The following is a 67,920-nucleotide window of genomic DNA, read 5'->3' as shown; positions in this document are numbered from 1 at the left end:
TTTAAAATTTTGGATTAAAAATATTATTAATTTTTAGAGTTTAAAAAAAATATATAACTAATAAATTTAATTAATTTTAAAATAAATAAAATTTTTAAAATTAACAAAAAAAAAACTTAAAAAACCAATATATTTTAATAAGCCATTTGGCCCTGTGTGTGTATGTAAAAGAGGGCTACGCGTAACATAAAATGATGAATGGTAATTAACAGGATAATGTCAAATCAACGACCTCGACAGACCTTCAATTTTCAACCCAACCCCGAAGTACACTTAACGGTTTCTACAGAGACAGAGGAAAGTGATTTGCTATGCTGACTGAGCTGACAACATTTGCTTTGGTTGCAATAGCTGTCTCTATAGTATATAATTAATTTATTTCTTTTTTTGGCAACTGTAATTATGTTTACGCGTTCTAACGCTCGGTTATTCAACATACATTCGAACCCATTCTCTTTCTTGCTGATTCAGTCTTATTTTTCTCAGTTATTTTAACTTTTCATTGTAATTTAACCATTGTTTTCTGTTTTTTTTTTGGTATACGATTTCTGAAATTAGAGCATGGATTGAAGGGTGATTTTTTGTTTTTGTAAAGAAGAAAGTGTTGACTGTTTCTGGGTTTATTACTTAGTTCTTTGTTGGGAGCCATGGGTTGTTTGTGTTCTAAGCCCAACTCGGTTGAAGACAGCCGTGAGAGTCCAGGGGAGAGGTTTCATCAAAAAGGGTCATTGAATAAGCGTGTGAGTTCATCCAGAAGGGAGGAGATTGTTGGATCAAAAGATAGACTTGAGAATAATGATGTTAAGGTTATGTTGATCGACGAGAAAGTGAATGGTTCCAATTGTTATTATGATAATCAAAGGATTCACACAGTAGAAATTGATGATCAAATTGAGAGGAAGAGGATTGAAAATTGTCAAGTGACTGTAATTAATCCTCCTAGTATGGGAAGATTGCCTAAAGCAGCGGAAGCAGAGCTGGTGGCAGCAGGGTGGCCGTCTTGGCTTGCTGCGGCGGCTGGTGATGCCATCAAGGGATGGATACCGCGACGAGCGAATACTTTTGAGAAATTGAATAAAGTGTGTTTCTTCTTGACTTTATGCTCAATTTGCTTTCATTTTGTTTTCCGAAGTACGAAAATTGCTATTGCCAGATGAATGCATCAACTAAATCTTATATTGTCTTTGAAACATCCTCTGAAATAGATCGGATTGTGATTACATATTGCTCACCAGTCATCATGGTATCTTGATCTTGCAGATTGGCCAAGGAACATATAGTAGTGTTTACGAGGCTCGGGATGTCATTCATGATAAAATTGTTGCGTTGAAAAAAGTAAGGTTTGATAATAAGGATCCTGAGAGTGTCAAGTTTATGGCTAGGGAAATTGCTATTCTTCGCAAGCTTGATCATCCAAATATTATTAAACTGGAGGGCTTAATTACATCCCAGACGGCTTGCAGCTTGTACCTTGTTTTTGAGTATATGGAACATGATCTTGTGGGACTCACATCGCTACCTGGCGTAAAGTTCACTGAGCCTCAGGTATTCTTACCAACTTCAATACGAGTTTAATGTATTACTGTTGATTTTTCAAAGATAAAATTATGCTGCAGACTAAGCATTGGATTGGCAGTTTCCTTAATTTTGCGATTGATTATGTATTTGTGTCCTTGTACAGCAGTCTCTAAAATTCTTTATGTTATTTGTTGTTTTTTAGATTAAATGTTACATGAAGCAACTGCTAAGTGGACTTGAACATTGCCATGGCCATGGTGTTTTGCATCGTGACATAAAGGGTTCAAATCTTCTTATTGACAACAATGGCATCTTGAAGATTGCGGATTTTGGTTTAGCAAGTTTTTTCAATCCTGAGGATAGTAGTCCAATGACCAGCCGTGTGGTGACACTTTGGTATCGACCACCTGAGCTTTTGCTTGGAGCCTCTCACTATGGAGTTGCAGTAGACTTATGGAGTGCTGGTTGCATTATGGGGGAATTGTTCACCGGGAAGCCTATACTACCTGGGAAAACAGAGGTACCATGCCCAGAATCCATTTAATGCATCATACTGAAACATGTTGATTTTATGCCCAGACCACTGTAATGATGCTGAAGTGTAAGTAACTGGGAAAGCAAACACCTAAATTCGTTTGTTGTGTACTAGGTAAGTTTGGTTCGTATATTTGTAAGTAGACACATGTTTGGGTAATTAGTTTGGCATGTATATTTTACAGAGAGGGATCAGGAAGAGCTACGACTTTGCTTTCTTCTCTACCTTGACCTCTTTTTCTTCTATATATATATGATGCCAGTAAATTGAATCATTTATGCCTTGTAGGTAGAGCAGTTGCATAGGATCTTTAAACTATGTGGATCACCATCAGAGGATTATTGGAGACAATCAAAATTACCTCATTCAACAGTGTTCAAGCCTGTACAACCTTACAGAAGGTGTGTTGCAGAAACATTTAAAGACTTTCCTGCAACTGCTTTGGGGCTTATGGAGACATTACTATCTGTAGATCCTGCTCTTAGAGGAACTGCTGCTTTTGCTCTTAGCAGTGAGGTATGCTGATTATTTTACTTGGGATTGTAGTACACAATCAAATCAATAGATAAAGATGAGTTCTATATAATCTGAAAAACTGCTGTGGTATGAACCATTTAAGTGGCAGCATCTTTTGGAATATTTGAAAGAGATTTTAATGAATGTCTTTTTTCACGCAGTTTAAATATTGTATTCTGAACCACTACTTCCCCCTCGAAGTTTTCTTGTGTTGCCTATTTGTTAAGACTTCATTGGTTCAATGTTTTAATTGTAATTTTATATTTGCAACAGTTCTTTACAACACAACCATTTGCTTGTGATCCTTCAAGATTGCCCAAATATCCTCCCAGTAAGGAGATTGATGCCAAATTGAGGGATGAACTTAGAAGGTACATGTTGTTTGGTTGATTGTTGTTCAGGTTAAGAATCAGCAGGGTAGATGAAAATTAATTTTTCAGTTCATTAATTTACATAGGCAAGTAACCGTGGGAAGCAAGGGCCATGAGGTTGACCTCGAAAGTAACGGATCAAAAGAATCTCGGGCTTCTGCAGCACCTACTTCCAATGCTGACGTAGCCTCGATGATGCAGGTAATTTTCAAAGAGGTTTCATTTTGGCTTGGCATTGATTGCTCCAGCGTCCAATTTTTTAAACGTCCCTCAATTTCCCTTGTTCTTCATATCTACCTAGTCTAGTCGGTAGCATAAGATCTACAGTTGATGAAAAAATCTCCCACTGTTTTATTTTCATCATTGTTATTTCTTTTTATTCTTTTATTGACAACAATATTTTCGCCTCTTATTACAGAGAGGACCTCATTTCAGTACAAAAGGCAGAAATGAGATGTCTATGTCTCATAAGGTGGCTGCTTTTGCTGCCGATAAACAAGCACAAGGTTTGAAAGATTCGAGTACTGATTTATTTGGGCATCAACGGAAGAAAGTTTCGCATTCAGGGCCATTGGTTCATGGGGCTGTCTGGGAAAAGGTTGGAAAAAGACATGGTAATCCTCCAGCAGTTTCAACCAGATCCAATTTATCAACACTATCTGGTTTTGTGGCAACCAGAACTGGATTAACTGAAGATGTCCGAGAAAAATCTAGTCCTTCACAGAAAGGCACAGAAAGATCAGTCGGCAAGTCTGAAGGATCATTTAGGGAGTTGTCTACAGAAAATCAGGACTGTAGGCAGAGCATTCATAATGTTAGTCGATCTCCTCAGCGCGGGGCTGGGAATGGCATTGTTAAGGAAGCAAGCCTGGTTAGTTCTTTGGCATTTTTTCTCAGCTTTTAAATTTCATATGCTTTTAGCAATAGTGTTCGCAAGTATCCGCAAGAACTTCATTAGGCTGCTTTTTTCTTGTTTTCCTATGTGAATTGCACAAGTTTTATTACTTTGGCCGCAAACGTCACTATTTTTAGGCCTAATACTTTTCTGTTCTTGCACAAATTTTTCGCCAGCATGTTCGAGGATCCAGGGGAAAAAACATTTATGTTTCTGGACCATTACTTCCATCACACAATGTTGATCAATTGCTTAAAGAGCATGATCAAAAGATCCAAGAATTTACTCGACGGGCACGACTTGAGAAGACAAAACCTCCAAGAGCACATGCACAGGGAATTAAACCTCCAGACAACTCAATGGCCAGGACTTGATAGATGTGTATCTGCAATCCTCTCTAGTGGCAGAGTATGATAAAGCAGAACAATAAAACTATATGTATATGCTTTAAATAAATAGAATAGGTACACAAATGATATGTCTTCATATGATGAGTAATTTTGAATTAAAGATATAATAATATCCAATTACCTGATGACATATCATCTGTGTACTTATATTGTATATTAAAGTGTATACATATAACATTGCTTAGTCAGATACCCCCAGAGAGCTAATTAACTTGTAATGCTATCTGTGCAGTACCTTTACCCGGGCCACCATTTATCCCCCTGTTTTCTGTATCTGGAGAGGTACCAGTGCTTTGCAGGAGAAAGTTTCTGCAATTCAAATTTTCACTTTATAGTACCGAAAGTAAAAGGAAGATATACCCAAAACTTTTTTCAATATATAATAAAAGCCCTAGTTTACAAAGTTTTTATGCAAAATCTCTATTGTGCTTGGAAACTTATAATGTGTATAGCATTTCTACATAATTCATAAGTGTTGAAAAATATCTAACTTTACTGTTTTTGAAGATCCTAAGATCAGGATTGTATATATATAATAAAACATTAAGTACAAACAAATTATACAAACTGAGATGATAACCTATGATTGAATGATGTAATTATTCACTTTTTTCTTATTTTAAAATCATTTAATCAGATGTTATCATATCAAATTGAATGAATAAGTTTGAGCACCAATCACTCCATACTTTTCAAAACTAACTAAAATATGATCAACACAAGGTCACCTCCCTTCTAGGATGACATCTGAAGTGGACAGAGATGCAGAAGAAGAGAAAGTATGATGAATTTCATTAAATGTTGGGTGACCTCTACTACTACCACAGTTCAATTGCACCCTCATTGCAGTTGCATCCATTCTCCCCAGCAAATTCACTTGCATGCTTTCCTCTTCAGGCTCAGTACTGTCAACTGGCCCCTCAAGCACCATCATAACTTGCCTTATTGCTGGCCTCATCTTTGCATCCGGATGTGAACACAACAAACCCATATTAAGCACTCTTTCTACTTCCTCATCACTGTAACCACCCCTATCTTTCAACCGATTATCAAGGCCATGAAGCAATTCACCTCTCTCTGATAGCCTCCATAACCAATCAAGTAAGTTTGGTTTGCCATCTTCAATAGGTCTTCGTCCGCAAACCACCTCTAGAACCAAAATGCCGAAGCTGTAAACATCAGTTTGAGTCGACGCTCGCCCTGCCCTAACCATTTCTGGTGCCATGTACCCAGCAGTTCCTATCACTTGGGTTGTGCTAGCTAATTGTCCATGATGATGCACTCTGGCTAAACCAAAATCTCCCAATCTTGCATTCATATATTTATCAAGTAAAACATTGCTTGCCTTTATGTCCCTATGCAAGACCTTAGATTCCCATCCTTCATGTAAATACAAGATCCCGGAAGCCACATCTTTCAAAACCTTGAGCCTCTCTTCCCAACTTAAGGTCAATCTCTCATCACAACAAAAAATCCTCTTGTCCAAACTTCCATTTTCCATATAATCATAAATCAAAATTAAGCTTTCTTTCTCTTTCTTACACCAACCTCTCAAACCCACCAAATTTTTGTGCTTCAGTCTACCTAAGCTTGAAACCTCAGCCATAAATTCTCTCATCCCATGTTCACCCGCCAGAGAGATTTTCTTCAAAGCAACTTCCACTCCTTGCAATTCCCCTTTATAGATCTTTCCTTTTCCTCCAAATCCAATTACATTTTCTTCAGAAAAACCTTTTGTTGCTGCATAAAGCTCTTGATAGCCAATTCTATGTGGCCAATACTCCAATTCCCAACCTTCAATTTCCTCCTTGTCCCCCTTTTTCTTCATTCTCCTCTTCCAACTTACATATATCACAAGTCCACATCCTACAACCAACACACCACCAACACCAACTCCAACAATAAATCCTTTTGATCGAAACACAGACTCCTTTGGAAGCACAAACGATGGCAAATTTGTTGTCACCAAAGCATCTCCAATAGAAAAATTTGAATTACTAAAGCTCCAAGCCAAAATCTTATGACTCTCAACCAGCTGTCCAGTTGCTGCCGTGAAACCCACATACATTTCATCCAAAAGAACCTCTGAAAGATTAAGAAACTCATTTATCAAAGGCCTATTAGGCCTTTTACTCCCTGCCTTTGCCATAGAAACATTAATCCTTGAATCATTATAGTCAATCCAAACTTGGTAATTCTCACCATTATTAAGCTTCAACTGTTTAAACTTCTTATCATCTTCCTCTTCCCAAATCCCCGCATCAGCTGAAGCAGAGGATTTTAGTGAGTTTACATCAAGACCAACATGGTTGTCATTGATATCATTAAATTCTTGGTTCTCAAACACATCAAACTCAACACCAAAAACATGGTTTTCGAGATTTCCATTGTTGGTTAAGTTAAACAGACCCAGATGCTGAGATGAGCTGGCACCTCGTATTCCAGTAAAGGGAAGGAAGACGAAGACAAAGCCATGGCCAGGCAAATGATGCCTATAAGGGGCAATGGAGAAAATGAAGGAAGTAGAAAAGGGAAGTGCTCTAGATGAGTTGGGCTGTTGTGTGTGTATCTTTGAATGGTACAGAGCACGTCCTATGGAGAAAGCGGTTCTGTTTGTGAGAGAAAGAATGGAATCTTGAATAGTGGCATTGCCGTATAAATGGAGATCGGTGGAGTTGAAGTCAGTGTTGAAAATGAACTCAAGCGATGATGTTAAATTGAAAAGAAGTGGAATTGTAAAGATCCAAAGAAGAGTTTGGCGAGACATCGGAGAGACAGAAGACCTTGTTCATGAAGATGATACAACAACCACAGCTTAACTGAAAGGGAAAAGTCTACAGCTGAGATTTTACCTAAACCTTGTCTCAATCCCCCTGTACTTGTACAGTGACAATCTACAGATCTTGGAATCGTTCAGAGGCTTTGGCTTTTGAGATCCTTGGTCATCTTCTTATCTAGTTGTTAACAGAATTGGGCTCCGACAATACCATGGATTAATGTTGAATAGTAAATTTTTTATCATTAATTTATAATTATTTAAATTTATAAAAATATATTTTATATATATATATATATATATATATATATATATATATATATTTATATAATTTTATCAATAATATTAAACACATTCAATAATATTAGGTCAGTCTAATTTATCCATGATTCATATCCGCGCATTTGACCCAATTAACCGTTTGAATTCTAAATTTTCTTTATAAAAAAATATAAGTGTTCAAAGGTATTTATTATGCTTTTGAATTTGACGTATTTTCACGTTCTTTCGACCTTTGAAACTTAAAATTCAGCTGGAAAGGTTGATTTTCTTTAAGGTGTGGAGGTAGCCCATGTCTTCTGCTCAGTTCATATATGATTATTCAAAGCATTCTATTTGTTTAGTTTCATAGTAGGGCTTTATCTATAAGACCACCATGACTAGGGTTGGACTCTAAATGAGTTAGTTCGAGCTCAATTCGAATGAACCCAAAATGAGTCAGCCTTAACCGAGTTCGGTCGAGCTCAAGCTATTCACTAGATTTTTTAATTAAAAATTTTGATACAAAACGACATCATTTTGATTAATATATATTAAAATGACGTCGTTTTAATAATAAAAAATGAATCAAACTCAGTTTAAACTTGACTTTTACAAGCTTGACGAACTCGAGCTCGAACTCGAACTCAAGCTCAACCATATGAGCTTGAATCCAACCCTAACCACGACATGTGGAAATCCCACATTAGAATCATGGCATCACTTAGTAAAATATCAACAAAAAAGTTACTAATTATATTGGATTTAAAATACAATAATATATATATATATATATATATATATATATATATATATATATATATATATATATATATTATTTAGATACACAAATAATATATTATTATATTATTAAATAATTTTAAATTAAAAAATAAATAATATTTAATCATATTATATATAAAAAATATACCCAGCTAACATTAATATTTAAAAATATATTGTGCTTACGTTACCCCTGGTATTTCTTAATTTCCGTAGACAATTTTGTTTCTCTTTCTTGAAGTGGAATTCTGTTGGACCCCTTGTGTGCTCTTAATTCCCTGTATGGGGATTTATGAGATAGAGAGATAGCAGTGGGGCCCGGTTTAGAATCAAGGGCTTTGTTGCTGGATTTTGAAAAAGCCTCAGTTTGTTTATTTTTTTCCAACGACTCTCTCTATATGCACCCATGATCCATGTTCATCCCTTTCTTCATAAGTGGGTAAAGATCCATGGGCTTCATGGTGAAATCCACACACCGTTTAGGATTGACTTCCACATTCCCAAACTAATTGTAATTAATAAAAGACAAATGAGTTATTTCCAGTTTAGTCAATTCTCAAATTCTTAATTAGTAAGTTTAAAAAATTCAAATATTTATTCATAAATTATTAAAATAATAATAATTATTTAATTAGTGATATTAAAAAAGTCGTTGGTAGCATCAGGAAGAGATAATTGAGAAGGAGAGGCACATGAGAGAGAGACATCACTGGGAGATCGTCGAAAAAGGCAACCATTCATCAGAAAATTGTCTCTGAAAAATGGAAGACTTAGGGAGAATATGTAATTTTTTATAGTTTAATGCGAAAAAAATTATTAGTTTTTGAATTTATAAAGGGAAATGAGCTAAATTTTTTTTAATATAACCAGTTAAATGATAATTTCACCTTTAAAATTAATAAATTTTGTTAACTTTAATAACTTATGGGTGTGAGTACTCTTCTATATCAATGTTAACATAACTATAGAAGAATTCTCTCTCATCTATGGTGGTAGACATGTTATGACAAATTATGTAAAAGTCTTATTGCATGGTGTGCTTCATATTTAGATGTCTCAAATTATTATTTTTTTGCTATTCATTCTCATCATTCATTGGTATCAAAGCATGGAAAGCCAATGTTACAAGCTTGAAGTTGAAATATTGGTGGAAAAGATAGGTTAAAAGCCTAAATTTCCTTGATCATATAGGTTACAAATCCTTTGTTGAAGCCCAAAAGTATTGCTTAGAATGATAAAAGCCTTGGTGAGATCTTGGAGAGCCTGATTCATAGGATGGAAAACTTGACAAAAGGCTTCAAAACCTAGGATTAATTGGAAGCCTAGTTGACAAGAAGCTTATCGTACAAGTTTAAAGTCTTAGCATGAGGTTATAAAGCCTTGGGTTTGCAAACAAAGAGATAAGTTTTTACTTTGTTAAAAATTTTAACTGTATATTCTATCAATATTAATAAGACTCTTCAAAATGAGTTTTTATGGTTTTCTATTCTATCAATGTACAAAATTTTAACTGTATATTCTATCAATATTAACTACAAAATTTTAACTGCAAAGGGTACCCTTTAATACTTGCTATTCTATCAATGTTTCTCACCATTTGGGACGAGCCATCTTTAAAATAAAACAATCTATTTATAGAGGAGAAAATCTCTTACAAATCTTCAAAACAAACAATGTTAAACAAAATACCCTTTGCAGGATTCTTTAAACAAACACAATCTCAACAAATTCTCTTAACATTAACTACAGAATATTGGAAATCTTCAATCTTCCCAGAAATTGCCTCCATCTTAAATTGTGCCTCAAGCTCCTCCTCAAATTGAGTTTGCATCTTTCAGGTCACCAACCTTACTCTAATATCAATTGTAGCACTAACAAGTCTGGAATCATACTTTGTCGTAGTATAAAAATACTATTTACATCAAATAGAGGAATCTCAAACGTAAAAGTACTATGAATGCCCTCCAAATTAGGCCTGAAACTCCTCCCTTGAATCAAGCTTATTTGTTTGCCTTTTTTTGTTTTTATTTATGGGTTCAGGTGCTGCCTTCCGTCACCATGTAACTAGTTATTTAGCAGTTAAAAAGGCTGGAAGAAGGGCATACGCATTAATTTTTAATTTGTGTCGGTTTAAAAAATGAATCCATCTTAATCTCGACAGCATGGAATATATTGTTCTCTTCTCAGTAATAATCTTGTATTTCTAGTTTCTTTTTTATTAGTTATTGCTAATAGGATCATTACGTCCATTGCCCTGCAATCAGTGTAAAAAAGTAGCACAGTGTTGCCAATTAATCTGTAAAGTTCCGAAGCTTTGGACAAATCACCATTAACTAAAGTGTCACAGTAAAATCTGCAGCATATCTGGTTTTTCCGATTTCTTTATCACTGTCTCGTAGCCCTTTTCATTGCAGTGGGAAAGCATTCCCAAGTCTTTGTCATACGAAGTTTTCTGCCACTTTGTTTCATCAGGGATTCTTATCTTTTCCCTCATATATAGTTTTTTATTGGAAATAAAGTTGCTTTCTTTATTTCCTATGACAATTACAAACCAGACCCACCTTCCAATCACACAAATGGACTTTTGCCAATTAGAATACAAATTTGTGCAAACTCTGTGTGTGATTAAACCTTCAATCTAGCTTGGCATCTTTTAAAATTTTGAAACTCTATATGTCAACCAGATATGATCTGAATGAGAAGGTTGATAACATCAGGAAGGCATTGACGATCCACCGGATTTTTACCAGTGATATTTTGTGATATTTAAAGAAAATCATTTCGGGCATTTGTCATAATTCACAAGAATGTGAAAGCTTTGTCTTTGTTGTATCTTATATGATTAGACATGGATGCACCAGAAGGAAAAAAAAAAAAACCAGACGAGAGGTTTAAAAAGAAGAAAAGCTATCTTTGCAAGCAGAAACCAGGACTAATTGCAACTGGGAATAAGAAAATGCAACTGGATGTGGATCATAGAAATCATGGGTACAAGTGGAGATTTAGTTTCTTTGCTAGTGATATATACATGAACTCATTTATGTAAAACATTAGTAATTTACTTGGAAAGTGAGATGCCAGTCATAATTCTTTAACAATTTTCTTCACTTTTGGAGCTCTTTCATTGTCTTTCTTTACAGCTTGGCAATATCTTTCTTTATCTTCCATTTAATGAATGGATTATGAACGAACATAAATTAATTATAGTTACCAATTGACCAAAAAGTTAACGTCAAGTCACTATTTCCTCCCCAAGGATTGTCGAAACAACACTTTCTCACTTTTAAGTTTGAAAATTCAGATCTTCTATCCATCATCTAGATCTATTAGTAAAATTTGTTAATATTAGTAACATGCGTCCTTTTTTATGAGAAGAAGTTGGTGATTCGATTAGTAAAAATTTTGAAGAATCTTGATCAACTTTCATTCATTTATTGTTAATAAAATTGACTCACAACTTGTTCTTTGTTTCATACTGCTCTTGTTCTCATGTATTCAACCATGCATCAACAAGTCAATGATAGATGGGACTCTCAAATTCTTATTTAAAAATATTTAAAGTTGTGAAAGATCTTCACTAATGGAGTATTCAATTCCATTAGTGAAAAATACTTTAGTTGGTTTAGTTGTATTTGAATTGATAATTGTTCATTATCTTTGATTGAGAATTTGAGGATGTGGGAGTCGGGCTAGGGTTTTGATTTGGATCTGATTGGGGTCTAGGGAATTAAGATTGGTTGTGATAGTAGTAGTGGTGATAGGGGTGTTAATGGTGGAATGAGGTGAAGCAAATGGAACACAAAAGACAAGAGAAGCAAGCGAAGATGCTCTATGGTTGATAATTCATTATTTATTTCCGCAAACGTTGCGTGGGACATGGTTATTCGGCCAAAAGTTAAATAAAAATTAATTCCATTGTCACTCGCTGCAAAAGTTCTACCGATTCAATAGTATTAAATTATAAAAAAAATGAACCAGTTGGCATTAACTTTTACACTTTTGTCTTTTGGTGGATGCCCGGATCATACCAGTAAGATTCTCTGCTTGCCAATTCTCCTCATAATTTAACCAGGTAGAGATTAGCATATCCATCAACTCCCACTGTCTCCCTAGGGATATTCTATCCTCTACTTGTTCAGGGTTTAGGGTTTCGTAAGCCTTACATCTCTATTTCACAGAAGCCTGTTTTATATTACAAACTTCTATTAAAGACTTCAACTTTTGCTTTAAGAAGTTCAAGCCTGAACTTCAAGACAAAAAAAAGGTAAAAATGCACTGATATTAATTAATATATGGGAAACATAGGACAGATAACGTCTTGTATTATATCACCAGATTATTACCTACCATATAAAGTCATGACTGTTCAGGTATTTTTTATGCCAATTCAGCATAAAATATCTTCCTTATAGTCCTAAAGTTCATCATCCCATATCTTGTAATGTCTATTTCTGTCCTCTTCTCACTGGTTCGATTATGGATAATCATCACCTTCAAGGATATCAAAGTTGGAAACATTAACATCACTATATATATACATATTCTCTCTTAAACTTTCATAAAAAGAGAAGACTTAGTTAAATAGGCGAAGGTCGAGTCTCTGATAAAATATTAAATAATTCTTAAAAACCCTAAAAGCAGTTTTCCAATCAATTTAGGATGGGAATTCTATCCAGATCCATTAATATATATAAACACACACATGTTTATCTCGTTTGAATAAATAAACAAATACACAAAAAAAATAAGTTATATTTACCCCATTTAAATATATACATAAATATACACATAAAATAAAATTATATTTATTTCATTTAAATATATATATATATATATATATATATATATATATATATATATATATATATATATATATATATATATATAAAATCTCATAAATAGATGATTTTTAATTAAATATAAACTTTTAACTCCTCTAAAAACCTTATATTACTCATGAACTGCATATAATCCACTTGAACTTCTAGTAGCTGTTTCTACTCAACCCGTTTCTCAATAAGGACTAATAAGTGATATTTAATTATATAATAAATATATTTTATTTATATTCCCAAAATAACCTCCGATAACATTCTTCATAAATATGTACAAATGTAGATGATAATATATTAGAACAAGTCACTGTCTCTGTATGTGATTTTCGTGTTGCAATTATTAATAAGTTTTTATCTTCATCATTATCCTTGAAACTGCAAAGAAGTTGTCCACGGTGACAACTGACAAAGCCTGCACATCATTATTTTAAAATGTTTGTTGCCTATATTCCTTCTTGTGGTTGAAAATTCATCCATCGTGTAGCACATTTTAAATAATACTTAATTAATTTCGAATTGCCTATCGTGTTCTTGACAAGGAAGTGACCGATTTTGATTTATTCCTACCACACATCAATCTTTCAAAATAACATGTTGGATATTTATAAACACTTACAATTCTTCAAATTGATCATCATTGTTGCACATTATATAAATGGATATACGTAAACATTCTTTGAATTATTGATAGAGATGACAATTCGATCCATAAAATTGAAGTTTTGATCTCTCTTTCTTTGAATAAAGAGAAGATTTTTTAATAAATATGGGACAGAGATGCACGTGAATTGTGAAAGGGTGAGTTAAGCACAATGAGAGTGTGTTGCTTTTAGTTTGGGTATGAATGATGTGTTGTATGAATTTTTCGATAAGTCAATGATCTACCTTGCATGTTGGATAGCCGAGCACCATGCTGGATGTTGAGTTTAAAATTAGCGCGTTTGATTTAAGTAATATTTTATTATTAAAAAAAATTATTGCAAAGATAAAGAGTTATAAGATTATTGAATATAAATTATTATTGTATTCAATTATAAGTAATAAAAGAATATAAAAATATTATTTTATTTAAATATCTTTACGTATAATTATTTTAATATATTTTTAAAATATTAATTATTTTTTATTACATGATGACCAAATAAAGTAATATTAATAATAAAATATATTACTAAAGTAATATGTTATTCTTCCTAACCAAAAATTATCTTAAAAGTTTTGAATTATTATAAATATATCATAACACCTAATAAATATTCAATTATTTTCTAGCGGAGATGAGGAGAGGAAAGTATGAAAACTTTTCTTGTAGGGATAGTAGTGGTAGAGGAAAGAAATTTTTTCTGCGGGAGGGAACAGGGATTCCTCATCACCCCTGTATCAAAGAGGGGGTCAAGATAAAAAATATTTTCCTTACAAGAATGAAAATAATGATTAAGATATTCAATTTCTATCTTATCTATTGTCATCTTTAATTATTCAATATTTATTCTATCCATTGTCGTACTAGAGGTGTTTGCATATCAATATTTAGAATTATCTTAAAATTTTGTCTTCAATGGAAGAATGCTTCAGGATCATGACCCATTTATTTAAAATTATATATAAAGTCTGAAAAAACTCATTCTAAAGATAAGAATCAAACCTTCATGAGATGCGTTGGTGCCATTGCGCTGAATGAGCTGCGTATGCATCAAGAATTGTGCAAGCATATTTGTAAGAACATACATTACCTGTAACATCAATCATAATCGTTTTGTCATTTGCTCCAAAAACATATATTGTTTATTATTGTTTTGAAAAAAAAAAAAGAAAGAGTCCATTATAATATTAGCCATTTGCAACAGGATCATCATATAACACTTTTTCTTGGAGTGACTCTGCTAGTTCATTCAGAAGAAGATAAACAATGGGCAATGATGATCTTGAGGGAATTGTTTGACATGTATAAATGGCAAAGAGTTGGGAAATCAAGTTGTCTAATAAGCGCTAGTATCCCTATATGGGATAAGGATTGATTTGAATAATTGAATAGATTTAATTTGTTTGTTGAGCGTGACTTGTCACCTTCAACACACTATAGTATATCAATAACAATAAAATGATAGATATTTATTTAAAGTATATAAATATATACATATTTATATATATTATCACATGATTGAAAGATTTTTAAATTAAAAAATAAAATAATATTCAATCATATGATGATATATATAAGTATATATATAATTGTATACTCAAAGTGGTCATATATAGTATTACTCCATCAATAAATATGTATATACACACACGATGATACGTTATTTGTATACTTAATTATGTAACTCAAAGTGTATATATAACATTTTTTTTGTTAACTAAAGACTTCGTCCGTATTGATTAGATGGGAAAACCCGAGGTGTAATGATTGGACTTACAACCATTATATCAAGTAAGTCGAAGTTTTATAAACATAACAAAAATTAGAATCCAGAGTTTCTCTGTAGAATTTTTAATACTCCACTATTTTTATTAACCTTTAGAATCAAATGTGCGTACACATTCTCCTTAAAAATTTTAATACTTTACCAATTTTACCAATTCTTGAGATCAAATGTACACATGACATTGCTTATAGTATATTCATTAAACTAGTTGTAAACATTGGTTCATGAATTATAAATCAGCCTTGCTCGTTGGAACATGAATCAGTTATCCACAGTGTAACAACTTGTAATTAGTTTATCTCCTTTGGCCAGTTTGACACACAGAAGAAAACTATTATATCTTCCGATTGCTATTGAGAGTTTAAGAAAATGACTTAAAACGCTAAAGCTTTATCTAATTATTACTTTTTTACAAGTTTTTAAATTGTTCACTGAAGAAAATATATAATTAATTAAAGTGTCATTTTATCTTATAAAAAATAAATTATGGTGTATATCTTGTAAATGTCCAACTTAAGGTTTCCAATTGTTTAAGCCACCCATAATTTGTAAACAATAAACTCATATATATTTACTTTGTGTATATAAATAAATATATATTTTATATATATTAACATATGATCAAATGATTTTAAATTAACGATAATATAATATTTAATTATATGATGATACATAAAATTATATATTTATTTATATTTTTAAAATAATTATATATAATATTTCTCAAATTCTAGTTAAAATTTTACCCTAAGTAACTACGAATCACATCTAAATTAAATGTGGTGAAAAAGTTAGAGAAATAACCTGCTTCACAACTGTTCTGTTTTCGGTCAAGCAAACCTGAAATCTGCAGTAGGTCGGAAACATTAAAACAGTTTCAATGGTTCTGAAACAAAATATTTTTAAAGCAAACAAAAAGTATCTCTTCGTTTAAATAACAATATTTACAAGGATCATACTAATTAGCCAAGATCCTATGCACTGAACTTATAGGCCAAAAGACTTATTCCCATTCAAGGTTTTATTAAATTGTCATGACTCTACTTCGTTAAGTTTTAAAAAGGCCAAAGGACTATTTCCCACCTAAGATATGCTTTTTTTTCAAATTTCTTATGTTAACTTTGAAAATCTCATTTAACCACCTATAGGTTGTTAGATTTAATTGAGTTTGTTGGTTATATCATTTTTTCTCTAAAACCCTAAAAACTAACATTTTCTCTCTAACCCAAGTTTTCAAAAATTATATTTTCCCCCCTAAGATTTCCAAACTTCAGATTTAATTTTTTCGATAACGACTAGCGATCTCCAAGCACCTACTCTCCCTCTTCAACGACCCCTCTTTCTGGTCATACACTTTTGACGTTGTATGACGTCATCGTCGACAAAAACGACGAGATGAAGATGACTCATCTTTGTCTCTGGCGAAGACAAATCGTCTTCGTCGATGACGACACCTAGGAGGGGAAGACGTCGCATGGTCGGAAAGAGGAGACGCCAAGGAGGAAGAGACGTCGCTTGGAGATCGTCGGTCGTTGCCGAAAAATTCAATCTGAAAGTTTGGAAACCTTAGGGGGGAAAAATTGTTTTTGAAAACTTAGGTTGGGGAAAAATTGTTAGTTGTTAGGGTTTGGGGATAAAAAAAAATTAAATTTAAGTTTATTTTTAATATTACAAATAAAGTGACGATTTTACTTTTAAATCCGTCAAACTGTTGTTTTTTTTAACAGCACATGGGTAGGTAAATAAGCTTTTCAAAGTTAACGGGGGAAATTTATAAAAAAAAAACATACCTTAGGAGGGAAATAGTCGTTTAGCCTTTTAAAAACTTAAATATTTATTTATAGATTATTAAACTTGACAAAATTTGATAGTTATAAAGATAAAATTATCATTTAACTATTGAGAGTAAAAAATAAAATAAAATATTATCTCATTTTTTTCTTAAATCCTAAAAATAAACAATTTTTCCTCAAACTTAAGTTTTGCAAAGTTATATTTATCCCCTAATATTTCAAATTTTCAGTGAGTGTTTCCAGCAAACGACCGTTTTCTTCAATTCTCTTTTAGCAACATCTATCCCTCTTTGACATTGTCTCATTCCCAACCATCTCTTAGTGTCATACTCATTCATCATTCGAATGAATGATTTGTCTAAAGACGAATTATTTGTTTGGATGACAAATATTTTGTCTAGACGAATCATCTTCGTCTAGATAATTTATCGTCATTTTGACGAAAATGAAATCGTAATTATTTTTATCTTTGTCTAGACGGTGATAAATCATTTAGACAAAATATATATATATTATATGATACTAATTTTTTATATACTTTAATATAAAAATTATTTTTTATTCTTATCATATTATATCGTAATTGGATTCTAATAACAAACACCTACACTGATTTAGTTTTTAAGTTGTAGACAAATCTCGTATAGCCCTCAACCTACCCTAGCCCACTGTTTCAATGTATTATATTCATTAAGCTTCATGAGATTATATTCCCCTAATATTCTATCTATTAGTACGGAATGATGTAAGAATGTTATGAGCGAAATGCTCAATTTAATTTACAAATTGTAATAATATTATATTTTATGTAATATTCCATAGTTATTCTATGAATATGCCGACAACTACTGCTTCGATTTTGGACAAAAAGAGCAGTTCCCGGTAAGACTAGGGAAGTTCATCCATCAACATCCTACGATAAGATCCTCTGTCCTCTGGACCTATCATAAAGCCACCTAACGAAATCTTAGCCGTCCATTTTCATTTTTAGTCGACCCCACAATTTCCATCATGACTAGGATCACTCTCACTACTTTCTATACTAATAATCATTCTTATCTATAAAAAAATACATGAAACAATAGAATATTTCAAGTATATCCAAACTTTTTTCTACAGCTTAATCATGGAATCAGCTGGAACGACGGAAAAAAATACTAAACCCTTAGCCAACAATCTCATTCCACGTAAGGAAAAACAGAGCCTCATGTTCGCGGCGGCTCGTTCGTCCAACTAGGACATGTGGGGGCAACTAGGACCCAATTCTTACTATAAATCTTCCTGCCAGACCAAGTAGGAAGCAAGAAAGAAAGCACGTGTATTTTTCTTTCTCAAAGAGAAAAAGGGACAAAGTTTATGGCCAAAAGCCCGGTGAGTCGGCAAATGTCGGACGAAGTTGCAAGATTTTTAGAGGGAACGGCGAGTTTCGCCGATATTGTTTTTGGGGCTTCTGAAGAAAGCAACGATTCCCTTGAAAATTTTTGTGAAAACGAGGAGGAGTCTAAAGAAACTGTTGAAGAAAATAAGGCGTTCTGGGAGACACAAGACCAGCTTCTCCAGGTAGATTTTTAATCAAAGCTAATTTTGACATTTTTGGGAAATGATCAATTTCGTGTGGGTGAACTCACGGTTTGTTAATTGTTTTACAGGCGACAGTATGTAAGACTAGTTCTATTGAATCAAAAGTTCGCCAGGCTACAAAAGAGGCGTTGAGGGAGATTAATTCGGTAAGCCTTGTATGTGTGTGCCGGAAACCCGTAGCCGGAGGTTGCCGGAACTGTTTACAGAGAGAACTTTCCCTTAGGCTTCAAAATGTTGGGTACAATTGTGCCATTTGTCAGTCCAAATGGAAGAGCTCACAAGAGATCCCCCCAGGTAGACATATATATACATAAATCAATTTTAATTAGATTGTTTATTCGTTAAACAAGATCAGGGTTACTAAGTATGATTCAAATTCCAGGGCAACATAGTTATTTAGAAGTGGTGGAGAAATTGAGTTCAAAGAAAGGAGAAATGAGGGTGGTGATTGAGTTAAACTTCCGTGGCGAATTCGAGATGGCAAGAGCAAGTGAAGAGTACAAACGGCTGATCAGTCGGCTACCGGAAGTATTTGTTGGGAAAACGGAGAGATTAAAAGCCTTGATAAAAATTCTATGTGCTGCGGCGAAGAAGTGTATGAAGGAGAAGAAGATGCATATGGCTCCATGGAGAAAGCAAAAGTACATGCAGGCAAAGTGGCTGGGAACATACGAAAGAACAGTACCAGCAACTCTGCCTGTGGGATACTCAGACCGGCTACCAAAGCCAAAAGCTTCAATGTTAACCTTTGATTTGGTAGACAGTTTGCCTGCCTTGCGTTGCAGCACCGCAGTAGAAGTTTTGTGATCAGATAAAAAATTTTGTTTTTTTTTTTGGTTTTTTCTTGCTCTACGGCTTCAGTTTTAACATCATGTTGTAAAATAAAATAAGTCTGTTATGATCTTAGCGAGTGAGAGAATGTACGTCGTTGTTGATCAGCCATGGGAGAAATTTTATATATCCATGATATGAAGTTCCAGTCCTCTTCTCGAAAGTATCATCAGTCTTATTATATTGAGAAATTGAGTACCTTTTGTGATGGGTTCGTGCCCGGTAAATATATTAAAATTAAATTCTTTATTTATTTAATATCTTAATTATAAGATTAATTACTAAATTTAAAATTTTACCTCTTTATTTATTTAAAATAGTATTTATAAAATCAAACACTAAATTTAAAATTTTATTTATTAGCTATGTTCAGTGTAACATTAAAAGGACCGTATTTGTAGTTTGTGGGCCTTACTGGATCTTAAGTCGTTGACATTTTGGGCCTTTTTTACTGTTTCATCAGCTGTCAGTAGCATGAAAGCTTCCATCTCAAATTGAAGAAGAGTGACCTTTTCTTTGTGAATTGATATTGGTTCTAGCGAAGCCAGTACTAAGGGAAGTTGGAGTACCAGAATTTTGCATCAGAACATTAGTGAGTTGTAATCTGTTTGAAAATCAGATCAAAGTTTCATATCCCACACCAGAGTAGATTAACAAAAACGTAAGAACTTGGTTGGGTCATGATACTTTCTCATACATGATATGATCTTGATTCTTGTTTTTTATAACTCGAACAGGAGCAGGAAGCATGGTGGCTCGACCTGGAGGTGCTGGAACTCGACAAGAGCTGCAGGGAGAGAAACTAGGGCAGGGCTACGGGAAACAGTAGCTCGAGGTGTGATTAGGAGTCATTGACCTTAAGGATTCTATCCTATGAACAATAACAATCCCTCAGGATTCAACAAGCTCTTCTGAAAACTCTCCAACAAGGACAACAAAAAAGATCGAGTATGCAAAAACCAATAGACAGGAAATGTGCAAAAAGAAAAGAAATTGCATAAGTGAATGAAATTAAGATGTATACATGGGTAGACGGGGCAAAATCGGTGGATTACCTGTTTTACTGATGGGGCATCTCTTTAAAAAATGGGTATGAATTTCAAATTACTAATTTAAAAATTAAAAATATAATATGATCGGTTGGCTTGTAAAAGCACGTGAATTGACCTACTAAAGGCTTATAGAGACATGAGCTTAAGAGGGCGTTTGGATTGAGTTTTTTAATATTACTTTGGTAATCTATCTTTTATTCTTTTATTTGGTTTGTCAGTAATAAAATATTACAGTAATATTTTATTACCAATGCTGACGTGACAGATAATATAGGTGGTAATCTGATTACCACATTCACTTTAGATATTTAAAGATCACCAAGGTAATCTTGATTTTATTATAATTATATTATTATTTATTACTTTTTGAGACAAAAATAAATTTATTTTTAATTAATATGATAAATAATATAAAAAATATTTAAAAATAATTATATTCAAGGGCATTTAAGTAAAATAATTTATTAGTAATCTTTTGTTAACTTTAACCAAACACAATAATTATTTATACCTACCAAATTTTATCAAACATAGTAATCATTTATACTCAGTAATCTTCTAAGTAATCTATCTTCAAGGTAATCTTTCTATTTTGATAATAAAATATTACCCAAACCAAAAGCCCCTAAGGATTAAAGGCCTTGCTATGTTTAAGGATGGATACGAATCAAACCGAGCCTAAATATCCCTTGACTCGAGTTTGTCTCGAATAACAAATAGTTTGGTTCATATTCGTCGAGCTAACATTAAAGGTGATTTAAGTTTGGCTCGAGTTTGACTCAAATTCGTGATTTAAATTTATAATTCATTGACAAAATGATATCGTTTGACAATTATTTAACATTATTCAAATCAAGGTACAAACTAAGTTTAAAACGAATCAAACCATATATCTAGCTTGCAAGTCAAACAAAGTTTAACTCAATTTAAAATAAGTTGAACCTATTAACTCGAGCTTGATTCATATTTAAAGTAAATGAATTTAAACTGAATCGAATAGAGTCAAACAGGCTTTCAATCCCGAACTAGTTTAATTCAAGACTAGCCCTAGTTATGTATACCGGTTGAAACAACCGATCAATTGGCAACACATGACATGACATGACATGGCCCATGGATATAACTAGCCTTGCCAGATCTGGCCCATGAGAGTCTACCTTGGTGTCTGCCGGTAGATCGACACTTCCCACACCCATTTGCCCAACTCAATTATGGGCTGGACAAACTCAATTAGAAAAACCTGTGAATGGAAGAAGACAAGAGGAAAAAAAATGATAAGGTTAAGGAAAAGAGCTATGGAAAAACAAATAATTTAATTTAATTAATAAAAGAAGTAAAAAGGTTCATTTTCTATATGAACAAATTCAAACTTTGATAATGAAATTATTTTAAAAAAAAATAAGTATATAGACTTTTTTGACAGTATAATTTTTTTAAAGAATAAATAAGATTTTATTTGTTTTAATACGAGTAAATGGACATAAAGTTATACTCAATCAATGATTTCATACCTTTGTTTGATGATAAATTAGATCTATGTTATAAGATAAAACTCATATATAGTTATCAATATTTTATGATATATGATACAATATGATACAGATGAGAAATGATACATATTAATATAAGGTATATCGAATTAATACAATACAATAAACATATTATACGATATGATAGATATTATACTATACGATACATATTATTGATACAAATTGATATATTTTTTAAGAAAAATGATGATGTAATAAAAGCATATCTAAGAAATTTTAAATGTTTGTAATATTTTTAAAATGATGATGTGTTAATTAAAATTTTTTTATTATTTTATTTTTTTTAAACTATATTATACTATATGATATAATATTTGATACACAATATGAGAAATTAAATTTTTAATGCACGATATAATATATGATTTGATTACCATGAACCTATGTAAGTTACACGAAATGATGGAAGAGAATTTAAAAAAAAATTGTAGATATTCAAAAAATAATCTTTGAAAAAACCTATATTCAAAAACAACAATTTCAAACAGTGATTGTGAAATTGAAAAAGATTACAAGATCGTAAAGAGTTTTTCACGGAGTAGAATTTCTTCTAAAAAAATAAAGCTTTAGTAGTTTCAGTATGAATACATGGACACAAACTTTAAACTTATTAGAGTTGACAATTTTCAATACGATTTATTAATCTAATATGATATAACACAGAAAAAATCAGATTAAAATTGAGTTTTTTAACACGAAATTTATTTAAGTTACCCTCATATGATTCGAAATTAAATATAATAATATTATGATTCATATGAAAATAACCAAACACAATTCGAATTAACTCAAATGTTGAGAAATATTATTTTAATAGAATTTATTAGTGATAAATTATAAAAATATTAAAAGACTATATGAATAGTAGTTGAAATTTTTACACATGACATATAATTGTATCTTTATAGAATTGTAATTACTTATATTATTATTATTTATTTAAATATTTTATTTTATTATTAAATAGTAAGAATGTAATTTAGTTAATTATATTATTGATGGGTTTTAAAGATCTTAATATGTAATTTTTAGAGTATTTATAAGTAAGACAAACTATTACATTTTTAATTAATAGTTGGTTGTGGTAATTTAGTAAAAAAATTGAAATAGTCAAAACAATTTGAAAAGTGAAAAATAATAGATAATTTTGGATTAATTGGGGTGTGATAGGATCAATTTAAATATTAAAACGTTGGGTTATAATTAAAAAATTTCTATATAATTATAATTCGAATCAAGTTAGAGTTAAAAATCTCTGATATAAAATTTAAATTGATATAATATAAACATAATCGATAACATAAACTGCCCAACTCTATGCTTTATAATAGTGATTTCAAATTTTAAACAACAATATATCCATTTTATATTTTTTCGTCTTGAAGGATTAGCAACTGTTATCATACCTTGTTTAACTAAAATAATATTTAATATATACTTTTTTTTATACAAACTCTTTTTCTATAAATCAACGTAACATACAACGAATGAATTAATATTATAAAATATTTAATAAATGTATATAATTGATGTTGTTGGAAAATATACATGCCAAATTAAATTCTGTAAAATCGAAAATATAAATCAGTACACTTGAATTTGTCAAATCTGTTTATTAGATAATCAGTAACAATTCGAGGTTTGACTATTAGTCTTTTTCATAAGGGAAAATGATTATTTTTCACTCAAATTTTAACTCAATCTCAAAGTCACATTCACGGGAGATGAAAAACTCAAACACTCACCTAAAACCAAACTTTTGTTAAAGGGAGGGGTAAAATAGTTATTTTACTATTTATATTAAAAATTATAAAGTTGATTACTTTTCACATCTCTTAGGTTTTAGAAACTAATATTTTATCTTTACTTAAAGTTTTTAAACTTTGAAAAGTAACATTTTCACCTCCAAACCTAGGGTTTCCATAATTTTCAAAACATAATTGCCCCCATAACTTTCAAAAACAGCAGTTTCACCCCCACTCTTCAATTTCATCTTTCGACGTCGTCTCCAAAGTTGTCTATGGCCTCCTCCTTCTCCTAGTGGAAGACGGTGGTGCGACGAAGAGACAAAGATCTCTTCGTCACATGACCCAAATGACGAAGGATGACGCTTCATCGCTTGTCGCGTCTTCTAGACGCAACGACGAAGGATGACAAACGTGTCATCCTTCGTCTGTTCTTATATATCTGAACGACTTTTCGTTGTCCAGATCTGAGTGATGAAGGTTTGTTCTTTGTCATCTTTTATAGCCAGAGAAGGGAGATCGATGGAAAGAGTCGATTGTCGGTGGTCTAGGGGTGAAATCTAAATTTTTCAAACTTTGAAGATGGGTTGAAATATTAGTTTTTAAACTTGGACGGGAAAATGATAAAAATTTTGAAATTCAAAGTTTATAAGTAAAATGACAATTTTACCCCTGTCTCTAACTGAAAATTTGAACAATAATTTGGTCATGGGTGAGAGTTTGAGTTTTTTATCTTCTATAAGTATGACTTTGAGATTGGGCTAAAATTTGAGTGGAAAATAGTCCTTTTCCCTTTCATAATACTATTTGTTTGAGAACTGCATTTTGAATTCTGTATTTGTGAGACTATTTTTGGTGTCTTAGGAAGGCAGCTTCCCTGAGCACATATTGGCAGATGAGAAAACAACGAAATAATAGCGTAACCCTCTACTTTTGGTAGATGTTGGGACATTTTAATGTGTCCCAACCGCCACCTCAATTGTTATTACCTATCCATTCACAATTAATTACAAACGGGTCGGATCGATTTATTACGGATGAATTCTAAACCTAATAAACGTGTCATTAGAACAATTTTATATGACTTTTAGATACTTAATTTTGAAACGTAATCTCTAATTAATTATTGATGGCCTGATGCGTAGCCATACTTACAACTTAAGCTCAGACCGCAATTTGCTCTCCCTAAGCACATGGAAATCCAAACACTTCATTAAAGTATCAAACAAACGTTTAATTATTTTTAATTTCTGAACAGTTAGTCTTGGACGGTGAATCCCACAATACGATTACCTTTTACACATAAATTATTTTCTTCCTTGCTATGATAGTAGCTTTTTAATATTATATTTTGCAATTATGTTGTCTCTCCATATAATATAAGTTTAATTATTTTTAATTTCTGATTAATGTTTGATTGTTTAGTTACATTTACATTGCAAGACTTGACTTGTAGTTGTGGTGGAGGGAAAACTTCATCTTCAGGCATGTGATCCACAGCCACATAATCTAAATAAGATTTGATCTTATCTTAAAGCTCTCATTTAATAAACTATTATATCTATACGAGGAATAATGTAAAGATTTCGATCATATGTTATATTATTAAAGCGATTAATAGAATCATAGTCTTTGTAAAATTGTTATTTATTAAAATATTCACTCTCTCTCTCTCTCTCTTGAGGGTCTTATCCGAAGGAGGCCTCAAAGGCGTTATGGACGGTCACCTAACTGTTTTGGATTTAAAAAAATTTTGTTACCTCTTTTATAAATTTTTTTTTTTAATTTTATTTAATCTTAATTTTTCTTTGCTATATCTCTAAATTCGCCACTGGTTTTATCATAATATGAACAGAAGGAATGGCTCCTATCTACGCCTAAATCAAGACAAGCAACTTCCTGGAAGTAGTTATTTTACAAGTAAAAACCTCATGCTTTAATTCAATAGTTCCATGAAAAAAACCTTTACTGATTTGGAGAAGGGGATTTTTCCAGGAAAATGCTGAGATGAAGAAGCTTGCATGTGGCAACAATAAATGCTTCTTGGTGACATTAGATGGCATGGACTTGACTTTTTGAATTCTCAACCGACCTTGTGGGCAGGACTCGGTTGATGCTGCGTCAACAGTAGTGGAAAGACCTCTCGATTCCGATAAGATGAGGTCAATTGGGTGGTCGTCATCTATGGAGCCGAAATATCTACAGTTTTTAGCATGTGATAGCCTGTAGAAGTCAATGTTACTATATAAATTCGGGTCCCGGTGAAAGATTTCTTAGATGACTATTTTCTTGACGTGCCGCTCTGCAATCAATAGAAAAGGTTAAATAATTCAGATGGGCACTGCCCAGTCAACAGAGGTGGGCCTTCATGTCTTTGAAAAAATGGGGTCATTAAAAAATGTTTTTACGGTTATTAAAAATTCATATATTATATTATAATTAAATAATTTTAAATTAAAAATAAAATAATATTTTATATATAATTATTAGAAATTCAAACATTAATCTAGGGGCACATCAACTATAAAGTGCTTGACAAATATTAATAGAATAGAGTGGATTTAAGGTGCACTTTTGCAATTAAGATAAACCACATTGCCATGGCAGGGGCCCATTGGGACACATAAATCTCAAATAGAAAAATAAAAGAGATAAGTGAGAAATTAAATTTTATTTATAAATAATAAAATTATATCTATTTATTTAAAATATATTATTAAATAATAATATAATTTTAAATTAAAAATAAAATAATATCTAATTAATTAATATTATATGTGTATGCATGCGGCCCATTTATCAAAGGATGTGTGAAAATCTAATAAGATATAATCACCCACACTGCTTTCCAGTGCGAGAACTTCCAAATAGAATATCTTTTGACTCTAAAGGTGCGTTAAAAAGAAAAAGGACTTATTCAAGCACTTTCCTGGAAGAAGATATTGAAAACATACGTGTAAATATTGTTGCTGGTGGTAAGATTCCATACTGGTGGCTGATGAGTGCAGTGTGACGTTTCCTCACTGACGTACACTTGAGTACCCCAATGATTTAACTAATTTTAGAAGGTACCCTTTTAGATGGTGATTGCTTTGCGTATATATGAAGATATGCCATGTGCCAATATGCAGCAAAATTTAGATAGATTGTTTGAAATTTGATTTCATGGGATATCTAATGCAGAACTTGGAAGGAAAAGATATGGAGAGGAAACCAAGTTCATCTTCCACAAAGATAGAGAGGAAAATCATTGAGAAGAATAGAAGGAATCATATGAAGAACCTCTATAATAATCTCACCTCTCTTCTCCCTAATCAAAGCTCCAAGGTTTGTCTCTCTTTCTCTTTTACTTCAAAATAAAGGAATATTTTTATATTTAGGTGTATGTTTTGAAAACATGGGTTATATCTGTATGCAGGAATTACTGCCACTGCCGGATCAGATAGATGAAGCTATAAACTACATAAAGAGTTTACAGGGAAAGTTGCAGGACTGCAAAATGAAGAAGGAAAGTTTAATGGGGAGAAAAAGATCACACGCCTGCATAAATAGTCCTGCAACTTTGGCAGCAAGTTCAAAAGCACCTGAAATTCGGATTCATGAGATGGGTTCTACTTTAGAGGTAGTTTTGACAACTGGTGTAGATAATCAATTCATATTTTATGAGGTTATTCGCATTCTTCAAGAAGATGGTGCTGAGGTTGTAAATGCCAATTGTTCAACAGTCGGAAATATGATTTTCCAAGTAATTCACGCAGAGGTAACTAGCTAACTAACAATATATGATCTCAATTCCTATATTCTTGTTATCTCATATATGTTAAGGTTGAAACTGAAAGTTATAGTTTTGCTGGGCTTGTTTTGTGCAGATGGGAGATAGAATGTTCAGTTTTGGAGCAGCAAAAATAACTGAGAGATTAAAGCAGTTTGTGCTTGGATCCACAAGTGAAGCAGAGTTATATTCTCCAGAATTATGGGACTTCGAGATCGACCCAGATTGTTGGGATCTCTGAGTCCTGCTTTTAATATGTATTGAGATGCAAATCCAGATAGAAGTATCAATAGTTCAACACAATCTTGGAAATTTCCCTGAACATGTGTTTTCCTTTCTTGAAGACCATGGTTTTAATATATTTTGGTAGTTGACAGCAATTTTTTTCTTCTTTTTTTAAGCACCTGAAACTGATGACGACGCGAAGAACACATGGATATTATTGGTGATGTGAAAAAATCACGGCCTGGAGTCTTTGCCTTTTATCATTTGTCCTGAAAGGAGCCAAAATGAAATTGGTAAAGGTGCTTATTCCTAATAGTCTCATCCAAGGCAAGAGGCAAAAGTCCAAAGAGGAAATGTGTTGAATTTTGCTTTCTTTTATTGATCTCACAGGAGAATAGCGACAAAATATTCCATCACAAATCAAATTTAGTGGTTCACAGCATAATTCGTAAAGCAATAATAATTTGATTGACGCTAATTAGGAAGAGACAAGTAATAAACACCGTCTAAGCTCATAATGTTTTATAACATGAAGATGATCCACCAAAGACTTTACATAGACTTAAGTACAAATTGTGTACCATATTTAAGTTCCACAGTGTTTGTCAAATACTCGTACAAATATTTAACATGGAACGAAATTAAGTACAAGTAGTAATGAAGCACAATCGCTTCTAAAATGTCTATCACATCAAATGAATGAAAAAAACAATATAGGCCGAGAGACTTACTCCCACCCAAGGTTTGATGAAAACGTAAATTCATATCCGTTAATTATCAGAAATCTAAATATCTATTATTTTATTAAAATTTACTATTAAAATTAAGAATGAAAATATCATTTAGCTTAAATTGTTTTTAAAAAAATAAAAATTTATCACATTTTTCCTATTAGGTTTAAAAACTAATAATTTTCTTCATCTAAAGTTTGATAGAAGAAAAATGTCACATTTTCCCCTTTGACCAAACTAACAATTTATCACAAAAACTTCTGCAGATGAATCATTGGCCAACCTTCGGTTGACCGACTATTCATCTTCTTTTGATAGACTGGAGGGCGCATTGGTATGGGAGGTTGGTCAAAGAACAGTCACTAGAGAAGGAAAGGAAAAAAATGAGACCATAAGGAAGAAATTGTCACTTTTCAAATTTTAGGTGAGAAAAAATTGTTAGTTTTTAAACTTACGAAAAAATGTAAAAATTTACCCTTAACTCTAACAGTAAATTTTAATGGAATGATAAATATTTAAATTTTTAAAAGTTAGCAAACATAAGTTTAAGTTTTCACCAAACTTTGGGTTGGAACAAGTCTTTTGGCCAATGATTTTTATATATATATATACACACACACACACACACACATGAACATAATTAATCAAGTAAATACATAATCAATTTTGGTATTTGTTTGATTGTTGTCCTTGGTGACATGATGACAAATTATGACCATTACACAATAAGTTGCACCCACTACCTTTGGCGAATATGCATGAAGATGATGCATTGGGCACAAGGGTTAAACTCCAATAATTAAGTCTAGTATGGTCAGAGTATTGGCATTGACTAAAATAATGTTTATGAACTTTCTTTCTATGTGATGGTAGTCTACTATGACTTAACAGTCAACTTGCACATTGGTGTTCCCTTTATGGGGGGTTATCTAAGAAAATGATTTTCTAGATGAATTCGTTTTGATTGATCTCCTAATGGATAAACACTTTCCTTATAAACAATCTGTAAGAATGTGATTAAGTAAAATAAATGCCTGTATAAGGAAATTAATAAAAATGTTGAAATTTTTGGCAAGTGCAAGTCCTTTACAGTTAGTCAACAATGTCAATATTTTCTATTGTGAACTTCATATTTATGAACATGTCCAACTACTTTTTCATTGGCCCATAAGGCAGTTGAGCATACAACCATCTAAAAAAAAAAAATTAACATTTGCTATTAGTAAATGCATAAGAAAACAAAATAATCCCAAGTAATATGATTTAGGAATTTGTCCTTAAATTACGTGCAATATTTTGCCTATAACATTTTTATAATGTTCCCCGAATGAATCCCATAGGCATGGTAATCGACAACATACAAAAATTTTTTGCTAAGACTTTAAAGGACTCGGTGATATTTGTCATTATTATATTGTACCAAACTCCACTAAAATGAGTACACACCAATCTACGGTACCCAATGTTATTTAATTAACCAACTACGTCTAGGTTAACATCATAAATCCTTTATATAATATCGTCAAAATCGGAGGCATAATATTTCTTTAGAGTTTTCCAATATAAGATACTGAGTATCATTGTCAGGGTTAACCTCATTATCTTTTATACTTAACATGTATGTTGACTTTAAGATATTGGGCACAATAATCATGGTGGGCATTAGGAAAAATATTGGCAACAACAACTATAATGGTTGGTGTTGATGTGAAATAATTGACAGGTTAGGAATGTCACCAATGCACTCATGTATCTCCCTCATAAATTAAGGCCACATCTTTGTTTCTTTTTTCTATTAATATTGAATATCAACAGTTAAATCATATTACACCCATCTTTTGTTACGGTTATACAAAGTGTTTCGTAAACAAATAATCAGAAGATAATACTTCTAAAAAGCTCTTACTGTGCACCTTAATATGTGTCACTATGTTGGGGCTATGTTACTATCAGGTTGTAATAGTGTTCAAGTGGAAGCAGGAACAACTTATTTGATGAACCTCTCAACATATTTAAAGCTCAATTCTTTGCACACCATATTTGTGTGTATAAAATATCAATCTTGTGTCATTCTACAATATCAATGTTGATTTCTTTTAATATATAAAAACAACCAATTATGATAAGCATTGTTTTTAACATTTGTCTTAGCGCATGTGCATTGGCCTATCTATGATAGAGCATAATTTGATCTTAATGACAAATGTGGGTATAATCTAAGCGGCACAATTGGAAATAGTCACAACTCTTAATCCTAATTGCGCGTGCCTACCATCGACATTGGTTATACAAACATTTGATCTTCTATCGAAACTTGGTTAACTGTAAAACCTTGTATTGAAACCCATTTTCTAATATATGTCTTTAAAATGCATAATGTAAAATATCTTTATTGTCAAATATATTATGTACTTTAAAGTCATATCATCTAAATAGAACATAAGTAAACAAAAAAAAAAAAAAAAGGTAGGAGTAATGATAGGTGTTATCCCTCCTACACGATTGTTTTCATTATTCAAACAATTGTCAAACAAAACTTTAATAAACCAAACATAATATCGTATTTTTAACTAAAATTCATAACAATAACTAGAAATTGATGAAAAAATAATTGATATTAAAGTTTTTCAGTCTAGAAGCAAATCACTCTTACTATAATAATTCTTTAAATTTCGAATGCAATTTTTGAAAAGAGCAGTGTTATGTAAACCCACTTTTAAATACACAGATGATGTATAATCTATAATTAGATGTTATTTTATTTCTAATTTAAAATCATTCAATCACATAATAACACATTATTTATATATCCAATTGTGTGCTTAAAAGTGTGTATACATAATTATATTGTTATTTAAAAATATAAGAAAAACTTAATAAAATGTTTAATTACCTTCATAAATACAAATTTGTTATCTGATTCGTTGATTTGCAATTAAATTTTTGATGAAATTATAGTTGAAAATGATAAGTTGAGAATAATGTTTACTTAGTGTTACATATGAGGATAAAGAAATATTATTTAAATAATAAAACTATGTGTATTTATTTTGAGTACATAAATATGTATACATTTAATATGTATTATTATGTGATTGAGTTACTTTGAATTAAAGATAAATTAATACATAATCATATGATGACACATAAATGAGTATATATTTGTGTACTCAAAATGAGTATACGTAGTATTACTCTTATTTAAGTCTCTTTGTTATATTGGTATAATCACTAGAGTATTAGCTAATATTGCATACCCGCTGGTAGAAGTGGCAATAGGTCAAATCGGCCCATTAGAAATATGAGGCTGACTATTCGATACAACTTTATATATATAAAGTTAGGTCGATCCCTCTAGTAACGAGTCTTGTTGGCCAAACCGTAACAGACTAACCCATTAATTTAAATTAAAAAGTAATTTTTTCTATTATAATTATTATTTAATTATTTTAATAATTATAAAAACAGTAAGTGGCTAGACTGACTTATAGGCCTTGTGTCTAGGCCCAAGACTCTGCCCAACTACTACACTAAGAAATCGGGCCAGGCTATTTTTCCATACTTCGGGTTATCCTGCCCATTTTAACCGTCTACCCAATGGCTATGTTAGTTAATTTCTCTTTTATTTATTTTTCCTTTTATATGCATTTATGTGAGTTGCCCTTCGTCAATGAGACTCTGGAACCAAACAGGGGAAAACCATAACCAATAACAAACATGTGCCTGTTACCAAACAGGCCAAATTTTAAAGTGCCTTCTCTAGGGCTTCTGGTCAAGCCTTCTTCCTTATAATTAACAATTTATGTTACTTCGCCGCCTAAAAACTCTTCTCACTCTTACGATTTGTGAATAATTTGTCTTTGTATTTTTTACTTTCAACCATGAAAATGAAGAAAGTAAAGCACGGGTGATGATTAATTCATCTGATCAAAATCATCTCTTTCGCTACGTTCTTTCTGATTCATGTCTTTTGTTTTCATTGTTTACTTTTAAGTCAGTTGGGTTTGCTTAATTTTTGAGAGATTAATACCATCAAGATGATGAAAATCAGAAAATCTTAGGACACCTTCTGACGCAGTTCCACCTACTGTGTATGAGAAAGATTTTCGTCTCTGATACTTGATGTTTTCTTCTCTTTTCCTTTTCTGGGTAGTTACTTTCATTTTAAAATTTGGTATTTCTTGATTAAATTATTGTTAACCGAAAGCAGTGTTACTACCGTAAATGACACGTTTTCACGGTAGCATACCTGTTTTAATGTTGCTTCTATAGTCCCTGTACCTTGCTGGAAGAAGTACTGGTGCAGTTCATTGCGACTCACAATGTGCTTGACGAAATTCCTGGCTGTTTTCTTATATTTTAGTTTGGCCACAGGACAATTTCCCATCTCAAGTATTCTCATATCTCTTAAAAGTTAATAAAGATCTAACTCTTTAAATATTTTTTTTCTTTTTAAATCTTAAAAAATTAATAAATTCTCTAGTAAGATAAATTTAAAAAAATGATATTTTTTCATTAAAGTTTAGTTTTTAAACTCTAGCCTCATCTCTTCCTCTTCCGTGATTGTTCTCTCATTATCTTTTTCTCTTATCAATAATTGTTCAAATTTTTAAACGGTAAAAGTTTGAATGTTGGAGAGAGAGAAAGTATTATGAGATATTCGTTGTCAACGTTGATATTGAATTAGATGTCAGAGACTTAAAAATTAAATCCTATAATTTTTTTTTTTTTAAATTTAAGTTAGAATTTTTTTTTTAATTTTTAAAATTTAGTAAGGAAAAATAATATTAAATTTTAATTTATTTTTAATGTTACAGTTGAAATAATAAATTTATTATTAAAATTATTAATTTTAATTATTTATTCTGGATATTTAAAATTTTTAAAGGTAAAAAATAAAAACTCAGAAACAAGAACATTGGATGGGATAAGTCCTTCAGCCTTTTAGTTTTACCTGTTATGATCCAGTCCACCGTGCCTTGGGGTGCCTTGTCAATTAGTGTGGTTGTTTAGGCCTGCCACTTGGTGTGGTCTAGTTGTCCAAGGAGTTGGGTGAAACCGCAAATATAACGGCCCTTGATAAACTTAAATTTATTGATTATTTATTATTAATATTACAACATATTTAAAAAAATTATTAATGAATAAATATGAAAAACTTAAAAGATATTATAAAAAAATAATTAAAAATATAAAATTTATGTATAATACGTATAATTTTATTATATATCATTAATCTACTAAATTATGTATATATATAACATTGTTGAAAAACAAAAATGCATACAATTTAGCTACTTTCATTAAAACATGTATATACTTCAGTAAACTGAAGAAAAATGTAGTCTTTATAATAATGCTGACCAAGCTGCGTACACTAAAAGACTCAAGTGCATAGTAAAAAGAAAAATTCAATTGATTCTAGCAGAAACATCTGATACAAATCAACCATTTCATAGAACAACTATTCTGTGTTGGCAGAACAAACAAATGAACAGAAAAATCTCTATATATTATTGCAGTATATCAAATGAAGGATGGCTGCCATTCAAGTGTATTGCCTGCAAACATTGGAACGATATCTCCGAATGAAAATGAGAAAGCCTCAGGCACCTTCCATGAAGCTTTTCTCAATTTAATCTTTGATGTATTTCTTGGAAGCCCATAGAAGTCTGGTCCATTGAAACTTGTAAATGCCTCTAGCTTGTCGAGGGCACCCATCTGAAACAAGGGAAAAACAAGTCAATATCATGTAGGGTTTTGGGTTTACACATTTGACAAGGACTGGACAATGAAAAAAGGCATACCTCTTCAAAAACCTTGGCATACATTGACAATGCGACAGGGGCATTGTAAATGCCAGCACATCCACAAGGACATTCTTTTTTCCTTCTCTCATGAGGAGCACTATCAGTTCCAAGGAAAAATCTTTTACTTCCACTGGTAATGGCTGAAACGATAGCTTGCCCTAGATGGGAAACAAGGCATGAGATCAAGGAGGGGAATTGAAAAGGAAACGCGAAACTGATACATTCTCATACTGCACAAGAATTTATAATTCACAAAGGACGAGACAGCAATGATAATTCACCATCCATCATTTTTCCCAAAAAAGGTCTACATTTCTATAGAAATGACAACACAAAATAGTCAGATAAACCAGTCATAAATTAGGATATTTAAAAGTTGGTGGGGAAAAGAAAAACAGTGTACAATATTTCTTATACATGATACAAACCTAAATTTAGGGTAATCCTGCACTCGTCTAGCTATTAACCAGACATTAACCCTTAGTTTTCTGACATAGGCAGTCCAAAATGATATATCACTACCAAGTTCATGTGTCAAGATGTTATTTCTGTCACTGAAATGTATAGTATAAGAAACTATTGTTCTGGTAACACCATATCTGTCAGGTCAGGTGCATCAAAACAATGGCACACGTGTGTTGGCCATTTACAGGAATCCTTATAAACTTGTGTTGTCACAACTTTATGTGATTTTGAAGGACTCTAAATTACTAAGCCAAGAAGTTCATCGACCAATAAAAGAAAACAATATATGATAAAGAATATCTAAATTGCCGGATGGAACATACTATGAATCTCTCTTTTTAGTACCGGAAGGCAATAATTGTGTGGCTGTAGTCCTCCTTGAAAGATAGAATTTCTATTGAGAAGAAGATGCTGTGGAGTAACAGTGGCTGCTACAAACCCTGAAAAATATAGTTTCAGTGAATTTTGTAGATCTAAAAATGCAATCCAGTGAAGAGACATTTTCTTTAACCCATACAAAGAATAAAAATGGAAAGCAAAGGTTTAAGGCAAAACTTTTCAATGAAAAAGAATCTGCATACCCTCATTGCAAGATTCAACAAATTTAACAGCATCCATAGTAGTTATGTGCTCCATCACAACCTTTAGCTTTGGAAGCCTTTCAATCAGAGGTCGTAAAATGGTGTCAATGAAGACCTTCTCACGATCAAATATGTCAACATTAGGATCTGTAACCTCCCCATGAACCTACAAATAGAATATCAAATGCAAATTAAATTTCATGGGGAAAACATCTTCCAAAATGGGCAAAGAAAACAGAAAAGGGAAACACCAAAGTGGAAATATACAAAACCATATCGTATATGGTACCATACCAATCCATGTTTTAAGGAGAAGCTCAAGCCTCAAACTTCACAAGAGCTGCTAATTATATTTGGACTTTCACGAGTTTTGAACATTTTGACCAGATTTCTTTGGCAGAACATTAACATGTTCAATTTGTCAATTCTTGTATACTTTGTAAGGTTTTAAAGATGGGAAAGTTAAATAGGACTCTCCACCATGGACTTATTGGTTTTCCTTGTTTGTAAGTCTTGCATCAAAACATAAGATATAGAACTACAAACCAAAATTAACAAAATCCAAGGCAGACAGTCAATAAGCTACACCCCAAAATCATGCCAAATTCTCAACCTTCTATTCAAAAAAGCAATACCACAAATAAAATAAATTAAAAATTATGCCCATTGAACTTTTGATCATGTTTTCATTTGCAAGGAAATTATTGTCAAAGCATAATGCACTATCTAATATGAACTTATGGACACTACTAACAAAGTTATAGAAAAAGAAGCCAAGGTAAAATTAGTTTGATACAATAAAATTACCAGCAATGGCATATTCTGCTCAGCCATTTCCTCAAGAACAGGTAAACATTTCCCAAATAGATCCGTAACACCATCTTGAGAATTTGTTGTAGCACCAGCAGGATACAACTTAACAGCAAATACAACCCCACTTCTTCCTGTCGAAGTGATCCACATCATCACTCAAACAGTAAGACATATTTACCACCCTATGTAATAGATGAAGGAAGAAACAACTATCATGAAGCCTTAATTCAATTAGAAAGCCTCCAATTCCAATAACAAGGAACTTATCTATATGCATCATTCCTGTAATGATAATTAGAACTTTATCCTCCACTATTGGGTTTTAAGAGATCCAGAATCAAACGCATTCAACTGCGAACTTCAAAGTTTTATTACCTATCAATTCTGTGAGACATTTAAACAGTCTAAAAGTGAGAATTGTATTAGGAGAAATTAATATCATAACCCTTCTTAAGCTATAAGATTAATCGAAGTGCATTGTTTCTGTCAATAAATTTCAATTGCAAAGCCAAGAAAGACTAAGAGATTATATCAATTAATGCAAAAAGCCTTATAAACTAGTATCCAAACCATATTTGAGTTGAACCAAAAACTGTGAGAAAAAAAAAATTATAATCTCCAAATTTAACACAATAGGCATGCAACAACCATACAGAAAGTTGTACTCACTTGCAAGCTTGATCTCATGGGGACTAGTGGTATCCGTCAAATAAAGTGTCATAAGTGGAGTGAATTTGCTGTCAGTGGGCAGAGCTTTCATGATGGATTCACGATAAGCAACAGCAGCATCTGTGCTGGTGACGGGGGGTTTCAAATTTGGCATTACAATTGCCCTTCCAAAATAATTTGCACTATAAGTGGATACAAATACAATGATCAAAACACAAACATGCAGTCATAATTAAAAAAATAAGGCAATTAAAACATTAAAGAACATTATTTTAAAAGTAAAATAACCTGTGTGGAACAACAGCTTTAAGAAGGTCACCATCTCGAAGGTGAAGATGCCAATCATCAGGTTGAGTTATAGTCAGCTCCATTCTCAACCCTTTGTACTTTAACTGCTTGGAGTGCTTAGTCCCAGAAACCTTTGCAACGGGTAACTTCAATGCCTACAAAAATACAAAAAACATTACAGCACAGTATCCGCAAGTACAAAAATATACGCCATTACGTTCATATAAAAGTAGTAAACTAAGAAGAATATACGCACTTCGCAAGGTGGGACTAGAGTCTTTATCATTGTAAATCTCCCGTCAAGCTTGAACTATCTCTGTGCTCAGAGAAAAATATTAACGTTCTAATACCTTAAAAACAAAGCAGATCTAATTAAAATTTGAGGGTTGGCCTTAACAACAACTCAATGGTGAAGTTGAGGGATAGTTTTGTTACAGACATTTTTACAAACAGGTTTTGCGCGCAGGCGAGAGCACGCTCTGCCAGCTCTTGACCTTTTGGTACGGAGAAATTTTGTGCAGTATCTGACTACGGTAAATATAAATTTCAATTAAAATTCGGAAAATTCATTAAAATCACCAAAATAAAAAACGTTCAGCTCTACCGGACAAATGATAATACGAATACAACTAATTTTCGCCAAACTACTTCCATTTTATATATAAACAATCAAACCCTAAAATATTCAAAATTCTTATTTTCACACCCTTACTGAAATGTCAACATCATGGAGAAATAAGTTTGTTTAATCCAAATATTTATATAAACGTTAATCCAAAATTTTATTTATTTAACTATTCAATATTGATTTTTAGTATGTTGAATTGATTTAATAATTTTAAATACATTTCAAAAATACATATGATAGAAATGGTTGAAAAATAATTTTTTAAAGTAGAAAAATATTATTGGTAACTGATATTTTATATATGCGTACTTAAATGAAATTTTTTATATGTATAGTTTTTGATATTTTACATAAATGGAATAAATTAATATTTTACTTTGCAAGGTAAGTTGATATTTTATAGTGTGGGTATAAATTGTTATTTTTTCAATATTAGTATAGGATATGAAAAATGAAATTTTTTTATATAATTAAATTTTTTAAGATTATATTTATATATTTAGTTATGAAATTTTTTATTAATTTAGTTACTAAATTATATTTTACCATTGTAAAATTTATTGATATATCGAATTTTATTATTATTTTGGTTTAATATAGAGAAAAATTAACTAGGACAAATGGTAACAGTATAAAATTCGTTAGAAACAAAGGAAAAATAGTAAAAATTCTTGTGAACACAATGTTCGAAAGATTAGTTTAATTAATGAACAAATATCTCCATGTTAATCGTAAACAAAATCATATTTAGATATGTATGAAACTAGAAAATGTCAATAGATAAGGTATAACAAAATCATGGGTGATAAAGATATTGATTGTCTTATTAACATTTTTTAGTAGTTTAGATAATGCATTTCAGTTTGACAAGTGCCCCTAAATTTCCTTAACTTAGATCAAGTAATGCCTCCATGCAAACAACTTACACATTTTAAATGTTAGGCACTTAAAATATTATTTACTTAACTTCAAATATTTATCTTTAAATTGACTTTTGGTGTCAATTGTACCTTGATCGTGCTCTCTATGCATACAACTTTGTAGGCTTGTCTTGCATAAGTCCACTTTGTCAAACCTCTTGCCTTTTGTGGATGTATATATTATAGAAACTTAATGGGTTTTCTATCGTAACAGCTTTGACTTAAACTGGTATGAAATGCATGCTTGTTGAGTCTTACAAACTATAAACAGTGAACATTTGGGACCTTGGTTTCTTCGGCATGCTTATGCTCAACAATATGGAAAACATGCATAAGACTATTCACATGCCTTGATATGTTATAATGCATTTATAAAACTCTAAAACATGTCACAATTTTTCTTTACCTCTAGCATGCCCTTACATAAAATTATGTCATGCATGGACAAGTCATACCTTAAGTAACTTTGATAGCAAGTCAAAACATAAATGAAACTTAGCATGACATATTTTACTTTACTTTCTTAACTTAGCTTAAGTCCATAAATCCAACATCCTCAATTCTCTCTTAACTATACCTCTTGTCCTCTCAAAGCTCTAGAGATACTGTAAGAGATCTTAGATAGGTTGAAAACTAACATAAACTAACTTTAGCAGTGTGATGTTGTATGTCGTGATATTCTCTTTTTCATATCGCAACATAGATTTTCTATCTATGTTGGATTCACATTATGTCATGGTGGCACTTTTTCAATGCCGTGACATAAACTTTATGACATTATATTTTCCACTAAACATAACTTTAAAGACGTAATTCTTTGGGTTTGCTTCTAGGGTCTCGCCACTAAAGAATAATTTTTGTACTGCGGCATGGTCTTTTTGCTCGTGATAAGCTGGGGTAGCAAAAAACTGTGCTGCGACATAGACACAAAACAATCTGTGTTTCAGTTATGATTACTCAAAACACATGACTTTGCTCTCTCTAAGCTCACAAACATCATACTATGGCCACACATGGCATACAGATGGGAGATTTTCTGGACTATGAACTACACCGAATATGGAGGCAAACACAGTCTTAAACACCATGGATAAGAGATGGCCAAGACGATGATCCCAAACTTAGGGCGAGACATAAAAAGAAGAGTAAGTTGAAACAGCGAAAAGAGATAACTAATAGAGACCATGACTTCTGCTACCAAAATGTAGAGTTTCCTCTGTTTGTTTGGAATGAGCGTTAGATGTGAACTTGTAAATGGACTACAAAATTTTACACAATGATGAGACACACACGCCTAATCACTTTTTATCGATCATAGTCAATGTTCATTACCCTTAGTTACTCTTCATCACGGTTAATTAGTCATTATTTATCATAAATTTTGGAGTTGAACATTTTTGACGAAACGTACATTTTTTAGTTGTATCCATATAATTTATAAAAAATTGTTAAATTATGTATTAAAAATGCAATAAAATTATATATATTCATTTTAAATATAAAAATATATATATATTTATATGTGTTATTATATAATTAATTAATTTTGAATTAAAGATAAAGTAACATCCAATTATGTGATGTTATATATAAATATGTATATATTTATATATTCAAAATAGATACACATAATATTATTTTTAAAAATAAATTATTCTAATTAATTTCCCTCGTGAAGCTGTTCAGTCTATTGATTAAGTCATACCGGGTAAAGCTAAGAACTCAAACCTCAGTTCTTGTGAATAATACCCCAAAAAACACATCTTGCACAAAAATTGCGAGTAATTGGGATGAATAATATTGAAACTGTTCAAATTATAAACTTCTTAGATTTTATTTGTTTGTCTTGCTCATGAAAAATATTTACAAGAAAGAAAAAAAAACACGTAATAGTATTGACTCATGTTGCATGAATAATCATGTATTTATGGATACGATACAAATAAAAAATGATATGTATAATGAGATATATCGAATTAATATGATACAATGAACGTATTATATGATATGATATAATATATATAATTAATATAGATCAATATATTTTTTAGAAGAAAAAATGATATATTAGTAGTTTAAAATTTTAAATTTTCACGGATGTTTGTTATATTTTAAAAAATGATGATGTGTCAATTATAGTTTTTATTATTTATAAGTCGTATCATATGATATGATACGTAATTCGATAAATAATACAATACACGATTGAATTACCACACATATAATTTGTTTGAAATTTGCTTACTTAAGAGTAAAGAGCACTTTTAGGCACGTCGTTTCCTTATTCTTTTGGCTGTTGATCAGTTTTTTGACATGCAGCTTTGAATATCATCTGGAATGCTTTCTCTATGTAAGACTTCAACTTCTTGGCATCGATGAAGTCTTTTTCTGCTCCCACAGCAACTCTGAGCTCTCCCATATAACTTACTATAGCTATGCAAATACTCTGCAATTCATCCCATCCATTACTGCTTTAATTTCTTGACATTCTTGATTAATATCAAACTCAGCTAATTTATATATATATATATGTAAAATAACTGAAGTACATACCTGAGGTGCACCAAGCACTGTAAAGTACAATCCTCTAATTGGATGATTAGCCAAAGACAATTTTTCTATTGGCCCGATAAGGTTTGTGATTCCCATACTAGAATTCTTTAAGGTATTGTGAATATATTTAGCTACTGCCTGCAACACCGAAATCTCATAATTAATTATAAAGCCACATTATTGTAAATTTTATAATAATACATACGCACCTCAGGGCCTCTAAGTTTCTTCAGAATCTTAAGAAGCTGACCAGTGAGGAAAACGGCTAAAGAGTTTTTCTTGACATTGATGATTTGTTGAGCTCTGAAAACGAACTCCAATGGATTTGTAGATGAAGCTTCGGCTAAAGGAGGCATGGCTACATGCAAGAAGGCAAAATGGTTCCCCCAACGAGTCTTGGCATTAGGTTTAACCATATCTTCTACTGATTCGTAGCTTCGAAAAATCCTGGTATTAAGCAACACAAGTGCTGTGGATTGTGCTTTGCTCGACTCCTTACTTTTCTCTTGCATGTACAACCGAGACCCCAAGAAGATTGCTCCGGTAATCACATCATTAAGAGTCTGTCATCATCAAGATCTAGTCATGCATTAAATATTGATAATCACCTTACATAAGATTGAGTGGGAACCAAACCAATCGTTATCTCTCCTCCCAACGGTGGCATTAATTTTCTCTGACTCTCAATATATCATATGGTGCACGTAATCAGACACCCTATATGATATGGAGTTCTCAGAAGTAACGTAGATTTTTGGCCCATCTTTGGACATCCCATCTTAAATTTTATTAAGTGAGCCTATGTTTGTTCATGGTGCCAACCATAAATTTACATTTAATTTGTTTAAGTCATTTGAACAAACGTAAGCATCTATCTAATCCTGTCTCAGTCTTTTAATATTAAATTGGACTTCAAAACTTACATGTTACATTCTTATATTAATAGACTACAACAAATTTAATAAAAGGTAAGGAAAATTTTTATTTCAAAAAATTAAAAATTCGTCTTAAATATTTTAAATATTTCGTCTTAAATGACGCAATAATAATCTAGGATCACCATATAGATAAATACCACTATAAAAATGAATAACACCTAAATTGAAATCTTAATTATATATGGGGTTATATTTTTTTATTTATTTTATATAAGAAAAAGTTTTAAGAAATTACCAATAATATTATGTTGATGGGGCTTTAATAATCATTTAATCACCTAGAAAACAATAATCCCTTTGTTATCATCAAAGGTTGTTGTGAATATGATTAATATTATACATATTTATTTTGAATAGATAAATAGATATATATTTATGTATATTATTACGTAATTAGATATTATTTTATCTTTAATTCAAAATTACATAATCACATGATAACATATCAAATATATCTATTTATATGCTCAAACCGGTAACCACAGTTTTATTGGCGTGAGCAGTTATTTTTCATTTGTCAATGGTGGTGAAGATGAATGCACATGTTCAAGTGTAAATGAAAACAGTAGAAGTTAAGCTTTATATTATTAACAATACCGCTCCAAGGTTGGCCTTAATTTGCTTGATGTGATCAAGCGAAAATCCCATCGTCGCCATGCTGATTGGCCGGAACTCAACTCCATCATCCCCGGATCTTATTGGAGTTTTATCATCTTCAAGTACAGTACTCTTTCTCACGCTCCAACAGAAATCTGATACAGTATTAAATACCACAGAGAAAATTTTAGGCAAAATCTTCATTAAGCTGGTGTTGTTGGAAAGTAACCGAACAGAAGGAAATGTCAAAGGAAGAGAAGGGTCATCAGCCCTTTGTAAACAAGAAAGAAGAGCTCCCATTAAAGAGAAGCCATCGCCAAGCGAATGGTGAAGTTTGAATATTAAAACACCAGCTGCAGTGGTTGTAGGGTATTTGAATATATGAATTTCCCATAAAGGTCGAGATTTTGCAAACGCTTCCATTCCTATTTTGGAAATATATTCATCAAGATAGTTGTCATAAGATTCCGGTGAAAGTCCAGCCGGAAAAATGGGCACGTTTACATGATCTTCCAGCCTAACTTCCACTCTCTTCCATTGTTTCTCTCCATTTTCATCCACAACCTGTTGATAAATTTCCACAGAGATTACTAACTATATATATGTAGAACAGACTGGAAGGATAGCGAAGAGATTAAGTACCATGATAGAGGAGAAGCGTGAGTTGATGGGAAGAAACACATCCTTTAGTAAGGAGGTAGTTTGAGAATCATCAATTGGTATTTCAGATTCAAGAAAACAAAGAAGAGAAAGCGAAAGAGCTGAGCTGTTCAAGTATTGTCCCGTGGGGCTTACAGGTTCTTTCAGCTCATCCATTGTAGGTTTGCTTGTTTGAGTCTATCTCTCAGCTAACCAGAGAAACTCTACTCTTTATATAATTTGATGGACTGCCTAATTGATTTGATTGAACATGGTTGGCTAGAACCTGCCTAATACGTACAGTTGGATCACTACGGTTATAATATAGCTTTAAAGCTAGCTCTTGCGAATTTCATCTTAATTTACAACTAGCAATATTTATGCTTCAACCCAAATTTGCTGCTTTCCCATACTTTTACCTGTTAAGTTCGAAAAACTTGAAATTCGATCAATAAAAAATTAACTTAAGTGGAAACCATAAGTTAGAAGGGCATTAAAATAAATGCGCTTCTCTCTTAGAAAAATAAACGAATAAAATATTTGTTTATTAAAACAAAATCTACGAATCAATTAATTTGGGCGGCAAAATTTCAGGGTTGTAAAATGCCACGTCGTCTCTGTCATCGCAATTAAAGAAAATGTTGCACTAGTACTTTAGTTTGTTTGTCACAATTTTTACACGTGGCAAAACGTTAAAATATTTAAGTATAAAATATTTTTAAAAAATATTAAAATCAATTAATGCGACGACAACAATTCAGGGCTGTAATTTTACGTTATCTTCTTTAATGGTGAAACTTGGAACACATGAATAACATATCCGATTTATTGGCACGTCAGGCTGAATACCTCAACAATTTACGAAAGTACATTGGCATGAGTAAATGTGATCTCAACACATGTGCTGCGGAACCAAAATCCGCTACGAACAAAGCTTCTGACTATCTTCAAACTTTGTGGGCATCTTAAATAAGCATGAGATCTGACGGCTTTAATTTTCTGACAAAAATCAGCGGCTTTGGATCACTTGTAAATGCATCAGCCAATAGATTAGAGATTAACATTTATATATTTGAAAATTTTGGGCAAATAAAAAAGTGATTATTAATCTTGAAATGAATAAGGAAGTGCGACTTGTCCTGCAAATTTAAGGGAAAGTGGAAAAGGAAAGTAATCCTTTTGGCCTTTCATTTTCCATTTCCTTTGCGACGTGTGTATATAACAAGTGAACTAATTCTAATGTTTCAGAAGTTTAGGGTTTTTTGTTGTCGAAATTTAGTAAGGTATCTTTTTTAGGGTTTTTTTATGCTGTTGAATTGTATGTATGTATATATTCATGAACTGATTTTGATGTTTTTTGAAGTTTGATTTGTTTTTCTCGTCTGAGTTGGTTTGTTTTTGTTGAATTGTTTTCATTCTGTATAAATTTAAGTTTCTTTTTGGAGTCTACTATCTGTTTTCATTGTTTCTTTCTGCCATCTATTGATGTTGTAATTCTAGAATTCTCATTTCCATGTAATTGCATCTCCAGAATTCTCATGTTGAAGTTCATGTTGCATTTCTAGAATTCAACATGAATGCATTTCCATGTTTTCCATAATTGCATGAATACATTCATGCTTTTATTTCTATAAACTGATGTTGCTTTTATTTCTAGAATTCTCATTTCCATGTATTCTAGAGTTCCAGATTTATGTAAACATAAATATGTAATCCAATCTTACTCTTCATGCAACCCAACAATTCAGACCCTTTATTTTACCTAAAATGCAATTAACATAAAAGAACAAATCACAACCACAATAAAGAATGCAAAACTTGAGGAGCACCGATTTGGTAATCACATATCATACATAATAAAGGTTAAATTGGTAATTTAAATCATATTTTTTAATTAATAAATTTAAATAAGAAAGTATTTTGATCATTTTAATGAAAATGGTAAAATAATTATTTAAAATTAAGGGTATTCTGGTTATTATTAAATACAAGATGATAAAATGGTTATTTAAACCTTAAATTAATTGAAATTATTTAAATTAATGCTTGATGGATAAGTCTTTAGATTTTTCAAAGTTAAAAGGATGGAGAAATGGGAGAAGAACAAACCTTGCGTGTGGAAATAAGTCCTTGGACAAAAAAATTAATTATATAATTTGGACATGTATCCGTTAGATTGAGAAAGAGATACATAGATGTAGACTAAGGAACATGGAATGTCCATAATATATTCCCTTTTTCGGTGGCCCACACATTTATCATTGTGAGCACGGAATTTGTCTGATTTTGACTATTGTCTAACGCTTTGTCAAAGTTGTAATTCGTATTATTAAAATTTGCGGGACAAATTCAGCTGTGACATTTATTAAGTGAGTAATACGGTTGTCTTAGTATGGTATAATTTGTTGTTGTTAGATGGCCACATATCCTTCACAAATAAGTGTTGCTAATTAAGAGGTAGCTCAATTCTGTGATTTCTTAATCAATCAAGTTGAAGTCCCCATCTATTGGTTGTCTTCTGTTGATTATCATCCCCAATTGTATTCAAGGAGGGACGAACAAGTCACGCATAATTAAATCAAGTTTGAAATTTAATTTACGAATATATGTTAATTCTTTAAATTTTGTAATTTATAATAGGTCAAATGACTGTTTCCCACCAATGTTGGATGTAAATTCAATTTCTCACCTATTAAATATTGAAAATCTAAACTTTTATTTATGAGTTATTAAAATTAATTTCAAAGGTAAAATCGTTTTTTAATTAGTAATATATTAAAAATAATAAAATATTATTTATTTTTCACTAAATTTAGAAAACTAACTATTTTCTTCCCTTCCCTCTCCCCCTGCCCCTCCCCCTCAAAAAAAAAAAAAACTTTAAAAAATCATATTTCCCCCTTAGGGTTTCCTTATTTTCTTCCTCCCCTTCTCCGATGCCATCACTAACCAGATTCTCTCTCCCTCCCATTTTCTTCCTCTTTTCTGACTTCTCTATCCCTTTTCTTCACCTTTTCAACATAAAAAATCAGAGACTCTAGACGAAGCCTTTGGATGAAGACGACGCTTCATCCAGAGACATAACCTTGGTTGGAAATTGGAGACCTTTGGACAAAGACGAGGCTTTGTCTCTAGATGAAGCAAGAGACGAAGCGTCTTCTTTGTCTGAAGGCTTCGTTTGGAGTCTTTGGTTTCCAACACCAGAAAGGTGAAGAAAAGGGAGAGAGAAGCTAGAAAATGGGAGGGAGAGAGAATTTGTCTTATGACAACATTGGAGAAGGGGAGGGGAAAAGAAGAAAACCTTAGGGGAGAAATGTGAGTTTTTAAAGTTTAATTTTTTTTTAAGATGGAAAAGGAATTGTTAGTTGAAAAACTTAGAAGGAATAAATAATGTTTTATTATTTTTAATATATTATTAACCAAATAATAATTTTACTCTTAAAATTAATTATTTTTATTAATTTTAACCGCTCATAAATAGAAATCGGGTTTACATTCAACTGAGGTGGGAAATAGTCATGTGGCCTTCATAATATTTAGCTGCTGCCTGCAACGCAAGGATACATTCATATGTTTAGCATTACTCTGGCAATTCATGGTACTTTGAGAGAGTTAATAATTAATTAATGAACTTAGCATATGCATACCTCACGCCTCAGGGCCACTAAATTTCTTGACTCTCTCCAGGAGCCTTAGCAGTGAGGTAAACACCAAATGAATTCGCTTACCCTTGATCATTTCTTGTGCTTTCTTGATAAATTCCAGGAGATTTGAAAGCTCAGCTCAGCTAGATTAGGTATCCGCGTCATATTTTCACTTTTTAAGTTAAAAAAATCTGTCATTTGATCAAATCTTGGGTGAGAGATAGTCATTTGATCACCAAACAATTATAATCTTAAAAGTTGAAATTCACCAATATATATGCGGCCAAATGACTATTTCTCATCCTTTAAATTTAAAAAAATTATTTATCTATTTATTATCCACTTTTATTAATAAAAACTATTTAATTTACTATAAATTATTAATTTATCTTTTTAATGAAATTACAAAACTTCCTTGAATATTTAATACAAATGTCAGTTATTAATTTATTTTTATTTTATTAAAATTATAAAAATATTTGCAAATCTCTATTAGCAACCATAGTTTGAGAGAGAGTAGTTGGAGGCAATGTTGATGAGGGCAAAAGCAGTCCAATCGTTCATGCGTAAGAAAGAGGTCGTCATTGGTAGAGATAGAAGAATCACAACTTAGTGGAAGAGCATAATTATAACAACAAAGATAATCAGTAAAAAAAAATAAACAAGACACAATCATGACAAGAAAAAAGATATAAACAAAAATAAGAGATATTACCATAATTGTCAACTGTAGAGAGATGAGATCTAGCCTTTCAACATATACATAGGTCATATTGACGTTGTTAGAGAGGTCATATATAAACTTTGAGAAATCAATTGAAATTCGAATTTGATCAAACATGGGAACCGATTGACTTTGCTATTGATAGTAAGAAGGGACAAAAAAGAGAGGAAAAAGAGAAAATAGAATGAGAAAGAGGAAAAGAAAAAATAAAATTGTCCATACAAAATGACATTTTTAGCATTACATGTAATAATTTTCATTAACAAAAATAAATGACATTTGGACAAATAATCTTTTCAAACTTGTAAGAAATCATTATTCCAATCAAAATTTAGGTGGGAAAATAGTCACTCGATTTTTATATGTTATTTAAATTTCATGCGTCCAGCAAATGTCTATTCAACTACATTATCAATTCATCAAAACTATATCAATATATGTTATCATTAATAACTAAAGTGGTATCTATTATAAGAGCACCTAGAATACTTACCATCCCAAGCTTTGTCTTAATTAATTGATTTGATGGAGAGAATATTATTGTTGATATGCTATTAGTTCATACCTTGTTCTAATGTTGTTATAAAATATAGACGTTTATCGATCTTTAAACTAGACTACTCTTTACGCATCAACAAAAATATGTAGTAAAATTAAATATCGAAAACACAATTTTAGGCACATTCCTAATTAACCCATTGTCTCCATTTTGGCTTGGGAGTCTTGGTTGTGTTGAGATAGAGGAGCTTTTCAAGGGCTTCTTTGTAATATTAAACTGTTAATGATAAGATTAACACCAATGAAAATTACTATGACTAATGGTTTGATCTAGTGCAATGTTGATGATAAGATTAACACCAATGAAAATTATTATGACCAACGGTTTGATTTAGTGCAAGAAGTAAGGACATAGTAAGATTTTCGATGTGGTTTAGTTGACAATTCAAGGGTTTACATCCAAAATTATGTTATTGACTATTTAGAGAGAAAATAATTTTCACAATAAGAATGTTGGAAGCTATGAGTGCTTGTTTGATGTCTTGAGTCTTTGTACAACCTTGAATTTATAAGAAAAGAGACTAGGGTTACATATATAACTAAATAAGTGTATGAATCACAACTCTTAAAAGGACTGTTATTAGATGAATATGCTCTCTTAATGTGGTAAGAGGATAATTATGCTCGAATTATAACTACCAAAACCATAGAAAGTGGTTTCACAATGAAAAGAAAAAGGTTATTTAGGACTAAAAGAATTATGAAAGTTGTGATAATTGCTAATCCTTGTACTCTTCATTGCTTTCAAATGGAATGATTCTTGTTCATTAGCCATCTCTTAGGTGTTGAATCCATGAGATTGATCGAGAAGGAGATTTGACCGTATAATATCTCATAGGCCAAAAGATTTATTCCCACCCAAGGTTTAATGCAAAGGCAAACTCACATCTGTGAAGTTTCATAAACTCAAATATTCATCCGTCATGAAATTTATGTTAAAACTTATTGTTAACTACAACTGCAAAATTATTATTAAACACTAATATTAAAAAAAACTAAAATTTTATCTTATTTTCCTCCATTAATTTAAAAAACTAACATTTCCCTTCACCCAAAAATTTGAAAAGCTATATTTGCACCCGTATGGTTTCATTCCTTCCCTTCCTTCTCTAGCGACGTTCTTCAACCAACCTTCCATCTGTTAGCACTACCTCATGCAACTTGGATGAAGACGTGACCACCATTCTCTAGCCACAAACTCAATAGATTGTCACGTCTCCTTTTGATATAAAGCGCAACAAACATGTTAGTGGCCGCATCTTTGTCGCGTTCGTGGTTCTTTGACGATCATCCAAATTTGAAGACAAATCAACCAAAAAACATGATCGTTGATTCGACTTTCTTCTTCGGGTTTCATTGTCGTCAGGGTTTTATCGACCTTTGTCCAATATCATCAATGGGAGTAAAAGAAGACACACAAAAGATCGATCAACATCAAAACTGATTGATTGCCACCGTTGCCATCATCAGAGTTTGTAGCAAACCCTAAGAATTTGAGAGAGAAAAAGTTAGTTTTTGAATTTGAAGCTGAGAGGTAAAATACGAGTTTTTTAAACCCAATAAAGGAATAAAATAAAATTATATATTTTTTAATTTTATTAGTAAAATAATAATTTTATTCTTAACTTTAATAAAAAATTTTAATAGTATAAGTGAATGTTTGAATTTTTAAAACTTTACAAATACACATTTGCTTTTGCATTAAAATTTCGGTGGGAAATACTCCTTTGGCCTATCTCACGCGTGAAAGTCGCAATCATCGGTTGATATCGCCTTTAATTACTGTTAATACAAAGCTTGATTGAAACAAGTACAGTACTTGATTGATACGACAAGACAGAATAATTCAAAGAATATGAACATAAAATCTAATGGACATCAAACAGTTTCGCTTAATAAGCTTTAAGCACAGTGGCTCGAATTTTGAGGGCTTATAATGAAAATAAACTGTTGCATCAATTTTCAGTCTATGAATTCGATGGAATTTCATGGGCTCCTTTCAGTATCAACTCAAAGGCTTTCTCAATGCATGACTTGAACTTGTGGTGATCTATAAATCCTTTTTCTGTTCCCACTGCAAGTCTCAACTTTCCCATGTAGCTTATCAGAGTAATTGTAAGACTCTGCAGTTTCATCGAAACAAAATTAATGATGATAAACTATGATAGCTTGCATGCATGCATACATATATACATACCTGAGGTACGCCTACCACCATAAAGTAGAGACCTTTAATAGGATGATTAGCCAAAGCCATTTCTTCCACAGGCCCAATCAGATTTGAGACGGTCATGCTTGAGTTTCTCAGTGTTTTGTGGATATACTTAGCAGTTGCCTGTTTAAATCATCATTTAATACTCTCATACAAGTAAAATTATTGTATTGAAAACGTAAAAGTTACCGGCATTTTTCTGGCAGCAACAGAGAAATTACCAATCAACAGCATACCTCAGGGCCTCTAAATCGCCTCAAAGCCTCAAGAAGCCGACCAGTGAAATTAACTGCGAGAGAATCCCTTTTTCTCTTGATCGATTTCTGTGCTTTCAGGACAAATTCAAGTGGGTTTGAAGATTCAGTAGCAGTTAACTCGGGCACAGAAACGTGCAAGAAGCCAAACTGGTTCCCCCATGGCGACTGAGCATCAGGTTTCACCATCTCCTCAACTGACTTGTACCCGTTAATGTTCCTTGTATTCAGCAACACCAGCGCTGTAGAATGTGCATTAGCCTTTGAATTATGGCTGCATGTTTGCATATATAATCTAGTCCCGAAGAAGATAATTCCACAAATCACATCATTTATTGTCTGCAAGAAAGCATAGATTAATTATTTGTACCCAAAATTAATTTCTCTGTAGTTTGATATGGGCCACAACCTTTAAAAGCCTGGAGATCTTAATTTATCAGATCCACCCTACCCGAGTAGATCTATTCATAGTAATTAAGAGACTTGTAGCTGACAATGACCATTTATTAATTAGTTAAGCGATGATATTTGTACACTTGATTGAACAAAATATTGACTGCCTTACATTGCTTTTGGAGATTTCTTGAGTAAATATGCAAGAAAAGAGAAAATTAAAGGTGTGAATAATCTTACCACTCGAAGCTTGTTCTTAATTTGTTTGATGTGATCAAGAGAGAATGTCATTGTTACTATTGTAATAGGCTTAAACTCCACACCAGGGTCGGCAGATCGTATTGGTGTTGGATCATCTTCAATACAGCTGCTCTTCAAAAGGCTCCACCCAAAATCTGATATAGTGTTGTAAACTGAAGTAAAGAAATTAGGTGTAGCTATAATTATGCTACCATTGTGACTGGTGTCCATTTTGGAAGGCCATTGACGTGAAGGAAATGTCAATGGAAGAGAGGGATTGTCAGCTCTTTGTAGACAAGAAAGAAGAGCACCCATTAAAGAAAATCCATCGCCAAGGGCGTGGTGAAGCTTGAAGATCAATGTTCCAGCAGCATTTTTTGTGGGATATTTGAAGATATGGATCTCCCATAAAGGCCTGCTTTGTGGAAGCTGTTCCATCGCTATTTTTGATAGATAATCATCAAGGCAATTGTCGTAAGATGTTAGTGACAATCCTTCTGGGAAGTTCGGGACATAAACGTGGTCTTTGAGCTTCACTTCACACTTCTTCCATCTTTTCACTCCATCTTCATCTTTAACCTGGTTTTTCAGGATACCAGAATTAACAACTTAAAATCAAAATGGTTTTCCTTTTGAAATAAGATGAAACTAAAAGGATTGAAAGAAGAATACCATGATGGAGGAGAAGCGAGGGCTGATGGGGAGGAACACATCTTTAAGCAATAACATGGCGGAAGAATCATCAATGGGAGTCTGAGATTCCAAAACACCAAGAACACAGATAGACAGAATAGAGCTGTTGAAGTACTGTCCAGTAGGGCTTACTGGTTCTGATACATCATCCACCTTCAACTCCATACTTCCAGCTTCTTTTTCTTGAGCCAGCTAGCTATTTTTCTTCTTAGTAGCCAATTAACTTGTGATATTATTTATAGTCTCATCTTAAAAGGCTTGATATTTATAAATATTGCAAAAGACCTGTGTTGATCTTTATGTGATATACATTAAATGGTGTTGGGTGAGTGAAAAACTAGTTGATGCGTAATCTCTGTCTGCTTTATTATCAGCAATTGACATGCTAGATGTAGGTGAAGAGATACAGCTTCATATCGATGATTTTCATAAATGCCACTAGTACTGGAGGTCGTAATGGAGGCTGGGCTTGCAACATCCATGATCCGATACCAATGTTAAACAGTGTAATATCTCTGATCTAATAATCAAACTCATTGTCAAAATATTATTCATTTAAATATATTATGACAATAGTTAATATCAATTTATCTTAACATTTCAAACAATATGAATTACACGTATAAATTTAATATCTCTTTTATATTTTATTAATATTAGATTTAACTAAAGTGTCACAATTCTTTGGCAAACTTATGAATTAACCCAATACTGATAGAATATAAGTTTTGCATTTGTATCACCAAGCAGCAATGGAAAGATGTTTTGAATTTCTCTATAGCAATAAATTGATATGATATTAATAGGAATATAAATGTAAATTCAATGGTTGCTTAAGTGGCCCTCAACATGAATGCCAATGTCAAGGACGTTTCAATCATTTAAAACAAAGTTTGAAAAACACAAGAAAATTAAATCCAAATGAATTACCAGTACTTTAAAAAAAAATTAATATCAACAAGAACCAAACCAATACGCCAACTCAAATGCATTAATTTTAGGGTGCAGTGGACGTTGAGTGTGCTGAGGATTAATATGAAAAGGAACCCCATAATAAATGAAAAGCATATCTGCATTCATATATATTGTGGCAAATAGCTTCAATCAATGCATAAGTTGAGAAAAAATATATATATATATATATATATATATATATATATATATATATATATATATATAATAGAATATAAATTCAAATCTCTTTTAATAATATATCATTAACAAACTTTTAATTTACATAGTTCAATGACCAATCTTATAATCACTGAACCAAAACTTATTTTATTTAATGTGACTGGTTCAATCCCGAAAATAACGATTTAACTCGGGTGGGGCTCATTGTTTAAAAAAAAAAAAAATTTCACCCCCTTACAAGAAAAAGGAAGATTAGCTCAAGCAATAAGATATGATCTTTTATAAAAAGATGACACAAATTATGAACAGGTACAGATATATAAATTAACTTAACTTATTTACATATACAATATATTGTACCTTACCGGGAGCTGCGAGAAAACTCATATCGTAAACAGTCCAAGCTCTTAAAGGAGCTCCACATATATGAAGGCGACTTAACATATAAGAAATAGGGCAGATTACCTGCAGCACTGGCAGCAACCAGCTTCCCGAAAGACATCTGTCACAAAAAACATAACTGCTGGCTTATCTACTCCAACTGTGCACAACTTACATGAAGTAAAAAAGGGCTACATACACAAGAAGAGAATTTACCCCACTTCAGTGTCAAAAACCACAAAAGTATTTTCTGAAATCCCCATAATTGTAGCTGGCAAATAGAAGCTGCTGTGGTTCTCTGCTGCAATTTCAGTATATTTACACCTTAAATAAGAGCAACAAAAGACATTAGCACTATTACATTGTTCTACAAGAAGCACTCCGGCAATTTACGGGATGACTTTCCTGTCAGCCCTGATCATTTCTTCCACCTTAGCAACCAAAGCAGGAATCACCAAATCACGCCCAACATAATCTGGTGGTACAGCCACACTCCATCAATAGCTTGATCCAAATCATTCTGAATCTGCAATATATGAATTTTTAATTTGATACATAATGTATGTTACGGGAGTAACACACTTCACAACAATAGATGAAAGAAAAAGAAACTTACCCGAGAACGCAAAAGACGAATGTCATCTAGAGTTTCTCACAGTCAAAAGTAGCAACTAAATGCTTTTCTACATCATCATGAGCATAAGCAGAAAGAATATTGCTAACAAATGACATTGGGGTCATAATTCATTCCATGCTGCATTAATAATACAAGGTCAAAGAATAAAGAAACAACATAAAAAAAGAACAAAACAATTTCTTACCAAGTTAAATTTTAGAAATACTTATTAGAAAGTAACCATAAGAGAAGAGTAATGACATGTTCCATTACTAATTCTAGGATGACAATAAACCATGAACTTACTTGGGAAGGCTCAGTCACGTAATCCAAAGTAAGAGAAGAAGCATTCAGGGCCGTGCTTAAATTCACACCCAATCTCCAAAGTCCCATGATATTGCGAATCGGACCATGGGCTGGAGTGCAGCAGTCCAGTCCCAACAGATGAAGATTGCATGAGGGGCTTATGATGTTTTTGTTTACAAATTCGGCCGAAGGACTATTTCCCAAGGTTTAATGAAATGACAATTCCCACCGTTAACTTTAAAAAATCTAAATATTCACCTATCTACTAAAATTCATTATTAGAATTATAAGTAAAAATGTTATTTAACAAAACTATTTAAAAAACTAAATATTTATTATATTTTCCCTTTTAGATTTAAAAATTAACAATTTTTCTTAATCTAAAGTTTGAAAAGTGACATAATCCCCCGTAGGATTTTCTTTTCCCTTCTCTAGTGACAATCTCTAATGATCGGCCTTCCTAGACTCCTCTTCTCTTGCCGAAGCATGTTGACCTTTGGTTGAAATCGTCAAACAAAGACGATTTGTCCAACGAAAATGCATGTTATGACTTGATCTTTGATGGGAGAAGACGATGCAGTGAAGGCCGGTTATTAGTCGAGATTGAGATGATAATTAGAAAAGGGAAAAGAAAACCCTAGGGGGGATTATATCACTTTTCAAACCTTGAATTGGGGGAAAATTATTAGATTTTTAAACTTAAGAAAAGAATAATAAATTTTTAATTTTTTAAAAATGGTTTTGTTAAATAAAATTTTTACCTTTAATCGTAATAGTAAATTTTAATAAATAGTTAAATATTTGAATTTTTTAAAGTTAATAAATGAGAATTTGTTATTTTACTAAACCTTGGGTGAGATATAGTCCTTTGACCTATAAATTATGATGATATATTGTATATGTTTTTTGATGATGCTTATATGTAAACGATGTATTTGGTTTTAGGGTTTAATCCTAACATCTTTTACACATTTTTCAATAAATTATGTTATGCTCTTTTAAGTTTTTAAAAGTTCCATTGCATGTATTGGAGAAGGGCGTAACATCAAATGCAAAGGATGAAAGATAACAAACACAAATGGTGCATAAGAAAAGCTGGGACTGTGAAGACTGACAATGAACAAGGAAGAAACAGAAGAAAACCGAGAGAATGGGAGATGATATCTCTTCAAATTTTCTTTTAAGTACTCATATTATGAAATTGACAAAGAACAAATCAATAATAATTTTATAAACCATCTCATTCCCATTCTCTACTTGAATAATAAGCGGCTCATAACACAAACCATTAATCTTCAGTAGTCAAATGAAAAAAAAAAAAAACTAAAGCACCCCAATTAAGCTACCTAAAACCACACTCGCTACAACGCTGAATCCCAAAGCTGACCCAAGAGAACTGGCTAATCCCACTGAACCAGATTTTGAAGGAGTCGGCGCCGGAATTTCTACATCCGACGGAGACTTCGGTGGCTCCGTAAGAGTAGACGGCGGAGTACTAGTCTGTGGAGACTCCACCGGAGGTGACAAACTAGGATGAGATGCAGGAGATGGAGAAACAACTGGTGAGGCTGCTGCAGGAGAAGGAGTCGGAGGAGCATGGTGGTGGTGATGTCTCACGGCCATAACAACAACGATGACCTTCTGGCCTTTGTTGCAGTTGTCAGCATTGCCGCTGATGAAGTAGTGTGGACCTGAGCGACTGAAGTGGAAGACTGAGTCCCCGTCTGAAAAGGATTGTACTGGGTTTTTTGTGTTGCATGAGAAGTAATCATCTTTGTTTACCACCAAGACGGAGTTTGAATCTTTGTTGTATTTAAAATCTGCAAAAAAAAAAAAAAGCAATAATCAGAACAAACAAATTAAAACAAAGAAAAGAATGGGAAACACTGAATTATAAAGAGAGAGTAAAGATAGGGCTTACAGAGAGTATCATTTACTTGAAACCTCATTCTTTCAGCCCAGTGATTGTAATTCTCGGAGGGTTTTAAAACCCAGCCATCTTTGCCACCAACATAAAACTTGTAGGCGTGACAAGAGCTGATCAAACCCAACAACATAACAAACAAACAGCTACGAAATCTATTAAACTCCATTGGAACTTAAGCTCAGAGAGATCAGTAACGGATGAAGAGGTAGCAAATGAGGGGCTGGGTGGTCTCAGATTTATAGAGAAAGTGATGAAAAGGTTACCGTTTCCGAGCATGCAAAACGCAGGAAGGTTGGCTGGAATGAGTTGTAATTTGTTGTTAATGAGCAGGCATTTCAAGAAAAAGAGAGACTGAGCTATAGAGAAATTACACGTAGACACATGTGAGAGATGCAACGGTTATCAGTGTTAATTACATTAATCTTTTAATTTTCATGATAAACGCCTTCGTGTTTGTTTGCTTTCTTCTTTTGTTTTTGCTTCCATCAACTTGTTCAAATATAATTTTCTAATGTTCTTCCACGAACCAAAATGATTTCTGTGCTGTTGTCACTCAAAATTCACGTAAAATGCACTAAGATTTCGGGGTATTGTATAATTAAGATGTCAGATTTAGTGGAATTTTTGCTAATCAAGGACTTATTGATTTTGTAATACTGCGATTGATCATTCATTGAGTATTCACAGTTTATACCAGAAGAGGAATTCCAGTCAATGACCCTCACTTTTTTAAGAAATTAACGAGATAAAATTATTAACATGCAATATTAATAAGAAAGTCAAGAAATTCATGAACGATTTTGACTATTTTCGGTTTAAACTACTGACAACGAAGAAGAAATGCATGATAGAGTGAGCGCAAGAAGGAAGCACAATGAAGTGACAGATTCATAAGTAAGGATGTCAACGGGCTGGGTATATCACAATCCGAAAATCTTTATCCTCTCTTCATTAGGAAAATCTCTCTCTCCGTTCCCTCTCCATTCCTACCAAAAAAATTCTCCATACTTTTCCTCCCAATCCCTATAAGAAAAAAATAAAATATTTATTAAATTTTAAGACACGTTTATAATAATTCAAAACTTTTAAAATTAATTTAATATATAATATGAAATATGTAAGTAAGAAGAGAAACCAGAGAGAGAACGAGTCAAAAATATATTTATCCTAGTTCTTACCCTGTCTTTGATTATAGAGATTTTATCCATTCTCATCCCTATTTTTATTGAAGAATCTTTTTTCTATTCGAAGAGGTGTGGGTCGAATACCAAGTTTTGTAAGTCGAATTGTCATCTCTATAAAAGCAATATTGCTACTATTTATTGAATATTCATCATATGAATAATGAAAATATACTTGATGCTTCAGCCATTGTTGTTCAAGTAAAATAATAAAACACAAACTCATACCTCTCCTTTAATTATCTTCTAGTGCAAAATAACAATATAATAATAGTATTATCACAGACCTTTTATATTGGTTAGATTGTAGACTTTTCATGTATCGGTGTATTAATAAAAAACAAAAAAATGTTTTCTACCGTTAAAAAAACATAACTATTATATTAAATTTTAATTAATTATCAGTTATAAAAATTAATCTAAAAGTTATTTTTAAGTTTTAGAAGAGCGTTATAAAAAAATAGTGGTCATTATTAACTCTCAAAAGAGAGTTACAAAAATTAACATAATGATCATTATTAAGGAGTTACAAAAAATTAATAATAAAACTATGTGTACCCCCTTTAGGTACACAAGTATATATATACACTTATATATGTCATTACATGATTGCGTGATTTTGAAATAAAAATAAAGTAAGATCTAATCATATGATAATACATATAAATTTATATATAATTATGTACTCAAACAGGTACACATAATACTGCTCAAAAGTTGACATAATAACTACCATTAACTCTAAAAAAAGAGTTACAAAAACTAATGTAAAAATAATTCCTGATAAGTATGCCAATCTTTAAGTATAACACTCTATTCATAAGGTTTGGTTATGGCATTCAAAATATTTTTCTTATATTAAAATCATCTTATATATATTATAGCTGAGGGGGTTATGGCAAGAGAAAGAGTGCTGGCCAATTTAAGAGGTGGGATTCTGGCCTTAATAAGATCTATTGTGTTTAAGTTAGAGAGGACATCAAACAAATTTTAAAAACTAAAATAATCAATTCCTAATTACAATTTATACGTATAAAAATATATAATTTATATGTTTAATGAGTAAAAATATATTTTTACAACCAAGCTTAGGTGAGAAAATGTGCTTCACTCGTTATAATTGAAAATTCATTGAGATATATAATATAATTAGGATTATACGCATAATTTTGTATAACTTTATCTATAAGTAATGATATATTACTATGTGATTAAATAATTAAAAATTAAAAATAAATCAACACTCAATTACGTAGTAATATATTATTATTTATGTATAAAATTGTATATATAATTTTACTGATATAATATTATTTAATTTTCAATAAACCCTAAGTTATTAATTTGTTCACAAACATAGGATGACATATTTGAAAAAGGTTTGATTTATAGTGTTTAAATAAATGTTCATTATCATATTCAATTTTTTAACCGAAAGTAGTAACCAATCTATACATGATAATGATGTTAATATATATGCATGTTTTTTACCTTTAATAGATAGTTTAACTGATAAAATAGGAAACTTTATACATAAGAGAGTATAAATTTAAATATCTTCTAAAGATATTTTAAGATCAAACTCTCCCAAGTAGCACTGGATCCGAACTTAGTTGGTTTGGGTTCGAAAATCGATTTGACTCAATTTGAAATTATTTATTTCAAATATAAATCGAGTTTGAGTTAAGAGGTTTAGTTCGTTTTAAAACCGAGTTAAACTCAAATTATAGAGAGTTCAATTTGATTTGACTAGCGAGTTGGAGAGATGACTCGATTTTGTTTTAACTTGGCTCATAGTTTGAATCGAATTATGTTAAATAATTGTCAAACGACATCGTTTTGTTAATGAACGACGAATTTGAGTCACATGTCCAACCTATGAATTTGAGTCATAAATTTGAATTAAACTCGAATTGAATCATTTTTATTCGAACCGAACTCAAATCATCTTTAATATCGGCTCAATGAACTTAAATCGAACCGTTTTTAATTCAAACCAAACTCAAGTCAAGAGGTGTTCAGACTCGACTCAATTCGTATCCACCCCTACTCCCAAGATTTGATATGTTTGGTGTGATTGGTTCCACTCTTTTTCGAATAGGGTTTTTTGTTACCAATTTTTTTTTTTTAAACTTTTGAGTAGATTAAACATTTTCTCTCTCTATAATTTGATCAAAAAATAGTTAGATAATATAAATAACACTTTCTCACTTAAAATTGAACTATATTAATGAAAAAAATTGTGTTAAAAAATAAAATTACTAATTTATGCCTAGTATTTCATTTTTTGAATTTATTATATAACACTAAATCAACAAAAATTAAAATTTTCATTTTTCAAAATTCATCACATAACTCCAAATTAACAAAAATTAAAAAATAAATTATTAAATCTTCAAATTACATAAGAACTTATTTATTTTCTTGTGATAGTATTGAACAAATGTCAATAATGTATGATAATATATTTAAAAGGTTATCTATAATTTTTGAAAGTTTTAAAATTTTTATATGTCGTTTAATAATTTTAAAAATGATAATTATATCCTTAAAGAACTAAATATAACATAATAATTTAGATATATAAATATCGTATTACAAATTATTAAGGTCATTAAATATTTTTAAAATATTTAAAATGAAAATAATGAATTTTCAAAGCCTGCCACTATGGAATTTTAGATATTGATATGTCAGTTTTCTTGTATTTTTATTTTTAAAAATTAAATTATTATATTTAAAATATTTAAATTTCATATGTAAAGTAGTTATTTTTTAATTTTTTTAAAATTATTAGAAAATAAAATTATTATTTTAACCTTACATTATTTTTATTGTTTTTTAACCTTAAACCATATAAGAGTTTGACTTTGAATGAATTTTTTTTTGGTAGGTGAATTGTTATTTATTTATTATAGGGTAAAAAATTGTAATTTGGGCTAAACCTGGGTCAGATTAAACTTTTAAGTTTGACTGTTGAAGATTTAAAATTAATCGGTAATGTAGTCGGCGTCTTAAAGGGGGAGATTGCTGTGAGGTTGCGGGACGGCAGTCTTAATTTCTGAAAACTACGCCAAAGAGAAACTTACTTAAAGAATCACAAAATTCAAAACCAGTTCTACCAATTTCTCTCTCAAAATTCTCATGTCATGTCATTGCTGCGCAGCTTTAAAGAAAGCCTGAAACCCTGCTCTAGCATCTCACAAACGTCATCTTTCACACAATCACAACCCTGCTTAAGCATCTCACAAACATCATCTTTTACACAATCACAATGCTTATTGTCTTCTCAAGAATCATTATCAATCAACCAAAGAAAACCCCCCAAATCTTCTCTTTCTCAGCAGCTTCTACGCCTTGAATCAGACTTTTCTTTGCCCAAGAAACACCCTGAACCCCAACCGGAACTTTCAGTTGAGGAAAGCAAAATTTTTGATAAAGAAGTGAAAATCAAGAATTTCGATGTAGAAGAGGAGAAAGAGCCCGAAGGTGAGAAATTTGGGAGACCCCAATTGGCTCAGTTTCAGTTAGATCATACGGGACCGTTTGAGCCGTTGCTTTTGTCAGAAGATGGAGAATTTCCTTTAGTACAGGTGATTGTATAAGTTATTTTTCTTTTCAGGTTTTCAGATTTTTTTTTTTTTTTTCTGTTTGATAAAAAGTCGAATTTTTGTTAAGAATCTTTTTGTCTTTTTAATTGTAGGTTCCTGCATCTATTAACTGCAGGTTGCTTGAACACCAAAGAGAGGGAGTAAAATTCTTATATAGACTATACAAAAACAACCATGGAGGGGTTCTCGGTGATGATATGTGAGTACATTGTTAAATTGGTGATATCTAGTACTCCATTTTCATGTGATCTTCCTACCTCTTATTGTCTACTGTCGTGTTGGTGTGATGTATAAAGGACATATGGACCCTGTGTGCGAAATTTTGAGTATGTATATAAACAAACTCAGGCTGGCATGTCTATGCTACTCAATTCTGTTTGCTTTTTTGTAGTTAAAGTTTTCATTATACTTATAAGGTTTACAATTTGCTATTTAAAATCATAACAGGGGACTCGGAAAGACAATTCAGACAATTGCATTCCTTGCTGCTGTTTTCGGAAAAGATGGAGAATTGGGTGACTTTACAGTATCAAAAGAAAATAAGGTTGGCAAGAAGGGCTCTGTTCTGATCATTTGCCCCACTTCTGTAATCCACAACTGGGAGATTGAATTCTCTAGGTGGTCTACCTTTAATATCTCTGTTTACCATGGTCCAAATCGTGATTTGATTCTTGAAAAGCTTGAAGCATATGGAGTTGAGGTACTTATAACCAGTTTTGACACTTACAGAATACATGGCAGCATGCTGTCAAAGGTTAAATGGGAGATTGTGATTGTTGATGAAGCACATAGGCTTAAGAATGAAAAATCAAAACTTTATACAGCATGTTTAGAAATTAAAACTCAGAATCGTATTGGTCTCACAGGAACAATTATGCAGAATAAAATTATGGAACTGTTTAATCTTTTTGACTGGGTAACACCAGGCTCCTTAGGAACACGAGAACATTTCAGGGAATTTTATGATGAACCCTTAAAGCATGGCCAGAGGTCAACTGCTCCTGAAAGATTTGTTCGGATTGCTGATGAACGAAAACAGCACCTAGTGTCAGTTCTGCGTAAGTATTTGTTAAGAAGGACAAAAGAGGAAACTATTGGACATCTTATGATGGGAAAAGAAGATAATGTCGTATTCTGTGCTATGAGTGATTTGCAAAAACGAGTTTACAGGAGAATGTTACAGTTACCAGACATTCAATGCCTCATCAACAAGGACCTCCCTTGTAGCTGTGGAAGTCCTCTAACTCAAGTAGAATGTTGCAAAAGGATTGTTCCTGATGGAATCATCTGGCCTTATCTTCACAAAGATAACCTGGATGGGTGTGATTCATGCCCCTTTTGCCTTGTCCTTCCTTGCCTTGTCAAGCTCCAACAGGTAATGGGGTTTTTAGTTTTGCTGTTTTTTACTATGGACTGCTTACGTAGTTGCAGTGCTTAGGCTATACAAACCTTCGTAAGTACTTGTTAGGATAGTATTCAAGGCAAGAGCTGGAGTGTTCTTAATATTTCCAGCACCTGAGGATTGCACCAAAAAGCTGTTATTAATATGTATGTATATGTTATGGTTTTATTGTGTTTCTTCATGTTTACCTGCTGGACTGCATCACAGGTAAGCAATCACCTGGAGCTTATAAAGCCTAACCCTAGAGATGAACCAGACAAACAAAGGAAAGATGCAGAGTTTGCCTCTGCTGTCTTTGGACCTGATATTGATTTGGTGGGAGGGAATGCTCAAAGTGAGAGTTTCATGGGCCTAAGTGATGTTAAACATTGTGGAAAAATGCGAGCCTTGGAAAAGTTAATGCTGTCTTGGGCTTCAAAGGGCGACAAAATTCTCCTCTTTAGTTACTCAGTCAGGTCATGTTCCACAACTCCCACCTGTTTAAGTGTTACTCAAAAAATTCGTTAGAAATTCTTCTACTTTAGTTATATTGTTACAATTTTTCATCAAAGTGTAGTTGCTAGTATGAGCATTTTTCTACATGTACATGCTATTGTTTGGATGATTTCTGCCCCTGAAGTTGAACTATAATTTCCAGGATGTTGGACATACTTGAAAAATTCCTTATTCGTAAAGGCTATAGCTTTTCCAGACTTGATGGTTCTACTCCAACCAACTTGCGCCAGTCTCTTGTGGATGACTTCAACTCTAGTCCAAGCAAACAGGTAATTTTCCAAGTGCAGGAATGGCGTATGAAATCTTTCTTGAATTTCTGCTGACTCTGATTTCTTACCCCAGGTGTTTTTGATATCAACTCGAGCCGGTGGGCTTGGATTGAATCTTGTAAGTGCAAATCGTGTGGTCATATTTGACCCAAACTGGAATCCTGCCCAAGATTTACAGGCGCAGGACAGATCATTTCGTTTTGGACAGAAGCGGCATGTTGTGGTATTCCGTCTTCACTCTGCTGGTTCCCTTGAGGAGCTTATATATACTCGTCAGGTATACAAGCAGCAGCTATCAAATATTGCTGTTTCAGGGAAAATGGAAAAACGATACTTTGAAGGTGTCCAGGTACAGTGATCATTTCACTTCTGTTTTTTTAAGAGAGGGGTGGGGATGAGGGTGAGCACTGTGGTTGTGGCATGGGGAATGTTTGTGAGTGAAAGAGTGGCTGGTTTCCTCTAGCTTTTTGATTCTGTATTAAGATATGTTTCGTATTCTTGAATTTATGTGGCAACCTATTCTCAGGATTGCAAGGAATTTCAAGGCGAGCTATTTGGGATATGCAATTTATTTCGCAATCTTTCTGATAAGCTTTTTACCAGTGAAATCATTGAGTTTCATGAAAAACAGGGACGAGAATATGGGCAGCATCCTAAAACAGATCAGGAATTAACTGAGATTGGGTCTTGTAGTATCCCCTCAAAAGAAGCAAGTTCATCACTTTCATCGGTATCTGAGCCTGTAAAGTCTGCTGATCTGGGGAGAGCTATGACAGATAAACCATTACTAGAAGATTTGGGTAAGTTCAACTTGTCCTATATGGTTGGGTGATCATGCTTCTTTCTTCTATTATTAATCCTTGATTATGCCCGATGACTCTGATACGTGATAAATTTTGTGACCAAATGACTGCAACAAAATAAAAAAGAAGATGTGGACCATTAACATCATATAGAACCGATACTGGTTCTTAGTTCAAAGATCTACAGAGTGGTAGAGAAACCTTATTTAGACAGAAATCAAATTTTAGACAAATGAATTGAGAGATGTAACTAAATGTCTTATTAAGATTTTTTGGCATGTTTGGGGTATGGTATGGAGCTTGGCTTTTGCACGGGAACAAATAATAAATATTTACAAATAAAATTATGCGTATAAACAAAATTGTACAAATTTATCTATACAAGCTGAGATAATAGTGGTAGTTTGTAATTGTTTACGTTTTCTCTCACTTTAAAATTTCTTAATCAAATGTTGTCATTTTAGTTTGTATAGATAATTTTGTATAATTTGTTTATATATATTGTATTACTCAAATATTTACTAACACATCTAACATCTCTGACCTTCAGGTATTGTTTATGTTCATCGTAATGAAGACATTGTTAATAATCAACCTGATATTCGAGAGAATTTAGAGCTGAGAGGAGCTGAGGATAGTAGCTCAGGGAGGCCCAAAATCCCCATCAAGAAGAAAAGAAAATTAGATGATGCAAATGGAAAAGATAGTATATCTTCATCCAGAGACTGGAAAAAGGTTCAGTTCGGCCTGATTGCCCAGTTCATGGGTTTGGGAGAGGTTGAATTTAGTAGGTGGGTCTTATCGGCTAGTCCTTTGGAGAGGGAAAAAGTGCTTCAAGATTTCAAGAAGAGAAAGAAGAAACCAGACGGTTGAAGAATGGTATGTTTGCAGACATTTAAATGTTGTAGCTTATCATTGTATATTACATTAGGAGTAGCATTATGTATACGGACGATGAACACAAATTTATGCATGAAGATAATATGTCATAATGTGATTGATTGTTATTTTATCTTTAATTTAAAATCATTTTATTATATAATTTTTATCTTTTATTATTGAAAATTCTTTTTTTCAACCTTCAGAGGGTAGAAAAATAATTATTATAAATCAAATCATTAATTAAAAATAAGTGAAGATAATTAAAAAATGATAATTGTCTGCTTATATTGTGTTCTCCCCATCCCCCTTCCTATATTTCAATCTAAAACTTGGACTGTTTTGATCAACAAAATCAGCACAAAGAAAGAAAATGCAGGGGCACAATTTGGGAGAAATTTTAACGCCAAACTCCATATTTAAAACTTGAAAATGGTATGGAGTACAATCATCCACTGTGACACAGCCAAATTAACAAAAATAGAAACATCAACTACATAATATGAGATTTTTAACAAAATAATTCTTGAATTTAGCCATCTAAAGTACCTTGACCCAACCAAGTCAATCCCCACAACTTCACATCAATGGCTTAATTCAACGTCCCGATTTATATTAACAAAATCTCAGGTAAGACCTGGCCACGGGCCGGTTTGGCCCGTGAACCGGACCGAAACCGGCCCGGATAAAACCGGAACCGGAACCGGCAGACCTGGAACCGGACTAAACCGGAACCGAAACCGTGGCTCTACGGTTCGGTTCCGGTTCACATAAATTGGAACCGTGGAACCGCCGGTTCACACCAGTTTATGAACCGGTGGTTTACTGTGATGAACCGAAAAAAATTTGAAATTTTTTTGAAATTGTTTTGATTTTTTTTTGAATTTTATTTGAAAAGGCAACGGTTCCCTGCGCAGGGAACCGTTGCCTTTTGAAGTCACTGAAATTGACCCTGCAATTTTTGGAATTTCAGTTCACCCCCCCTATTTCTGATTTTTTTCAAAAAAGTTTTTTTCTATATATACCCCTTTAAATTCTATTCTCTCAAATCTCAATCTCTCTACTCTCTCACTCAATCCTTCAAACTCTCATTCTCATTCTTTAAACTCTTAATATTCTCTAAATCTTTCAATTCAATCAAATTTTCTTAAATTTGATTAAATTCTTTTTTAATTTTTTATTAATTTCAATTTCAATTTTTTTTATACAATTCATAATTAATTATAGAATTTATTTATATAATTAATTTTATTTATTATTTATTTATTATCTTTTATAATTAATCATATAATTTATTTATATAATTAATTTTATTTATTATCAAAAAATGGCAAGTAGTGAAAATTCTTCCGATAATAGGAGATTTGGTCAATATTCGCATATATCAAATGTGAATGAAAATCAATTTATAGATGATTTTAATAATAATTTCAATTTCAATTATTGTAATTAATAATTTAAAAATTAAATCAAGATCATGTATTAGAATTGACGGTTCAATATCGGTTCCGAACCGAAACCGTCGGTTCCGAACCGGGGCCATGAACCGGAACCGACGGTTCCGAACCGTGGATGAACCGTCCTGTTACGGTTTCGGTTCAGGGTCCTTATATTTTCGAACCGTGAACCGGCGGTTCCGAACCGAAACCGGCGGTTCATGAACCGTGGCCAGGTCTAAGTATATGCAAGAAACACCCAAAAATGAAAAACTTCATTTTTGGTTCCTAAAGATGTAATTTTCATACAAGAAAAACCTTAGACATTCATTGTCATTGGCATTTCAGAACGAACTAGAGTTCTTTCTCTTTTTCACAAATCCCACCCCAATGCACAATGTCTGCAAACCTCTCTGAATGTCACACAATGTCTACAATCAGTTACGACCCTTCATCATCGATGATTTCAATCTTTGTTTTGGTTGGTGTCATCACCCCGCAAATGATGCAAATTTTATTTTTTCATTGGAGAAGAATGAGAAATGTTGGATGAATGAATGAAAATAGATGGGTGAAAAAGGTTTTGAAGGTCTAAGAAGTGTGAAGAGGTGAGTTTTGAGAGAGAGGTTATTGATGGTTGGTAGTGTATAGATGGTGAAAATGATGGAAGGAGAAAACATGAGCGAAGATAAGTGAGTCTAAAAAGAACAAAAATCCTAAAAAATGATTTTTTTTAAATTTTTTTTGTCAAAGAGAGATTGTTGATGGTGAAAATGATTAGAGGAAAAAAATTTAAAAAAGGAGAAATCAAAGAAAATTATTTTTTAAAAAAGAAAAATAATTATGTTTATTGAAGGACAAAAGGAAAATTAATTATTATTGTCATTAGATATCACTTTATCTCTTTTCTATCTAAAAGTCATTAATAGACACTAGTAGACTTTTTAACTCGAAACAATAAGAAAATATTCGCTCTTGAACAATTTATTTAGAATCTTCTACAGATATTCTCTTCTTCCATATTTGTTACAATAATGAAAAGTTATCTTCATCTTACTAATCGAGACATTTATGATATTTTAAATATCTTTTTTAGTTCATATGAAATAGGAGTATTAGGAATGATGATTAAGATGAGGCTGAAAAAAAAAAGATTAGAGATAATCCATTACATTCTTTACAAAAAAACATATCAAATAATAGTTACACTATAAACATTTATTTTAACCATTGGACAAAACCAAATCAAAAGCCA

The 67,920-nt window shown here is 32.0% G+C and overlaps 9 protein-coding genes and 2 non-coding genes across 14 annotated transcripts; 6 read left to right on the top strand and 5 right to left on the bottom strand.

Annotated features, from left to right (window-relative positions):
- The first annotated feature begins 349 nt into the window (after positions 1–349).
- On the top strand, positions 350–4,662 carry LOC123196631 (probable serine/threonine-protein kinase At1g54610). Of its 2 annotated transcripts, XM_044610683.1 has the most exons (9): positions 350–1,079; positions 1,261–1,545; positions 1,721–2,038; positions 2,342–2,569; positions 2,843–2,940; positions 3,027–3,141; positions 3,359–3,811; positions 4,012–4,243; positions 4,478–4,662. In XM_044610683.1, the coding sequence occupies exons 1-8, from the start codon at positions 648–650 to the stop codon at positions 4,207–4,209; spliced, it is 2,127 nt and encodes a 708-aa protein (XP_044466618.1). In that variant the 5' UTR covers positions 350–647; the 3' UTR covers positions 4,210–4,243; positions 4,478–4,662. The 2 variants fall into 2 exon arrangements, with proteins under 2 accessions (XP_044466618.1, XP_044466617.1); XM_044610682.1 differs by having other exon boundaries at positions 352–1,079; positions 4,012–4,662.
- An 81-nt stretch (positions 4,663–4,743) lies between these two features.
- LOC123196632 (probable L-type lectin-domain containing receptor kinase VII.2) lies at positions 4,744–7,180 on the bottom strand. The gene has a single exon (XM_044610684.1). It carries the CDS (start codon positions 7,010–7,012, stop codon positions 4,970–4,972), a length of 2,043 nt encoding a protein of 680 aa, XP_044466619.1. The 5' UTR covers positions 7,013–7,180; the 3' UTR covers positions 4,744–4,969.
- Positions 7,181–18,409: 11,229 nt separating this feature from the next.
- On the top strand, positions 18,410–19,694 carry LOC123195869. Its single transcript, XM_044609733.1, has 3 exons — positions 18,410–18,679; positions 18,769–18,994; positions 19,083–19,694. The coding sequence occupies exons 1-3, from the start codon at positions 18,476–18,478 to the stop codon at positions 19,505–19,507; spliced, it is 855 nt and encodes a 284-aa protein (XP_044465668.1). The 5' UTR covers positions 18,410–18,475; the 3' UTR covers positions 19,508–19,694.
- A 7,297-nt stretch (positions 19,695–26,991) lies between these two features.
- Positions 26,992–28,030, top strand: LOC123195980 (transcription factor bHLH162-like). The gene is made up of 3 exons (XM_044609857.1): positions 26,992–27,205; positions 27,297–27,638; positions 27,748–28,030. The coding sequence occupies exons 1-3, from the start codon at positions 27,044–27,046 to the stop codon at positions 27,889–27,891; spliced, it is 648 nt and encodes a 215-aa protein (XP_044465792.1). The 5' UTR covers positions 26,992–27,043; the 3' UTR covers positions 27,892–28,030.
- A 4,455-nt stretch (positions 28,031–32,485) lies between these two features.
- LOC123197104 lies at positions 32,486–32,573 on the top strand. Its single transcript, XR_006497805.1, has one exon. It is a non-coding gene; the product is annotated as a small nucleolar RNA R32/R81/Z41 (small nucleolar RNA).
- A 64-nt stretch (positions 32,574–32,637) lies between these two features.
- LOC123197103 lies at positions 32,638–32,730 on the top strand. Its single transcript, XR_006497804.1, has one exon. It is a non-coding gene; the product is annotated as a small nucleolar RNA snoR31/Z110/Z27 (small nucleolar RNA).
- Positions 32,731–33,936: 1,206 nt separating this feature from the next.
- LOC123195802 (dihydroorotase, mitochondrial-like) lies at positions 33,937–37,821 on the bottom strand. Of its 3 annotated transcripts, XM_044609645.1 has the most exons (9): positions 37,672–37,818; positions 37,489–37,582; positions 37,233–37,387; positions 36,945–37,126; positions 36,270–36,406; positions 35,463–35,628; positions 35,205–35,321; positions 34,414–34,574; positions 33,937–34,327 (listed from the first exon to the last, which is right to left on the bottom strand). In XM_044609645.1, the coding sequence occupies exons 2-9, from the start codon at positions 37,516–37,518 to the stop codon at positions 34,133–34,135; spliced, it is 1,143 nt and encodes a 380-aa protein (XP_044465580.1). In that variant the 5' UTR covers positions 37,519–37,582; positions 37,672–37,818; the 3' UTR covers positions 33,937–34,132. The 3 variants fall into 3 exon arrangements, with proteins under 3 accessions (XP_044465580.1, XP_044465581.1, XP_044465579.1); XM_044609646.1 differs by having other exon boundaries at positions 36,945–37,108; positions 37,489–37,821; XM_044609644.1 differs by having other exon boundaries at positions 37,489–37,818.
- A 3,084-nt stretch (positions 37,822–40,905) lies between these two features.
- LOC123195848 (wax ester synthase/diacylglycerol acyltransferase 3-like) lies at positions 40,906–43,727 on the bottom strand. Its single transcript, XM_044609711.1, has 5 exons — positions 43,511–43,727; positions 42,869–43,432; positions 41,543–41,896; positions 41,334–41,471; positions 40,906–41,226 (listed from the first exon to the last, which is right to left on the bottom strand). The coding sequence occupies exons 1-5, from the start codon at positions 43,682–43,684 to the stop codon at positions 41,062–41,064; spliced, it is 1,395 nt and encodes a 464-aa protein (XP_044465646.1). The 5' UTR covers positions 43,685–43,727; the 3' UTR covers positions 40,906–41,061.
- A 6,455-nt stretch (positions 43,728–50,182) lies between these two features.
- Positions 50,183–52,454, bottom strand: LOC123196044 (wax ester synthase/diacylglycerol acyltransferase 4-like). The gene is made up of 5 exons (XM_044609928.1): positions 52,205–52,454; positions 51,533–52,111; positions 50,882–51,238; positions 50,631–50,768; positions 50,183–50,556 (listed from the first exon to the last, which is right to left on the bottom strand). The coding sequence occupies exons 1-5, from the start codon at positions 52,388–52,390 to the stop codon at positions 50,401–50,403; spliced, it is 1,416 nt and encodes a 471-aa protein (XP_044465863.1). The 5' UTR covers positions 52,391–52,454; the 3' UTR covers positions 50,183–50,400.
- A 3,371-nt stretch (positions 52,455–55,825) lies between these two features.
- Positions 55,826–56,841, bottom strand: LOC123197000 (early nodulin-like protein 1). The gene is made up of 2 exons (XM_044611174.1): positions 56,584–56,841; positions 55,826–56,482 (listed from the first exon to the last, which is right to left on the bottom strand). The coding sequence occupies exons 1-2, from the start codon at positions 56,753–56,755 to the stop codon at positions 55,986–55,988; spliced, it is 669 nt and encodes a 222-aa protein (XP_044467109.1). The 5' UTR covers positions 56,756–56,841; the 3' UTR covers positions 55,826–55,985.
- A 3,943-nt stretch (positions 56,842–60,784) lies between these two features.
- Positions 60,785–65,392, top strand: LOC123196863 (switch 2). The gene is made up of 8 exons (XM_044611006.1): positions 60,785–61,363; positions 61,474–61,580; positions 61,829–62,756; positions 62,991–63,238; positions 63,421–63,547; positions 63,621–63,896; positions 64,074–64,347; positions 64,901–65,392. The coding sequence occupies exons 1-8, from the start codon at positions 60,920–60,922 to the stop codon at positions 65,221–65,223; spliced, it is 2,727 nt and encodes a 908-aa protein (XP_044466941.1). The 5' UTR covers positions 60,785–60,919; the 3' UTR covers positions 65,224–65,392.
- Positions 65,393–67,920: the final 2,528 nt, after the last annotated feature.

This window comes from Mangifera indica, chromosome 14 (assembly GCF_011075055.1).
Source record: "Mangifera indica cultivar Alphonso chromosome 14, CATAS_Mindica_2.1, whole genome shotgun sequence".
Classification (NCBI taxonomy): Eukaryota; Viridiplantae; Streptophyta; class Magnoliopsida; order Sapindales; family Anacardiaceae; genus Mangifera; species Mangifera indica.
This window is presented reverse-complemented; position numbering and strand designations above follow the sequence as displayed.

Coding starts and splice junctions, on each gene's coding strand:
- LOC123196863 (XM_044611006.1), top strand. CDS start 60,920: ATGTCATTGCTGCGCAGCTTTAAAGAAAGCCTGAAACCCTGCTCTAGC. Junction 61,364..61,473: donor GAGAATTTCCTTTAGTACAG/GTGATTGTATAA, acceptor TTTTAATTGTAG/GTTCCTGCATCTATTAACTG. Junction 61,581..61,828: donor GGGGTTCTCGGTGATGATAT/GTGAGTACATTG, acceptor AAATCATAACAG/GGGACTCGGAAAGACAATTC.
- LOC123195802 (XM_044609644.1), bottom strand. CDS start 37,518: ATGATAAAGACTCTAGTCCCACCTTGCGAA. Junction 35,322..35,462: donor TGTTGAATCTTGCAATGAGG/GTATGCAGATTC, acceptor TATATTTTTCAG/GGTTTGTAGCAGCCACTGTT. Junction 34,575..35,204: donor ACTAAAAAGAGAGATTCATA/GTATGTTCCATC, acceptor TTTCCCATCTAG/GGCAAGCTATCGTTTCAGCC.
- LOC123195848 (XM_044609711.1), bottom strand. CDS start 43,684: ATGGATGAGCTGAAAGAACCTGTAAGCCCCACGGGACAATACTTGAAC. Junction 41,897..42,868: donor TTAAGGCCAACCTTGGAGCG/GTATTGTTAATA, acceptor TGATGATGACAG/ACTCTTAATGATGTGATTAC. Junction 41,472..41,542: donor AGAAACTTAGAGGCCCTGAG/GTGCGTATGTAT, acceptor TCGGTGTTGCAG/GCAGTAGCTAAATATATTCA.
- LOC123195869 (XM_044609733.1), top strand. CDS start 18,476: ATGGCCAAAAGCCCGGTGAGTCGGCAAATGTCGGACGAAGTTGCAAGA. Junction 18,680..18,768: donor CACAAGACCAGCTTCTCCAG/GTAGATTTTTAA, acceptor ATTGTTTTACAG/GCGACAGTATGTAAGACTAG. Junction 18,995..19,082: donor CTCACAAGAGATCCCCCCAG/GTAGACATATAT, acceptor TTCAAATTCCAG/GGCAACATAGTTATTTAGAA.
- LOC123196044 (XM_044609928.1), bottom strand. CDS start 52,390: ATGGAGTTGAAGGTGGATGATGTATCAGAACCAGTAAGCCCTACTGGA. Junction 52,112..52,204: donor CTCGCTTCTCCTCCATCATG/GTATTCTTCTTT, acceptor CTGAAAAACCAG/GTTAAAGATGAAGATGGAGT. Junction 51,239..51,532: donor TTAAGAACAAGCTTCGAGTG/GTAAGATTATTC, acceptor GCTTTCTTGCAG/ACAATAAATGATGTGATTTG.
- LOC123196631 (XM_044610683.1), top strand. CDS start 648: ATGGGTTGTTTGTGTTCTAAGCCCAACTCGGTTGAAGACAGCCGTGAG. Junction 2,039..2,341: donor TACTACCTGGGAAAACAGAG/GTACCATGCCCA, acceptor TATGCCTTGTAG/GTAGAGCAGTTGCATAGGAT. Junction 3,812..4,011: donor TTGTTAAGGAAGCAAGCCTG/GTTAGTTCTTTG, acceptor ATTTTTCGCCAG/CATGTTCGAGGATCCAGGGG.
- LOC123196632 (XM_044610684.1), bottom strand. CDS start 7,012: ATGTCTCGCCAAACTCTTCTTTGGATCTTTACAATTCCACTTCTTTTC.
- LOC123195980 (XM_044609857.1), top strand. CDS start 27,044: ATGGGATATCTAATGCAGAACTTGGAAGGAAAAGATATGGAGAGGAAA. Junction 27,206..27,296: donor TCCCTAATCAAAGCTCCAAG/GTTTGTCTCTCT, acceptor ATCTGTATGCAG/GAATTACTGCCACTGCCGGA. Junction 27,639..27,747: donor TCCAAGTAATTCACGCAGAG/GTAACTAGCTAA, acceptor TGTTTTGTGCAG/ATGGGAGATAGAATGTTCAG.
- LOC123197000 (XM_044611174.1), bottom strand. CDS start 56,755: ATGGAGTTTAATAGATTTCGTAGCTGTTTGTTTGTTATGTTGTTGGGT. Junction 56,483..56,583: donor TCAAGTAAATGATACTCTCT/GTAAGCCCTATC, acceptor TTTTTTTTGCAG/ATTTTAAATACAACAAAGAT.